Source organism: Quercus suber, unplaced genomic scaffold (assembly GCF_002906115.3).
Source record: "Quercus suber isolate HL8 unplaced genomic scaffold, Cork oak 2.0 scaffold_502, whole genome shotgun sequence".
Classification (NCBI taxonomy): domain Eukaryota; kingdom Viridiplantae; phylum Streptophyta; class Magnoliopsida; order Fagales; family Fagaceae; genus Quercus; species Quercus suber.
This window is the reverse complement of record NW_027069951.1, coordinates 351,836-408,561: the sequence shown is the minus strand read 5'-3', so window position 1 is coordinate 408,561 and position 56,726 is coordinate 351,836. Positions and strand designations below refer to the sequence as shown.

At 32.5% G+C, this 56,726-nt stretch overlaps 4 protein-coding genes across 4 annotated transcripts; 3 read left to right on the top strand and 1 right to left on the bottom strand.

Moving 5' to 3' along the window:
• Positions 1-26,308: 26,308 nt before the first annotated feature.
• On the top strand, positions 26,309-26,821 carry LOC136063238 (disease resistance protein RUN1-like). Its single transcript, XM_065763285.1, has one exon. The coding sequence runs from the start codon at positions 26,309-26,311 to the stop codon at positions 26,819-26,821; it is 513 nt and encodes a 170-aa protein (XP_065619357.1).
• A 3,072-nt stretch (positions 26,822-29,893) lies between these two features.
• LOC112023720 (U-box domain-containing protein 44) lies at positions 29,894-37,761 on the top strand. Its single transcript, XM_024056345.2, has 5 exons — positions 29,894-30,127; positions 30,973-32,268; positions 32,517-32,820; positions 35,833-36,323; positions 36,612-37,761. The coding sequence occupies exons 2-5, from the start codon at positions 31,048-31,050 to the stop codon at positions 37,611-37,613; spliced, it is 3,018 nt and encodes a 1,005-aa protein (XP_023912113.1). The 5' UTR covers positions 29,894-30,127; positions 30,973-31,047; the 3' UTR covers positions 37,614-37,761.
• A 1,529-nt stretch (positions 37,762-39,290) lies between these two features.
• LOC112023704 (oligopeptide transporter 6) lies at positions 39,291-43,206 on the bottom strand. The gene is made up of 6 exons (XM_024056327.2): positions 42,601-43,206; positions 41,834-41,931; positions 41,162-41,731; positions 40,431-40,689; positions 40,157-40,339; positions 39,291-40,052 (listed from the first exon to the last, which is right to left on the bottom strand). Exons 1-6 carry the CDS (start codon positions 43,075-43,077, stop codon positions 39,441-39,443), a joined length of 2,199 nt encoding a protein of 732 aa, XP_023912095.1. The 5' UTR covers positions 43,078-43,206; the 3' UTR covers positions 39,291-39,440.
• Positions 43,207-54,892: 11,686 nt separating this feature from the next.
• On the top strand, positions 54,893-56,304 carry LOC112023742 (oligopeptide transporter 6). Its single transcript, XM_065763347.1, is given in 6 exon segments — positions 54,893-55,186; positions 55,283-55,465; positions 55,565-55,574; positions 55,577-55,717; positions 55,720-55,974; positions 55,977-56,304. Coding segments are annotated over 6 exon segments (978 nt in total). The 5' UTR covers positions 54,893-54,994; the 3' UTR covers positions 56,174-56,304.
• Positions 56,305-56,726: the final 422 nt, after the last annotated feature.

Here is a 56,726-nt window from a genome sequence, read left to right as displayed (position 1 = left end):
TAGAAGGACGTCGTGGGTGATGGTCTAAAAACCATATAAATTTTATTGGTTGCAATGTAAATCTCAAGGTTGATCTTGCCCAAAACTTGAGATTCTTAGGAACAAAGACTGTAGTAGATGGGCACTAACGTAAATTTCAAACGGATTGACTTTTTGGTGTATAGGCTAAGTACATTATTGATCTTTAAAATTTAACTCATAAACAATTTTTAGTTGTTGTAAGTTTAAAGTAATCACTTCTATATTTGTCTATTTAGGAAAAACAAAATTCTAGAAGCACTCATCAAGGATATTTGTCTTGTCAATTTTATGAAATCTACATCCATACTGTTTTTTTTTTTTTTTTTTTTTAATTATCTACATCCATACTGTATTGAGATGATAACAGATTCATCATTGGAAATTCTTTGTTTTTTATGGACTTAGAGGATTTTTACTTGCTTAAAACAGGAGGCACCACTAATTTGTCACAAGCATATATTGTCCTTGGTTGGATGCTTAGGTTATATTTGGTAACAATTTTTGTTTTCTATTTTCAAAAATTTGTTTTTGGGAATATAATGAAAAAACAATTTTCTTGTATTTTGAAATAAAAAATATGTTTGGTTAGTTGAAATTTAAAAAAAAAAAAAGTTTTTTAGAAAAAAAAAAAAAAGAAAATACTAAAATATGTTTTATAGGATTTGAATTCTAATTTAAAAAAATTTATTAAATTAATATCATATTTTTATTGACTTTTGAAAATTAGAAGTTAGAAACAGCTTTTTGCATATTTTACTGTCACAATTTTATGTCAAGGGTTACCAAACAAGTTTTTTAGTTTTATAAAATAAAAATTATTTTTAGAAATAGAAGATAAGTGGAAAAAAACAGTTATTATACCCTCTCTTTTCTTTTTCTCTTCTTTTTTTTTTTTTTTAATTTAAATTTGAGGTAAGAGTAAGACCACTAAAATGAAAGAGAAAAGAGAGGTTGATGTTTGATTGGAGAGACGAAGTGAGCCAAAGACCAAGAGAAAGTGGAGGGATTATTTTTCCTCCATGTTCATATTTCTTTCCTCCGAAATTAGAAAGAAAAATGTGAGAGAAGATAGTTACAAGTTGGTGGGACCATAGTTGGAGTAGCCAATGGGTCATATTTTTCGTGATTAAATTCCTTTTCGGTTTTTGCTAAAGAGATTATTAAATTGCCCCACTAATCGGAGGAAAATTGGAATTGCAGAGGAAGATATTGGTACAAAGACAAATCTGATTGTTAGGATGAACTACAAAACTTTTTACAGTCCCATTCGTTACCCAATTTATAATTGAAGGGTCTGCGAACAAATCGACAGAATTGAAAGAAGAGCACAAAAAAATGAAAAATAGAACTCCATTAATTTAGGAGTCTTCGTTGCATTCTTCAGCTTCCTCTTCAGTAATAGTCTCCAATACAGGAGAAATAGGAACCTTTTTGGGAGAAATAATAAGAAGGGTTGGTGCAACCTCAATCCAAGAACTCAAACGTCTAACACCCTTTGCCATTGTAGTAACTAAGAAAAAATAGCGTTGTCCTGCTGATTAATAAGCCGCAAATACAAAAGTTTTCAACTGAGTCAAGGAAACAGAGAGAGACACTGGTTGTGAAAATTAGCACGAAATGAAAAGAGAGTAGTTCTTCCTTTGCTGGAGAGGTGAGATTGAAGATGGGAGTGTATGAAAGTTTCGGAACCTTTCTTGAAGTTGTTGTTCTTGTTGGCTAAGGTGAGAGAGTGGGAAACTTAGACTAGTGGGTTGATTGTAAAATAGGTGGCGGGTGTGTCATTTTAGTGAGTTGACGTGGCACCATATGGGCCATCGAAATAAATCAATAATTCCAAAGCTTAAAAACCTAAAAGCCAAAAAGCCAAAAACCCATCAAAAAGTTTTTACACGTGGGGAAATATGGGTTTTAATTATTATTATTATTATTATTATTTTTGATTTGGGGTTTTAATTATTGGTGGCACAAGAAGCCAAAAAACATGTTGCTTTAAACATTTCCCGTGACCTTCTAGGCTAAGATATTATTCTGACAAATTTTCAGACATTATCATGTGCATGTCAATTCTTATAGGTAAGATTTCATTTTAACAATTTAGCACTAAAAAATAAAAAGATTTGATTTTAACAAATTTAGGGTGGGATGTCATATGCATTTTTAGACTGTAAGTATATATTTTTCTTTTTCTTTTCCTTTTTCTTTTTCTGTTTTATCAATTTAATAAATAAATAAATAAATAATAGGTTCTAATTAGCTTAGATGGTAAAATTTGTTGTCGTCAAATAAAATGTCCAAGGTTCAATTTTTGTCTATACATTGATATCTTAGTATAATAATAAAGAACAATAATCATAAAGTGGACACAATATATAAAGCGATAAACATGTCTTAACAAATGAGTTAGTTGATGTGCTTTTCTAGTTTGAATGAACTTATTTCCATTACCTTATTTTACGTCTTTAAGCAAAGTACAATTTTGCCTAATTAAATAATTAACAAAATTTAATGATAAATGAAACTTAAAATTTTAGAGGTATAACTAAAGTTATGGCCTTCATAAATACCCTTCTTTTGTAGGATCTCTATAAATGGATAGCTTAATAGGTGCTAAGCATGATTACAAATGTTTTTAAAGAAAAAAAATGCTCTCTCTCTCTCTCTCTCTCTTCTCTCTCTCTCTCTCTCTCTCTCTCTTCTCTCTCTCTCTCTCTCTCTCTCTCTCTCTCTCTCAAATTATATATATATATATAATATATATTTGAGAGTGAGAGTATTTGAATCATGGATGTCTTGATTTAAAATATTAGGATTGTTAATTGAACTACATATAGTTGGCATGACTTACTTTGACATGCCCTATTAAGTTTATAGTTTATGCTCACATTTCAATTAAAATAGATTCTATAAACACCATCAAAGATTCAAAGTTGAGTTGCTAAATGGTCATAAGTTTTTTATATGGTTTGTAATATAGTGTTGAATTTAAATTTGGTCAATTTTGCTTGAACTAGACTTGATCAATTTTGGTCAAGGTGTGAAGGAAATCCCCATCAAATCAAACTGATACAACACAATTAGCCAATACTAACTCACTCTAATACAACAATAGCTATAACAGCCCTCACATGAATGACTAATGAACAACAATTCAATGAATTAACTACTACTCACAATCTAAGTCTAGGGTGGTAAATGGGCGGGTTGGGTCATAAATGGGTGGGTGTATAATTACCTATTTATCCATTTATAACCCGTTTATATATAAATTAATTATCCATTACAACCCAACCCATTTAATTAGTAACCCTCCCATTGACCCAATTATGACCCAAATACCTCTAAAACTACTTGAATACACTATTGACCCCCAATATTACCAAATACCCTTAAATACCTAAATGATACAAATACTCCCTACACTTTCAAACTTCCATATACCCCTTGGACATCCAAATTATCCCAACATTTCTAAAATAACAAAATACCATAAAACCTCTAAAATGACCAAAATACCCTTGATATCTCTAAAATCACCATATATGATTAAAACCACTAAAATGACCAAAATATCTCCAAAATCTCTAAAATGACCAAAATACTCTCAAAAAACCAAGAAATGACCAAAAATACCCCTAAAAACCTAAAAATGACCAAAATACCCCCCAAACCTAAAAATGACCAAATACCCCTAAAACCTAAAAAATATACCAAATACCTTGAAACCTAAAAAATTATCCAAATACCCCAAACCTAAAAATGACCAAAATAACCCAAAACTCAAAAAATGACCAAAATACCCCGAAACCTGAAAATGACCAAAAATACCCTCAAAAACTAAAAAATGACTAAAATACCCCCAAAACCCAAAAATGACAAAAAAATCTCAAAAACCTAAAAACGACCAAAAGACCCCCAAACCTAAAAAACGACCAAAAATACCCCGAAATCTAAAAAATTACCAAAATACCTTGAAACCTAAAAAATTATCGAAATACCTCCAAACCTAAAATGATCAAAATAACCCCAAAACCAAAAATGACCAAAATACCCTCGAAACTCAAAAAATGACCAAAATACTTCTAAAACCAAAAAATGACCAAAATACCCTCGAAACTCAAAAATGACCAAAATACTTCTAAACCAAAAATGACCAAATACTTCTAAAACCAAAAAATGACCATAGTATCCCCAAACCAAAAAATGACATAATACCCCCAAAACAAAAAAAAATGACAAAATCCTCGAAACCTAAAATGACCAAAATACTCCAAACCCAAAAATGACAAAATACCCGAAACTCAAAAAAATACGAAAATACCCCGAAACCCAAGAATGACCAAAATACCCTCAAAATTCTCAAAAATGACCAAAATCCCCGAAACTAAAAAATTACCAAAATACTTCTAACCCTAGAAATTACTAAAATAACCCAAAAATCTAAAAATTATTGAAATAACCCTAAAACTAAAAGATGACATAAATGCCCTCGTAACCTAAAAAATGACTAAAATACCGTTAGAATCTAAAAGATGATCAAAATAACCCGAGACCTAAACATTACCAAAATTCCCTCGAAACCTAAAAAGTTACTGAAATTCCCTCGAAACCTATAAAATGACTGAAAGACTCTTAGAACCTTTAATTTGCCAAAATATTCTCGAAACGTCCAAAATACCCTAAACTCTATTTCGGTAATTTTAGATTTTCTGGTGTATTTTGGTCATCTTACATGTTTAGCAGTATTTTGGTCATAATTTGGGTTTCAAGGTTTTTATTGATCATTTTTTTTAGGTTTTGGGGTTATTTTGGTCATTTTTTAGGTTTTTGGTATTTCGATAATTTTTTGGTTTCAAGGTATTTTGGTAATTTTTTTAGGTTTCAGGGTATTTCAGTTATTTTTTAGGTTTTGGTGGTATTTTGGTCATTTTTTAGGTTTAAGGAGTATTTTTGGTAATTTTTTAGTTTAGGGAGTATTTTGGTAATTTTTAGGGTTTTGGGGTACTTTGACATTTTTTTAGTTTTTGGTAGTTTTGTTATTATTTGTAGGTTTTTGGGGTATTTTGGTCATTGTTTTAGGTTTGGGTTATTTTAGTCATTTTTAGGTCATTGGTGGTATTTCAATCATTTTTAGTTTCAGGGTATTTTGGAATTTTTTAGGTTCCAAGGGTATTTCAGTATTTTTTAGGTTTAGAGGTATTTTGGTAATTTTTTAGGTTTAGGGTGTATTTTGTAATTCTTAGGTTTCGAGTGTATTTCGGTCATTTTTTAGTTTTGGAGTATTTTGGTCATTTTTTTGGTTTAGAGGGNGGGAAAATAAGTAAATAAACCCAGTCTGTGCTTATCAAAAATTTAGTAACCCATTGTTCTTTTCCTAACATCAGAAACCCAGAAATTTAAAAAAAAAAAAAAAAACTACTGAAGTTGTTCTTCATGTTCTTCCTAGACCCAGAAATTTTCTTCATAAACAACACACATACAAACCATAAAAACAAAACCCAGTCAGTGCTTATCAAAAATTTAGTAACCCATTGTTCTTTCCCTAACATCAGAAACCCAGAAATTTAAAAAAAAAAAAAAATACTGAAGTTGTTCTTCGTGTTCTTCCTAGACCCAGAAATTTTCTTCATAAACAAACACACACACAAAACCCATAAAAACAAAACCAGTCAGTGCTTATCAAAAATTTAGTAACCCATTGTTCTTTCCTAACATCAGAACCCAGAAATTAAAAAAAAAAAAAAAAAAAATACTGAAGTTGTTCTTCCTATACTGAATCCTCCGATGCGATTGATCAGAGAGCCACGAGACTCCGATTTCTCCTCCTCCGGTTTCAGTTCCCAAAGCGATTTCGTCAGCTTGGAAACCCAATCCAGAGACTCGAGAAACGCCGAGTCCTCATCGGGAACCTGGCACACTTGGCTCTTCCTTCGCTGGAAACTTTCTGCTCCACGAGATCCAAGTATTTCTCCACCAACTCAGGAACCTCCACCGAAACGTCGTTGCTCGTCAGAGACGAGAGAAATTTGTCGATATCCTCGGAAGCTTTCTCGAGGTCAAAATGAGGTTCAGATTCGTCATTTTTGATCTCCTCTGCCGCGGAATCAAGTTTTGGCTCCGCGTCATCTTTGGCTTCCGGCACCGGCGAAATGCCGGTATGGTCGTCAGGAAGGTGGTTGTTGTTCTCCATGATATTGAAACTGTGAGTTTTCTGGGTCTAGGAAGAACGCGAAGAAGAACAACTTCAGTTTTTTTTTTTTTTTTAATTTTTTTTAATTTTTTTAATTTTTGGGTTTCTGAAATATTTTGGATAATAAAGGTTTTCAGCTGATATTGTGTTTGGTTGCAAACAAAATAATGGGTAGGTTTATGTTCTTCCTCAAAATAATGCTAGATCTCAATTTATATTATTTTCGGTTTTTATTTCTGTTTTTTTTTTTCATTTAGTTAAAATTCATAAATTATTTTTTGTTTTTAAAAAATGACGTGGAATTTTTAAAATACTAAATAATATATTATATTATTATTTTAATGCTGACGTCAGCATTTAGTGTGCCAGCAATGCACTCCGTCTGCCACCTAGGATTTTTTCGTTAGGGCACTGACGGGAAAGACTAAAATAGATGGCGTTTTTCAGAATAGGGACTAAAAGCGGTAAAAATAAAATTTAGGGACTAAAATGAGAATCGCCTGAAAATGTAGGGACTAAAATGTGCTTTTCGCCTAGTTAAAATTGAGAGTTGAAAAAAACTATTTTTAATTTCAATCATTGAATAAAAAAAAGTTAAAAGGTAAAAATGGTAAAAAATATTTATGAGTGGAGAGGGAATAATTTCATCGATGATGTGACATTAAGATTTTTTGTTTATTTTTTTTTTCTAATATTACCATAATCTAAAATTACAAAATATATTACATCATCTTAATCTTATCACCGTCTTAAATAATGTAATGTTGTACTCTTGTATTGAGATTACATTGTTGTAAGATTATAATAACCTGATATTGCGGTGTAATGCAATATCACGGCAATCCAAACACCTCATAAGTTTAAAATTTTCATTATTAATTTAAAAAATGATTTGTGATTTCAGGTTAGCTTAATTGGTAAAATTCATGATAGTTGAATAAGGGACAGAATTTTAAAACTTTGAATCTCATTCATACAAAAAATCAATTAATATTTTGACCAAAAGATACAAAGCAATTATCATGAAATAATGTACTTTACTTATATTTTTGTTCCATATGAATGCAAAGTGCCAAATCAATCATGACTTATGTAAGCTACTTACATATTTCTTTTGAAGGATCTCTATTAATGGATTGTTTTAATTCATGCCAAGTAAGCAATCAGTATAGAGGATAAATTTTGCAATATTTGGCCTGCCCTATTGAATCCTTTTGGTTTGTTTGAGATTATTGTTGCCCATTGGCTGTTGCTACCAACGAGTATGGTAAAGCTAAAATCATGCTAGGGTTGAACTTGACCAATTTCGATAGGAAAAAATCTATTTATGATTTTGAAACTTGGACCGTTTAATGAACTGGAAAAGGGAGAGGTTTAAGGGTTTTGACGTCGGATCAAACTAAGGTCAAACAATGATATGTCATTTGATTTTTAATATATTTGATACTTTTTTTTGAGAATGAATATATTTGATACTTAAATTGGTTTATATGTATTAATTTTTCATTCCTGACCAACAAGATGTGTGTGGCCCAATGGTTTGCATGCTGGACATGTTATTTCATTTGCTGAGAGCAGGTTCAAGTCTTGTCACCAAGTTGTGCCAATGGGTATTAAGTTGGTTCATGGTTGGTGTTGAATGATAGAGTTGAGATCGTAACTTACCAAACTCAAATATTCGAGTGGGACATCAAAGTAGGTTGATCATGGTTTATTGAACTCAGACATGTGAGTAAAGTTTCTAAAGTCAGGATCCTACTTAGGATTGTTTGGGATTGGATCAAATTGTAGAAGTAGATTGTGGATTAAAAGATCATTTTTTTTTAACCAAAAAAAAAAAAAAAAAACCCAAAAATTTAAGAGACCTTGGTAATGAAGATGAACACGATGATAATTCTTTCTTTGCTGGAGAGTGGAGAAGTGAGATTTAAGGAAAGGATTAGATAGTTTGAGAACCTTTATTTTAGAGGTTTTATTGTTTGTTTGCAGTGAGACTGAGACTGTGAGAGTGGGTTGAGACTCGAGAGTATAGTTTGTGAAGCTATCCCTTTATACAAGCAAATGACAACGCGTCAAATGAAAGAAGGATGCGGTATCCAAAGATTCGAAACTTAGAGATAATATATATAATTAAAAGCTTTTAAAAAGTTTTTTACATGTGGGAAATATGGAAGGAAAGTGAGGAGGACAGCAGTCAAAAAAATTGGGTTACAATGAATGTAGACAAATCTATATTGTAACTTTGAATTCACTTTTATATTTGTGAAAATTATATCTTTATCATCAAGTAATTTTGATCGACCCATCAGAAAAAAAAAAAAAAAGNTTAATGGATTGTTTTAATTCATGCCAAGTAAGCAATCAGTATAGAGGATAAATTTTGCAATATTTGGCCTGCCCTATTGAATCCTTTTGGTTTGTTTGAGATTATTGTTGCCCATTGGCTGTTGCTACCAACGAGTATGGTAAAGCTAAAATCATGCTAGGGTTGAACTTGACCAATTTCGATAGGAAAAAATCTATTTATGATTTTGAAACTTGGACCGTTTAATGAACTGGAAAAGGGAGAGGTTTAAGGGTTTTGACGTCGGATCAAACTAAGGTCAAACAATGATATGTCATTTGATTTTTAATATATTTGATACTTTTTTTTGAGAATGAATATATTTGATACTTAAATTGGTTTATATGTATTAATTTTTCATTCCTGACCAACAAGATGTGTGTGGCCCAATGGTTTGCATGCTGGACATGTTATTTCATTTGCTGAGAGCAGGTTCAAGTCTTGTCACCAAGTTGTGCCAATGGGTATTAAGTTGGTTCATGGTTGGTGTTGAATGATAGAGTTGAGATCGTAACTTACCAAACTCAAATATTCGAGTGGGACATCAAAGTAGGTTGATCATGGTTTATTGAACTCAGACATGTGAGTAAAGTTTCTAAAGTCAGGATCCTACTTAGGATTGTTTGGGATTGGATCAAATTGTAGAAGTAGATTGTGGATTAAAAGATCATTTTTTTTTAACCAAAAAAAAAAAAAAAAACCTTAGTAGTGACTTTATATGTTGAATAATCACATAAATCATAAATTTATTCATAAAAATATTGCATAATTATAATGTAATATATATTGTAGGGATTGGGTTTGAGCACTTCTTCTATTGGATGAGTGGACTCAAACCCAACTAGCCCAATACAATAAATTTATAAAGAATGAGTTTAAGAACTAGGCCTTAGTAAGAGTTACAACAACTAAACATGGTTATGAATGGGTTGAATAACAAGGACGAGGACTAAAGTGTGAAATTTCGACCTCGGCCCTCATCATGAGGAGCTTGTTGTTCTTATTATTTCTTTAGTGCTTGGTTGCAAAGGTTTCAAAGATGATACAAATTGCTACTGTGTTCTCTATTTCTAATTCCCGATCCCCTTTTCCTGGAGGATCTCTTACATTATACATCCCCTTTCAGTTGATCTTGACCCTTCATTTGTTGATCATGCAAGTCACTACTCGAATGCTTGTTCCATCAGCTGCCTTCCCAAACCTTCTGTGAGTTGCAACAACCAAGGCAGCACTGTTCAGAGGTCATTTCCTCATTAATGCAGCCAGAACGTTAGTTGTAGGCATTTAATGTGGAGGTGACAGTTTCTCCTTGAATTGCTCCTCTACCATGCTCTCATGGCTGACCCATTGTACTTGTCCTTCTTCGTGGGATGCTCTGGGAGACTGCCTTTGATGGCGTACCGCTCTTCTCTTCTATGATCTCGGTTGGCTAAGAACAGGATTGTCCTCGGTGATGTTTCTTGGCAATTTGGACTTTCTTCGTTCATCCTTGGACATTTCTTCCTCCTCGGCGTGGGCTTTGGGCTTAGTATAAAATGGGCCGAGATTGCCAAATTCTTTGACCCCACATATATATATATATATATATATATATCTCTATATATAGCCAAAGCTCATAGAAAATCCAATTTTGTGTCACGTGTCCTATTTAATTTTTAATTTTTGTGCTGAGTGAATTATTGAGTGTAAAAATTGAAGAGCCCAAATCCAATTAGATTCTAACTTGAATTTCAATTGGAGTCCAATTTTTTGCCACATGTTCATCTAAATTTTCAATTTTTGTGGCAAATGAATTATTGCGTGCAAAAAATAAAGAGACTAAAACCAATTAAATTCTAAATATTATATATATATATATATAACCATTACATATTTTAGAAATGTATGGTTTAGAAAAAGTGTAAGCTAATACCACGTATAAGTTGAACATCTTTTAAAAAAAATGTATAGTTTGAATCATATAATTGTGATTGTTTTTAATGTTAGATTTATGGTTAAGTGATCCTGGCTTTACTCTACCTCTCATTTAAAATGTTAAATTCCCACTGATTGGGCTCCCACTTATAAGGGAAAGTTTAGGCCTACAAGTGAGAGGCAGTGTTAGATTTATGGTTAAGTGATTAAATTCACAATTTCCTAACAACTTAAACTTTTGAAACAATCGGTAATTTATCAAATTGTATCCGTGCATATGCACGGAGTTACACACTAATTTTATACTAATGAAACAAATATACTTAATTTTTAATATAATTTATTGAAAAAGTTCAATAAATATTTAGTTAACAACCAAGTACCAAGGCTGCAATAAGACCAACCATACACCAATCAACATAGAATAAAAGAGCCATAGACCAATCAGCAATGGTGAGAAACATAGAATAAAATTACAAAGAGCCAAAGGCATGCTCAAAAGAAGCAACCTATGCAATCATAAAAGAAGCAAATTAAACATGATAAATTCATAAAACGAAAACACTAAGCCAAAGCAAAAACACAAGAAAAATAATTCCAATCATATAGCCCTAAGTTTAAGCAAAAACCAAGCGTAAATGTTCTTCATTTCTCCTAATAAACAACATTAACTCAAAAACACGTTGTTCACTAGTACGATTCACCAAGCTTCAAATTTACGTCAATTGAAAAAATTTAAAATTTTTTTTTAAAAAAACTAAGAAAAGCAAGTAAATCAGAATCTAGAATTTGATATTTGCTTAAAATTTATTGAACGACGAGAGGTAACCTCCTTAGCCATGATTTGGGGATTAGGAGAGCAGGGAAAGAGAGGGATTCAAATATTGATATTTTCATTATGGTTTTATTTTTAATTAAGGTATTTTTTTTTTATATTTTCATTTCACAAAGGGGTAGTTTTGACACTTTAAATCTTATAAGGGTCTATTGGGTCATCGTCTTTGGTGAGAGCTAACTGGACTTTTTATGTTTCAAAGAAAATTTGGGTTTTGAAGTGGGATTGTGTAAGATCGTTGGAGCGTACAATCCAACATGATCCTACCTACCATCTTAAACTACAAATGATTCTGATCATTTTGAACAGTGGGATTGTAAGATTGTACGATTTAAATTGTAATTTTGACAACTTTGTTTGTGAGTTTGTCACAAAGCTTATTTATCAATGTCAAACTTAAATCCAAGTCCTCTCCTTTGTCGTTCTCATGGCATCTTAAATGAAAAAAAAAAAAAAAGAAAGAAAAAAAAGAAAAGAAGAAGAAGTTAATTTTGATCCATTCTACAAGCAAAGAAGTAGGGATATTTATTTAAAAGTTTAGCTCATATGATCATATCTTATTTGAGCAGTATAATTTATTATATAAAGAGATTTGACAATTATTGTGCATTTGTAGTAGTAGACAAATATAAGGTTTTATTTTTTAATTTATAAAAATGATAAGTTACACGTGCACCCAATGGTGTTGAACCCACCAACAAATTTTTAAAAAAATAATAGTTCCTAAAATTTATTTACGGTAATCCAAACTAATGACAATTGCCCCTAGCCTCTTTCACCCCATAATACTGAAAATTCTTAGTTTCTATGTCTCATACTACACCGAGTGATGGAGCAAAGATTTCAGTTCAGGTTCGGGGAAATCTTAAAAGACAAGATAGGAAGCAAAATAAAACTAAAAAAATCTTTGTTAAAGAAATAAAAAATATATAATATATAATAGTGTAATTGCCATACAAAATGTAGTATAAATGTAAATTGTAATTTACTTTTCACGCCTAGAATAATTACTAACTTACCCTTGTAGAGTTTTCTTATTTATTCCTAGTAATTTTAAATGTATCTTTAAAACCATTTTATGATTTCTTTATTATCAACAATTTTCAACAAATTAAGCAATCATTCATCCATTGATATCTTATTTATTTTTAACAATATTCATTGCTAAAAACTTAGAGTTTCCGCTAAGGTATGTTGTAGCCTTAGGCTCCAAATATGTTTGAAGCCAAACTTAGTCTAAAAAATCAATGTAGGAAATAAAGACATTATGGATTTAGTACTGTGAGAAAATAAGACATAAGTAGTTAAAAAAAGAAAAAAAGAAAAAAAGAAAAAAGAAGTAACCTTAAGTTTAAAATATGGACCAATTGATGCATGTTTAATTATTTTGGAAGATGAAATAGATTTCAAATTTAATAAGTATGGTGGTATGGGGAAATTGAATTTCAATTGTTGTAAAAAACCAAAGCATTCTGGAGCAATTTTTATGTTATCTATTTGTTTTGTTATTTTTTTTTAAAAATGTTGTACTTATCTCTTTGGGGGAAATTATTTCCAAGATTAATAATTCCTCTCTATCAAAATTCTACACAAACTTCTCCTTCTTAGCCTTCTATGCAAAACTCACAATCAACTTGTGTAGCGCGCGACAGTTGCAAGTAGAAGCTGTATTATGTGGACGGTGTTACTTGTACGAGACTTGACAAAAAATTATAGGGGGGACAGACTAAAATTTTCCTATAATAAAGGAGCTTTTAGGGGAGGTTGAGAGGCAATTACCCCCCTCCCCCGCTGCCCTTGGCTCCGCCCCTGTATACATCTATAGGCTATAGGTGTCTTTTTTTAATTGATATAATAGGATTTAAACCTTAGCATCCACTTCATGATAATTGTTTTTTTATTAACTAATCAAGACATCAACTGATTTTTAGTGTAGGTCGAATTTAAACCAAAATTCCTTATTCAATATTGATTAAGTTAACCAAAACCCAGCATTGATATGCTATTTGAATTTTCACATCTTACTCAAATTTACAATAAAATGCTGTAAATCATTTTAATACTAGCAAAGGGGACACTGCAAAACAAAATTAAACGCCTGAATTGCATTTTTGTTATGTTTTTTTTTTAAATGTTATACTTATCCCTTTGGGGAAATTATTTCCAACATTAATAATTATACTCTATTAAAATTCCACACAAACTTTCCCTTCTATGCAAAACTCACAATCAGCTTGTGTAGTGACAATTGCAAGTAGAAGCCGTATTATGTGGATGGTGTTACTTATGCGAGACTTGTCAAGAATTTATAGGGGGGTCAACTAATTTTTTCCTACAATAAAGGAGCTTTTAGGGGAGGTTGAGAGGCAATTACACACACACACGCACATCTATAGCCTATGTGTCTTTTTTTTTAATTGATATAATAGAATTTCAATCTAAGCACCGTACTTTATAATACCTGCTTTTTATCAACCGATCAAAACATCAACTATTTTTTTGTATAGGTCAAATTTAAACCAAAATCCCTTATACAATATCGGTTGAGTTAACCAAAACCCAACATTGATATGCCATTTGAATTTTCACATCTTCCACAAATTTACAATAAAATGCTGTAAATCATTTTAATACAAGCAAAAGGGACACAGCAAAACAGAATTAAACCCCTGAATTGCATTTTTGCTAAATGGTTTTAGTATTTTTTTTTTTTTCACTGATTATGAGTTGAATGTAGCAATTTAGAAAAGTGTGATTAACTCACTAATGAATAGTAAATTCAAGTTGAAGGAATGAAAAGATGCAGAAGAAAACCAAAAATTATATCAATAAAAAAGATGATATGCTAATTAAGGAAGTAATTTGAGTTGAAAAATTCATGCGACCAATTAAGAATATGCTACATGAGCTGGAAGTAATTTGACTGATCCCAAAAATTTGGGTTAAGAATTTGTTGTTCTGATGGTCTTCATGAGTTAAATGGAGTTTCTGACCTCACTATTAAAAGTGAGCTGAAAATTTTAGCACTTTTGTTAGCTCTAAATTCTTGGACAAGCTAATAAAGATGAGTCTTTATTTTGTTAGCTCTAAATCCTAATGCATCACAAATACTGTCCAGTAGTAAAACAAATTGAACTCCATTTTCCATAGAGGGAGATAAAATTTACATCAAAAGAAACTAATTTGCACATTGAAAGCATTGGTCTGATGCAAATTGTTCTTTACAATAATATGTTCATGAAATGACCCTATTACAACAGCTAAGAGCTCCGGATCAGAGCCACCTATAGTCTGAAACTTTAAAATGGTTGCTCTACTTCTTCGATTTTTAAACTTCAGCTCAACATAACAATTTATATAAATCTGAATACAGGTAGCCAAAATTGAATGCAAGCAGCTCTTCAAGTATCCAAGACAGAGGAAGCTGAAAAGAAAACAGCCCTGATTATGAATCATCATCGTATTCCTCAGCACCCTCTTCAGCAATAGGCTCAAGCCTTGGTGAATTGGAAGGCTTCTTCCGAGGGTACATAATAGGAGCTGGGGCTACCTCAATCCAAGAATACAAGTTTATGATCCCCTTAGCCATTGAAGCTTTGATATAAAGAGAAACAGATTCTGTGGGTAAATTTCTGTAGATGATTTTTTTCTCTTCCTTGTATCTAAAGAAAGATGAGAGAGATGGGATTTTCTTAGAATCGTTCCAGGAGGCTTTGTATAGCGAAGAGCACAAGAAATTGGCTGTGATGAATATGAACGTTGAGGCACTTATTAATATAGGAAGAGGAGGGAAGTGCAAAACAAAAGTGGAAAAGGAAGATACAAAGAAAGTTCTGAGTCATTGTTAATTGATGGTAGTACGCAGTTCCATGTGGACAATGTTGATAATAGCTTGGAACAGAGGAAAGTTCGTATAATGATAGAATAAGCGACCGAAATTGCCATAGAAAAGACAAAAACGTTAAACGTGTGAGAACTTTGATGGGACTTGGGAGCCCACAAATACCACACCCTCACCAAAATTGTCAATCTATTTTTCTTTTTCTTTTTTTTTTTGGGAAATTTTGTCAATCTAATCTTTCTTGATATATTTGTAAGAGTAATTATCACTTTATTAATCACTTATATTATATAAGAAGTGTTTAAATTGCTTTTTTTTTTTTTTAAATGGTATAATTAATTTTTTGTTAAAGAAATGATAGAAAATTTTATTCAACTTAAAAAGGTAAAAAGTTAAAAGATTACAAAATTTCTAATTTTAAGTCTGAAAAAAGTAAACTCTTTAATTTTTAATCTCTTAAAAACTATTGTACAGTGCAATAGCTCATAATCCTTTCACAAGTATTCCCCATTTCTTGTACAATTAAGACATTTACAAAGCTTCGTTTTCCATTTTATGCCTTCAATTTGTAACTCCTATGCATGTATTCTCTCCATTTCACTCAACAAAGCTTGTTGGGTTGATAGATTATCATTGATTTTTATATGGTCTCACCATTAACGCACTTCATTATCTATCATTAATAACTTGCCATCTCAAACAATTGTGAAATTTGTCATGAATTTTGTTGTTGCTCTAGATTTATTGTTAAATAGAAACATGTTTATTTCATTAATTTCTTCTCACCAAAGTGAAAGCATGGGTAGTATTAGACTATTAGTACCTAAGATTAGAAAGTCACTAGTGGTATCTTGTTAGGTTAAGGAGCACCAAAACCTATTACAATTACTCAATTAGTGCCTTACCAAAATTAAAGGGCAAACAGAACTACAGAAGTTACAAAAAAATTGTCATGATAATGTCCAAGAGACATAAGAGATTCATTATAAGCATCTCGAATTCGGTGCTTAAAGAATACAATTAAATTTCCTAGTTAAATATAAAGAAAAGAAAACACAAGGAAAAGAAAAGGAAAAATCGATGTGGTAGAATAAAATTAGTCACTCAGTCGAAAAAAAGAAAAAGAAAAAGCACTGCAATATCTTAGGAGTCTTCGTTGCATTCTTTAGCCTTCTCTTCAGTAATTGTCTCCAAATACAGGAAAAATGGTAACTTTACTATGAGAAATGAGAAGGGCTGGTGCAATCTCAGTCGAAGAACTCAAATCTCTGATCTCTTTTGCCATTGTAGTAAGAGAATCGCTTTGTCCTGCTAATAAGCCAAAGAACCAAAAATTCAACCCTGTGGAGCAAACAGGTAGAGACCCTTGTAATGAAGATGAACACAAAACACAATGATAGTTATTTCTTTGCAAGAGAAGCAAGATTGAAGGACGAGATAGCTAGAGAACCTGAATTCTATGGAGGTTTTCTTCTTTGCAGTGAGTGCGAGAGTAAAATGAAAGGAAGTGGTATCCAAATGATATCAAAAGATTCAAAACTATAGAGGTAATAATAAATAATTAAAAGCTTCAAAAAGTTTTTTACATGTGGGATAAATGGAAGAATTGAAGGAAAAAAATTAACTTACAATTATTGGTGACAAATCTAAATTGTAATTTTGAATACACTTTTAAAAGCATAAGAAGTAAGGACTTTTATCCAATAGTTTTTTTCCTCATATAAATTAATCATATCTTAACCAAGTTATTGATAGAGCATGGGAAGAATTGGAATTGAAGTTGACAAAACTAAAATCCGTTGAATTTATCAATAAGTACAATAAGTTTATCAACAACTGTTGAATGTTTCTGTAGCTCTTGCCAAGAAATAGGATTAGAAATTAAGATCCGTTTTGTACCAATATTAGTCACATGAGGAATGTTAGTAGAATGATTCTCCATATGAATTTATGTGCTGAATTACTTCTGCAAATATGATTTCAGGCTCAATTTCAAATTCATTTTTAAATTTTTATTAAAAATTAAATTTTGAAGATCTGAGCCCAAATTCCAACTTTTGGAGAAAATTTAGTTCCAAACTAATTTGATGTTATCTTACTTCAACCTACTATATGACAATTAAAACAATTGTACTTTTGTAATGAATTATGCGGTTTATTTAAATAATACATATAAATAATAACATTATTCACTAGAGAGATGCTACGTCTACAACAATTTTACAACATTTTTATAATAAATCATATGTGGTTAGTCTTTATTGGAATATATCATTTCTCTATTCACTATGTAATGAGTTGGAATATAGTTCCAAACTAGTTTGGAACCAAACTCTGTTCTTTATGCATAATAATCCAAACTTATGACACTTGCCCCTCTATAGGTATTTTTTTTAATTGATATAATAAGATTTGAACTTAATTATTCAGCCCATGATGATTTTTATTTATTATTAAATTAAGACATTAAATTATCTTTTTTATAAATTAAATTTACACCAAAATCTTTTATTGAATGTCAAAAAAACTTTTACTGGTTCAATTAACCAAAATGGCAAAACTTGCTTGAAATTTCACTTTTTGCACAAATTTACCACCAAAAAAAAAAAAGCTGTAAATCTTTTTATTTATTTATTTATTTATAAGAGCTGTAAATCATTTTAATACAAGCGAAAGGGCTCCGGATTAGAGCCACATATAGTCTGAAATGCAAGCAGCTCTTCAAGAATCCAACACAGAAGAAGATGAAAAGAAAACATCCCAGATTATGAATCATCGTCGTATTCCTCGGCACCCTCTTCAGCAATTGGCTCAAGCTTTGGTGAATTGGAAGGCTTCTGAGAGTAAATAATGGGAACTGGGGCTACGTCAATCCAAGAACTCAAGTTTATGAACTCCATGGCAATTGAAGCTTGATATAACGAAAAACAAATAATGTAGATGATTTTTCTCTTCCTTGAATCTAAAGAAAGATTAGAGAGATAGGATTTTCCTTAGAATTGTTCTATAATAGGCTTTGTATAACGCAGAGCACAAGAAATTGACTGTGATGAGTGTGAAAGTGGAGGCAGATAATAATATAGGAAGAGAAGGAAGCAAACAAATTGGAAAAAAAAATATGTAAAGGAAGAAAACAAAGAAAGTTCTCAGTCATGGAGTTAATTGACGGTTGTACGTGGGTCCATGCGGACAATGCTGAAAATGAAAATGGCTTGGAAGTTGGAACAGAGGAAAATTCGTATCATGATAGAATAAGCCACTGAACAATCTTCACAGATTAGACAAAACTTTTAACGTGTGAGAAATTTGATGGGACATGGGAGCCCACAAATGATACACCTTCTGACCCTCGCCAAAATTGCCAATCTTAATCTTTCCTGGGAATTTTGTAAAAATAATCATTTTATTATCACTTATTTGAGATGTATTTAAATCAAGAAAATCAATATCGTACTAGAGGCTGTACTAGTTTGGTTAGCGGTACGATATATTTTAGGTACCGGTCAATACCAGTGTACCGTTCAAATTTATTGCTATATATATTATTTATATATTTATTAGTCAAATTTTATATAATTTATTAACAAAACTTAATAATTATTTAAAATGTATGAAGATCTAATTACTACTACTAACTAGTTTGCTACATCTCATTAATGTTTTTATCCTTTTAATAAAATGATAATATAATAATAATAAAAGTACCAAGCCGTGTGATGTCAAAAAGACAAAAGTTGAAAAGTTAACTTCGGTTTTTACTTTTATCCCATTTAAACGTCATTCGTTCACATTTATTAGACCATCAGTCTCAGAGGCAGACAAAACAAGAAAAGTATACAGAGAAGAGAGAACATTTATGCTGGGACAAGGTGAAGAAGAAGCGGCTTTTATACTGGGACAAAGGTGAAGAAGAAGCGGTGGCAGCAGCAACTGGCAGTGGGTGATCGGCGCCGGGTTAGTGACTGGAGAATGACAATGCAGGTGATTAATATAGATTTTTTTTTTGTACCGTCCGAATTTCAATTTTCAGCCGGAATGTCCGATTTTCACCGGTACAGCCGGTATAGTCCGGTATTGCTCGGTATTTAAAACGGTACAATACAAGCATGTTTTTGTACCGGTTGAGTGACCGGTAAGAGAAATACTGGCCGTACCGGCCGGTACGGTACGGTATTAACTACCCTAGTTTAAATTACCCTTGATTAATATAGATATAAGTTCACTTACATTTATTTCATTAATTTCTTCTCACCCAAGTGAATTACCAATTTGTGGGTTCTAATTATCTTAACTAGTAAAGTCTCTAATGGTTGAATAAAAAATTTGTGGTTCAATCTCCGCTTACACCAAAAACCAATTGGTGTCTTGATTTGATGATAAAAAACTATTATTATAAGTGGACGCCATAGATTGGAATTCTAAAAAAAAAAAAAAAAAGTGAATTATCAATTGCTTCTATAAAAAGAAAAATGTGAACCACCAATTTATGGTAAGACAATAGTTATAAAACTTAGATCGGACATTGACTTGGTCTATGAGCCACTAGCTCATCTGTCGAATCTCATGATCAAATAAATTTTTTTTTTTAAATTAAATATATATAAACTAATGAAAGTAAGTATGAGAAATCATAATGAATATGTGAATTATAAAAAAAAGTAGGCATATGTCTAAATTAAACTTGCCATTATAATTTGTGAGCGTGCCTTTTTCTTCAGCACACTAGCCTAAGGATCCTGGGCCAAATAATTGTAGTTTAGTGGACCGGGCTTGGTTCACCGCAGCTAAAGGACTGTTTAAGAACCAAGTGGTGCACATGACAAGTTTCCTACAACACAAATAAACTAACAAGCGAGAATATCTGTATTGAATGACAACAAAAACAGCAAAGAAATGCAAAATAATTAAGAAATACACAAAACAGTGGTTAGGGATCCCCGAATTAATGAGAGGTACTTTATTAATTTTCTTTGATTATAATTACAATGTGCTCACTAAAACGTGATACAAGGTTCAAATAAGCTCAAAAATTACAGACTTAGATGGCTATCTAAGCCTCAAAGACTTGCAAAGTTTGAATCATTTTGAATCCGAGTATGTGCTATAGTGGCTATTCCTGGGATACCGGGAGATGTTTCTCTGTTTTTCTTAAATTTTACAGAGTTCTCTCAATGATTCTATTATGATTTTCCTATTGCTGAATGCCTTCAATGTTGGTTGCTTCTTCCTTTTATAGTGTGACCCTAGGGCTCTGGGGTACCAGTGATTTCTCTCTTTTGCCCCTCCCTGGGTACTAGAGCTTGTTTTGTGCCTATCACTCAGAAGGCTGAGTCTGTCCTTGTTTCTCATAATCTCCTCATTTAGGTGCTGTTTCTTTGAAGTCCATGGCTAACTTTCCATTCCAGGGTGTGCTTAGAAAGTTGTTCTCAATTTCACGTTCCTCAAAACTTCCTACCTTTTCAAACCCAGCTTTTGGCCATCCTCTCTTTTGTCATTTTTCTCAAGTGAGCGGAATCCATTTCTGTTGGGTCGAAAGTTTCCTTCTAGCCACTCCCACTTATAGTTTTCTCGTTCTGGGTTCCTTGAGGTACTGATCTTTTGTTCATGAATGGTTGCTTACCTTCTAATTCCTTACTGTATCACTAGGCGCTTGAGAGGGACTCATCTGTCCTTCGTTCTTTGTGTTCTTTGGTACTTTCCTTTGAGCTGTTTCAATCCTATTTAGGTCGTGTTGTTCATCCCAGGGATCCCAAGTCCCTAGCAATCTCTGGGATCTCGGCCTAGTTCTTCCTATTGAGCTTCTTTTGGCTTACTGATCTTGGCCGATTGGGCCTTTCATTTGCTTCATGGGTTTTAATGCCTGTTCCTCCATAGGTCTTTGGATCCCACCTCTTTGGGCCCCTTATCCTCTTCTTCTTTTTTTCTTTCTTTCTTCATTATGTGAGCCCAACTCTTTTATTTCTCTAGTTTTATTTCTCATGGGGTTAGTCCAATGTGTTATCTCTTTGGGCCTTGGGCTGTGATTTTTTGAGCCTCAACATAATTCAAAATCAAGGTTTCACAAGCAATAGCATTGGAAATTCTATAAAATTCACAAGCAAAATATTGAACGTTATAAGATTGCAACTAAGTCTTTGCTAAATAAAATCTTGTTACATATTTTAAAATTATGTATATTAAACAAAAAAAGAAAAAGAAAAAGGCAAATCTCAAACAAAGTAAAAAAAAAGAAGAGAAAAAAAAATGCTAAAGGCTTAAACTTAAAGAAATAAACAAATAAAGCATAAAAATTATAAACAAAATAAGAAAAAGAAGGTTTAAGCAATAAACTCTATAACATATATTGATATATTCATACCTACCTACTAATTGGCTATGTGAACCTGAAAAGTGATATGTTCAGAGCAGAAAAAAATTGATGCATAGCTTAGGTTTGGAGAATTGAAACAGTGAAAAGTGATGGGTATAGTAGCATGAATTGGCAAAAAAGTGAGAGAAAAATGCTTTTTTTTTTTTTTTTTTACTTTAGATTTTCACTTATTTAAAATTATCATATTATCACACATTAAACAGTAAAAAAATGTCTTTGAGGTGGACCTATTAGTGTAATTTTACACAAATTACAAACCTAGTTAGGTCACATGGTTTGCTTAAATCCAATTGGGTTTTACTAGTTTTGACTTGGTCTTGTGCATGTTTGATCCAATTGATCACCAAGATTGGACATAGTAAATGCGTTCTCCATTATACTATAAAAGAGGCTACTAACTTGTAGCCAGATCTACTTGCCTCAGCAAGCACCCTATAGGTGCAATTAACCAATGAGGAGAAGCTTTTTTTTTTTTTTTTTAATATTATTATTATTGGTAAACATGCTAAATAGGTCTTGAACCCACAACTTTACTCTCCATTTAAAACTTGTAAAATCATGAGGTGCCAGTTGACAAAAAGAATAATATAGCACTTTAACTGTATAACGTGTTAATGTATGAGTATTGTAAGATAAGAAAGAGAAGTTTAGACAAATAAGAAACTTACGCACAGAAGGCCCTTAAGTTTAGATAAAGAAGTCAAATACTATTATTTAAAAAAAAAAAAAAAAAATTGGGGGCCAATCAATGTTTAGCTCCATTCGCTGCTTGTTGATGTTGGTTTTAGTACCAAGAACCAAATATTTACATACTAGTAGATATCGGTTTACTATTTTGGAATTAATGCAATATACAATTATATAAATATATAATAAAAATATTATTACTTATTACTATTGAGCTAAAATTTAAATTGATAATAGAATAAATAAAAATTCTAAGAGCATCCACAGCAGTGGAGCTAAAAATTTAGCTTTTTAGCTCCACCAAAAGTTACTTTATCTATTTTACCTACATACATGCTACAGCAGTGGATCTATCTTAGCTTTCAACACAATAAAATAATATAAACATCACAATAAAATAATATAATCACTATAATAAAATAATATATTCCACTACCAAAAAAACATCCACAGCCACAACCACATCTACCATCAGCCACACCCACAACCACAACCACACCCACAACCACCACCAACACCACCACCACCACCGGCAGTAGTCCACAGCAGGCAAAAAAAAAAAAAAAAAAAAAAAAATCATAACACTAATATGTAAATTAAAAAAAAAAAAGTAGGCATATGTCTAAATTAAACTTGCCATTATAATTCAAAATCAAGGTTTCACAAGCAATATCATTAGAAATTCTATAAAATTCACAAGAAAAATAAACGAATGTCATAAGATTGCAACTAAGTTTTTGCTAAATAAAATCTTGTTACATGTTTAAAAATTATGTATATTAAGCAAAGAAAAAAAGGCAAATCTCAAACTAAGTAAACAAAAGAAGAGAAAATAAAATGTTAAAGGCTTAAACTAAAAGAAATAAACAAATATAGCATAAAAAATATAAACAAAATAAGAAAAAGAAGGTTTAAGCAATAAACTATATAACATATATTCATATATTATACCCCTAGCTACGTGAAACTAAAAAGTGATATGTTCAGAGAAGAGAAAACTGATGCATAGCCCTAGGTTTGGGGAATTAAAACTGTGAAAAGTGATGGGTACAATAACATGTATCGGCAAAGAAGTGAAAGAAAAATGCGTTTTTTATTTTTTATTTTTTTAATTAATTTCTTTAGGTTTTCTCTTATTTAAATTACCATATTATCATACATTAAACAATAAAAAAGTCATTGAGGTGGACCTATTAGTGTGATTTTACACAATTCACATCCCAGCTAGGTCACATGGTTTGCTTAAATCTTGTTGGGTTTTACTAGTTTTGACTTGGTCTTGTGCACATTCGATCCAATTGGTCACCAAGACCAGTCTATATACCGGGTCATCAAAGAACACCATAAATGCATTCTTCATTATATTATAAAAGAGGTTGCTAATGGGTGGCCAGATCTGCTTGCCTTAGCGAGCACCCTGTAGGTGCAATCAGTCAATGAGGAGAAGCTTTTTATTTTTATTTTTATTGGTAAGCATGCACCAAATAAGTCTTGAACCCACAACTTTACCCTTCACCTAGAACCTGTAAAAGCATGAGTTGCCAGTTAACATAAAGAATAATCTAGCACTTTAATTGTATAACGTGTTAATGTATAAGTATTGTAGGACAAGAAATAGAAGTTTAGACAAAGAAGAAACTTCAACACAGAAGGCTATTAAGTTTAGATAATAAACTTAAGTTTAGATAGAGAAGTCAAATACTAATATTTTTAAATAAAAATTTGAGGGGCAATCAATATTTAGCTCCATCTCTATGGGTACGTTTGGTACGCTGTAATAGTTCCTAAAATGGAATAGTTATTCATGTGTAATATCAATTCGATCATTTGGTTACATTTTTATTACATGGATTAGTTATTACATTGGAATAACTATTCTTTAAATTGAAGAATAGCTATTCATCTTTAAAATGGATGTAATATCTATTTCTTAGTGTATATAATAGGTTTTAACATTAATATATTTCAAAAAATATAAAGTTTCCTTATACATCATCTTTTACAAGTTTTCCATATGTAACAACTAAACTTATGAATAGTACTAGTTATTCTATTACAATGTCTTTTATTCTCAGTAATAAAGATTATTATTCCTAATGTAATCTACATTCAGTGTACCGAACATACCCTATGTTCGTTACTTGTTGATGTTGATTTTAATAACAGGATCGGAATATTTTCATACGGGTAAATATCGGTTTACTATTTCAAAATTAGTGCAATATATAATTATATAGATATATAATAAAAATATTATTACTTATTACTATTAAGCTAAAATTTAAATTGATAAGATCATTCACAGCAGTGGAGGCATATTGCTATATTACTAAAATTTAGCTCCACAAACATAAAAAGTAAGCTCCAGCAATGGAGCTATACTTTTTTTTTTAGCTGATTTGCTACAGTGCACATCTATAAATAGATGTGCACTGTTCATGAAAGCTAAAAAATAATAATAATATTTTAATAAATTTCTCTCTCCTCTTTCAATTTTTCACTGTTTCTCTCTCCAGCTTCTTTTTTTTTTTTTTTTTCTCCCCCTCATTTACTCTCCTGACTGTTCTGGGTTCATCTTCATCGCCCAGTCCTTCATTGCCGATCTTTATCACTAATTTTCATCGCCGATCCTTCATCACTGATCTTCATCGCCTAGTCCTTCATCGCTGATCCTTCATCGCCCAGTCCTTCATCGCCGATCTTCATCACTGTCCCATCTCTAGGTTTCGTGATGGCGATTTGGTTGGATTTCATGGTGTGCTGGTGGTTGTGGTTGTGTGGATAGATCGGCATTGATAGGTGGTTAGGTTCATCGGTGGGTGGCTGGGCTGTAGGCGCCAATCAGCACTTTTTTTTTTCCTGCTGTGGGCTGTGTTGTGGTGGTGGTTGTGGTTGTGGGTGTGGTGGTGGTGTGGTAGGTGGTTGGTTGATTTTTTTTTTCTTTTGTTGTGAGCTGTGGTGGTGGTGGTGGTGGTGGTGGTTGTGATGTGTGGACTTGGTTGATTTTTTTTTTTCTTTTTTTGTGATGGTTGTGGTTGTGGTTGTATGTGTGGCTGTGATGTGTGGACTTGGGGTGGTTGTGGTTGTGGTTGTGTGTGTGGCTGTGATGTGTAGACTTGGTTGATTTTTTTTTTCTTTTGTTGTAGGCTGTGGTGGTGGTGGTTGTGATTGTGTATGGCTGTAATGTATGAGTGTAGTGAATATATTATTTTATTGTAGTGAAATATATTATATTATTGTAGTAGATATATTATTTTATTGTATTGAAAGCTCAAATAGATCTACTGCTGCAGGATGTGCGTAAGTAAAATAGAAAAAATAACTTTTAGTGAAATTAAATAGCTAAATTTTTAGCTCCATTATTATGAATGTTTTATAGAATAAACAAAAATTCTAATGAACTGAATCGGTGGATATGGTTTTTTTTTTAAAGTAAAAATTGGTTAATTGCACACATCATACATTTGTCCTGACATTGTATTCCACCACAGTCAGCAGTCCACAGTCCACACTGATTGGTAAGCACAAAGGGAAAAAAAAAAATGGCATTTTTGTAAATAAATATGCATGGAATGGTATTTGTAAGGAAGACACCTTCCAAGAAGTTTCATTTCAACTTAAAAATTGTGGTATTTGTAAGGAAGACACCTTCCAAGAAGTTTCATTTCAACTTAAAAATTGAAAAGTCTAGCCTCCCACGTGATTCCTTGTCTTTATATCTACTTTTTACTTTTCCTTTCCCATCTTTTTCTTTCATTTGTGTGTGAGAGAATGGATGGTACGTTTTCTTTTTTTCTTTTTTTTTTTGGTTAATTTGTTGATCGGAGCGAATGTATGTGTGAGTAAACACAATGATTTAGTCAATTCCGCGTTGTCAATAAAGTCATTTTAATCATTGTTTTCTCACTCACTTTTTGACAAATGAAAGAGCCTCTGTTCAAAAGTTTGCACCACCGAATCTTCGTGGAAGTGGGCCTTCTCTACTTTCAAGGCCTTCATTTCCATTCAAATATCGCTCTGTCAAAAAACTTGGAGCTTTACTCCTCATCTCTTGTAATTCTCATTTCATCCCATCTTTGATCTTCTCAATCTTCTGCTTGTCGACTCTAATGGCTTCATCAATCCAACGAGGAGACTCCTTTTCTTCTTCCACTCGCCGGTGGGACTGCGATGTCTTCTTGAGCTTTAGAGGTAAAGATACCCGCTATGGTTTTACTGGCCATTTATATCATGCTTTGTGTGACAATGGTTTCAAGACCTTCATTGATGATGACCTCCCAAGAGGAGAACAAATTTCAGCGGAACTTCTCAAAGCTATCAAATTGGCTAGGATTTCAATTATTATATTCTCTCAAAACTACGCATTTTCGGCTTGGTGCTTGGATGAACTTGTCGAGATTCTTAACTGCAAGCAGAATGGACAATTCGTTGTACCTGTTTTTTACAAAGTGGATCCATCTAAAGTACGAAAGCAAGAAGGTAATTTTAAAGTAGCACTGGCTGAGCAAGAAATCAAGTTCAAGAATAACATAGAGAAGGTGCAAAGGTGGAAGGCAGCTCTAAAGGAAGCAGCTAGTTTGTCTGGATGGCATTATGAGGATGGGTATGTATCTAATAACTAATGTTATGTGCTTTTATGACTTTTAGATTTCTAATGGTTTTGTTACAACCACAAATGCCAAATATGAAAAATTTTGTATATTATGATTATCTCTTCAATTACTAAGTTAGTTAGGTTAGTAGAAATATAAGAATTTAATCATACTAATTAAAGAGTTTGTGCCAATCAAATTTAATTTACTATTGATTCATAAACTTATTTTTTAAGCATAATTTTAGATTACAAATACTTAAAAGTTAAATATTTAATTGATAACATAATTATTGATCATTAATTTGTAAAAATTTTGCAAACACAAAGGATATAAGAAAAAAATGTTATCTAATGGTAGACTTATCAAAATTTACATCTAATGAAAAGATATTGAATGAAGTTAAGCCATTGACTACAACCAAGTTTGTAGCAAAACTTTATCTACAAATATTTAATGTTAAAAAAAATAAAGTGGCTACTTTTAAGAGTTTTAGAGGTTAACCATATGATGCAAGAAAAATTATTAAAAGAGTAACATGAAATTAATCAAATTGAAGAGTGATGTATATTTGTGCAATCTAAATGGTATAAAAAAAAAAAAAAATTATATTACTCATATAGCTTTGCTCATACTTATTCATAGGAAGTCATCATAAAATTGATATTTTATCAACTAATTAAAACATTATCAATAAGTTTATAAGAAAAAAAAAAAAAACAAAAACAAAACATTATCAAGAAAGAATAATGTCATTAAGGAAATTTTATGTTAACAGCACCAATTAAAATTTTCTTTTTTGCCATTCGTTATTGCTTATTCTCCTAAGCGACTCAGGTCAACCCCAAAAATATTTTGAGTCGTGTTGAAAATTAATCTTGTGCGTTGAAACCTAGTCAATCTTGACAAAACATGCATCTTCTTGTGGGGTACAGGAATACTGCATTGTCCTTTTTTCTGAGTGTGTTAGGAATACATATACTATTTATGTTTTTTTTTTTTTTTCATCAAGTGATGGATACATGTCTAAAATGGAGTAATCCATTTACAAATTGACACTTATGCAAGTTATAACCCAAAATGTGTAAGTGTACGGTCCTAAAAGCACTCTATTTTAGTTTACAAAAGTACAACATGGTAGAACCTACTTGGTCCAGCTCTCTGTCCACTAGATCTAATTCTTGCCTACACATGGTTTTAAGAAGTCCAGCAAAATAAGAGACTTATTTATATTTGGGCAATTTCAAATAATATTTAAAAAAAAGTCATATCTAGTGCACAAAATTTTCACTTTTGTGGGATTAAAAAATAAGGCATTCTAACCCAAGTGTTGTTTGATTCAAGGCTCATCCACATAATCCTTTCAAAAACATTTCTCTAATTTTCTTAATCATTTCATTCAAAGCGTTATAAATGGATTTTCAACAGGCTTTTATCTCACCTAAGGTGAAGTTTCCATGCAACTACTTGCGAAAAGCCTAAAACAATTTCTTACTAGGGAAAAAATAGAATGAATCAAAATCAAAGTTTTGAATAAAGTGTAGAATGAGGCAGTTTGGATACGGTGGATAGTCACGGCGCGTTTTGCTTCCTGCGTTTTCTTTTTTTTTTTTTTTTTTTTTTTTTTTGCCGCAATTGTTGACATTTTGGGGACAAAATTTACTGTTCATGCACTGTTCACACACTGTTCATGCACTGTTCACACACTGTTCATGCACTGTTCACGTAATATTTAATATTAAAAGTGGGTCCCACGATACTATTTACACATTTAAAAATTATTTTGCTACAGTGTTTTCAGCAACAATCAATTTTTATCAACTTTCAGCAACAATAAGTGCTATCCAAACGGACCCAATGTCATTTCGGTTTGGGAAAGAAACAAAATATACCTTTTGAATACTTGATAATGTTAAAGTTTCTCCCACCATTTTTTTTAAATCCAAAATTTCTTGATTATTTAGTCAAGTATGGAAAGCCAAAATCTTATTCCAAAAAATATATAATTTTTTTTTTTTTGGGTCTTGGACCGTTGGTAATTGTGATGAAGAAAAATGAACTTTTTGAAAAGTGAAAAAATAATAAAATTTAAATAAAATAGGGTTCAAAATAGAAATTTTGATATATGTGAAAATAAAGAATTTAAAACAAAAAAAAAAGTGGATTTTCATCTTAAAATAAAGAGAAAATTTTTGGTAAAAATACTAATATCGTAAAGATTATAAATTAAAGGATAAAACTTATGTACAGTACTTAGGTGCTGTGTTGTTCTTTAGTTTCTCATCTTAAAATTCAGTCATATGACTTTTTTTTCACTGGATGAAAGTGTATTTTTTGTTAAACAAATTCATATAACTAAATTTTAAGATAAGAACTTAAAAAACAATTTAAGTTATACTGTAATTAAGTTTTGCCCTAAATTAAAAATCAAATAAACTTTCCATAAAAATAGTCGAAAACATGTACTCAAGGAGATGGTATATATTTTATGGATATTACTAACATTTGCTGTTAAAATATACAATAATAAATCATTTTATGAAAAAACAATTTAAGTTATACTGTAATTAAGTTTTACACTAAATTAAAAATCAAATAAACTCTCCCCATACAAATCCTAGAAAACATGTACGCAAGGAGATGGTATATATTTTATGGATATTACTAACATTTACCTTTAAAATGTACAATAATAAATCATTTTATGAAAATTTAAAAAAATTATAAATTTTTCAAAAATAAATTATTAATATATGGTCTCAAGACCCATGAATTTAGTTGGGAACTTCCCGTCCACACAAGGCCACCTGTATTTTGCCGTTATAGTGGCGCCAATTCTCACCTTTAACGTCCTTTCCACTTCGAGTTCAAACTCAGTACCCCGTCGATCCTAACATACGTTTGTACACCCGCCGTTCAAACTCAGCCACGTGGATACTAATCAGAAAATTTTTCTGCAGAATTGACGTGGCATCATTTCATTGGCTGTGAACATGGAGCACTATAATAATTGTACAAGGTAAGAAACACTTTGACTTGTCTTTTTATTATGTAATTTATTTCAACGTGAATGATTTGACACTTTTCTGAGGAAAGAAAAGTATTATATTTCGAACGTAAATAACATTTTTCTTTAACTTTCTCGAAAGGGATAGTCTGTCTTTGTGTTTGAGTTGGGTGACTTGTGTCTGAGAGAGAGAGAAAAGCAGCTTTGGTTTTTGAAGATAAATAAGCTCCTTGACAACCCTCTTTTCTGGGAAAGTTTTTGTTTGCTCATTTTCCTGGAAAAACTTAACCAAAATAAATAGACCCATTGACTTGTAACTTGTAACTCAGGTCAGTCTCTCTCTCTCTCTAATTTGCATTATTTGGATTTGATTGTGTGTTAATGTGCTGGATAGATAATATCTCTATGTTTTGTTGCTGAGTAAATTAAAAATGAGTAAAAATAAAAGAAAATGTAATATTGGAATTTATGTTTGTATGTTGTTTTGGTTTCTAAACAATGAAAATCTCAGCTTTGAGTATGCCATAAGAATTGGGTCCTGAGAAGTGAAAAGTTAAGGATATGGTCTTTTTTTTTTTTTTCGTTTTCTCTTGTTTTGCTGCATTTTCTCTTTGTCCTAATAGAGAGTATATTTCAGCAGGCTTCATTGTTTCTTACCCTTATCACGCTTATGAAATTTAGACCACACCATTTGAATTTACTTTTGCTGTTGTTGGTTCCCAAACGACATGTTTGGCTGCTGAGAAAAGGTAGGAAAAGAAAAGAAATTGAAATATGTGGGGCATTTTTTTTTCTTTTTGATATAAGACATAGGGTTCAACAACAACCTCAAGTCATAGTCCCAAAACCTTTGGGTCAGCTATGGATGCTCAACATGTAAATTAGGGCCAACCATATGTATTCTTTTTTGTCATGCTATTTTATTGAAATTCAGTCTCTGACACCTCCCTAATTGACATAAGACATTTGTTTCAAATTCAATACTTTGTTTTCTTCTATTTTCTTCACTATTTCTCAGCAACCAAATATGGGTAATTCTCATCTGTTTAACACATGATCATTGAGAATTAATACCTTAATGACTTAGTTTCTTTTCTAAATAGAAAATACTTATAGGAACTATGACCAGAGTTTAAATGGGTGTTTCTAATTGTTTTCCTACTAATTTGGTCAGGCATCTATCTTTCATGTTTGGAATGTGGTTGATGGAGCCGTTGGCAATTGTTTATAAAATTTCCTGAGTAATAAGATGGCAACAGGAGTGATTATTAGAACCACACCAATTCCAGTATCTGACTTATTCTCCCAGACTGTCCTGGCAATATCTGATACAGTAAATGCAGCCAAGGGTGTTCTCATTCAGAAGGAAAATTTCAAGAAATTCTCAACATACTTGGAGATATTAAAAGAGTTATTGGAGCAAAATGTAGACCATTCCAAGAGCTTAGAAAATGCTCTGCAAACTATCAACCGAGAGATTAAAGTTGCTAAGCAGCTAGCACTTGAATGCTGTAAAAGAAATAGGATATATATCCTAATCACTTGCCGGAAGATTGTTAAGCTTTTAGAGGGCAGTACTAAAGAGATTGGTAGGGCGCTAAGCCTCATTCCTTTGACATCTTTGGATGTTTCATTGGATATAAAAAACCGGGTTATCAAGCTGTCTAAGGATATGTTAGATGCAGTGTATTGGGTAACTGCAGCGGAGGATGAAGTTATAAAAAAGATTGACTTAGGAATACAAGGGAGGAACTTTGATCGGTCATGTGCAAATCATTTGTTAGTTCATATTGCTGAGGCTATTGGGATATCCCCAGAGCAGTCTGAATTGAAGAAAGAATTTGAAGAATTCAAAAGGGAAGTTGAAGATGCAACTCTGAGAAAAGACTTGGCAGAAGATGTACAAATGGAACAGATCATTACATTGCTTGAAAAGGCTGATGCCACAACATCTCTTGATGAAAAAAAAAAGAACTATATTGAGAAGCGAAATGCTTTAGGTAGGCAACCATTGGAACCTCTCCAGTCTTTTTATTGCCCCATCACTCAGGCTGTTATGGTTGACCCTGTGGAAACTTCCTCAGGTCGGACCTTCGAAAGGAGTGCCATAGAGAAGTGCTTTGCTGAAGGGAACAAGCTTTGTCCCTTGACCATGGTTCCCTTGAACACTTCAGTTATCCGGCCCAACAAAACTCTTCGAGAATCAATAGAAGAATGGAGGGAAAGGAATAACATCATTAACATTGTCTCTATTAAACCCACACTCCAGTCAAGTGAAGAGACAGAAATGCTTCAGTCATTAAGCAAACTGCGGGATATATGTACAGAAAGAGAGTTGCATCGGGAATGGATGACAATGGAGGACTACATTCCAGTTCTAGTTGGACTTCTCAGTGCAAAAAATCGTGAAATAAGAAAGCACGCTCTGTTCATCTTATTTATGCTTGCAAAGGACAGTGATGACAATAAGGTACCTTCAAACTCCTGTTTTCATTTCTATTTTTTAAGAGGCTAAGCGGTTAATCTAATCTTCAAGCTATAGTACTTTATCTGGTGAAGTAGATATGCGTGATTTCTTTTGAATGCTTCGTTTTAAGAATTCAAAATGTGTGATTACAATACATAGCTTTTTTACTTATGGATATAGGCTGACCTTATTTTTATCAGTTGGTGATGGAAGGGACAGTTAAATATTAAATGAATCATGCTTTTTGGCAGGAAAGAATCTCGAAAGTGGATAATGCACTTGAATCCATTGTTCGCTCACTAGCACGCCAAATTGATGAAGGCAAGTTAGCATTGCAGTTGTTACTTGAACTGTCCAGAAGTAATGTGGTACGAGATTCAATTGGATCAGTTCACGGCTGCATACTTCTCCTGGTGACCATGTTAAGTAGTGATGATATTCAAGCTGCCAAAGATGCCCAAGAGCTTCTGGAGAATTTGTCTTCCCTTGATCAGAATGTTATAGAGATGGCCAAAGCAAATCATTTTAAACCTTTGTTACAGCTTCTTTCTTCAGGTATGCTGGAACTCCAGTCAGGTTGTTAGATTTTTTGGTGTATGGTTAAAATAATAAAATTTGACCAGAATTAATTACTTTGGGAGTTATGGAATTACTTTTTAAGTGAATGTGCTAATTATATCTAGTTTAATTTTTATCTTTGAGTATTATTCTGATAGTCTTTTGTGCAAAAAGAGAGCAACCTTCAGTGATATTCACACTATAAAACTATGTATCACAGGGTATTTATGGAAAAACCCAGCCTAACCTCATTTTAATCCTAGTAGTACTAGGTTACTTGTCGTGCAACTAGTTTGGGACCGAATACAACTAGCATCCCCCCTCAAATTCAAGGTGGCAAATCTGAGACTAGCTTGAGTTTGGGGAGAAGCATGCAAAAAAGTGACTAGGAGCAAGGGACTTAGTGAAAATGTCGGCATGTTGTTCATTAGAATAGACAGATTAGAGTTGGAGAAGGTTGTGAAGGAGATGATGATGGATGAAGCAACAATCGATCTTAATATGTTTTTTCTATTCATGGAAGACATCATTGTGGATGGATAGCACTCTGATTATCAAAATAAATAAAAGTGTTAATAAAGAATCTCTTTCCTTGAGAGAAGAGAGTGCAACCAAGTGAGCTCAGCAGTTGTGTCAGTAAGAGCATGGTATTCAGCCTCAATACTAGAGCTCTAGCAACAAGAAGTTGCATTTTACTTAGCCAAGAAATCAATGCATCATCTTGCAAAAAGCAATATCCAATGGTGGAACAACTATGAATGGAATCACATGCCCGATCACCATTAGAATAGGCATGCAATATGGAATTACTTGTTAGAAATTGACACTAACTCTCTTGTCTCTAGAAATTTCTAGAGTTTCACTCAATTTGCTTCTCTTCGGAATTTTCTAGAAACTTCTAAAACTTCTCACACAATCTCTCTTTCTAGAAATTTCTCTCTAATTCCGGAAATTTCTCTCACTCTCTTTCCGGAATTCTCTCCAAGATAGTTCTTATATTTTCTCTAGAAGCTTCCTTGCACTAATGAATTTTAGCCACATGTTTATAAAATAGTCTAGAAGGTTGGAGAATGGCATTCATTTAATGCCAATAAAAAGCAAGATGCTAGAAGCTTCAAGTTGGTTTCCTAACCAACATACACCTAGTATAAATAGATGTGGTGGTATGTGAAGTAGTGTGTGTGAGACTAGTGAGAGGTGTGAAGTGAAAGCACCAAGTGAGAGAGGTGTGAAGTTGTATGAGGTGAAGTGTGTGCCATAGGTAGCAAGTGTGTAGAGTGAAATAGAGTCAAGAGCTAGTGTGTGTAGGTGTCTAGAAGTGAGGTGCGTGCAAGTGTATTTGGTGAGTAAGTGCCGTGTTTGCAGTGCACTAGTGTTAGTGAGTCAAGCATTGGTGCTTGTAAAATGTTGTAATTGCACTAGTGTATTTAATAAAAGCTCTCTTATTCAGTCTTTGTTCAACAATCTAGTGTCAGAGCTTCCTGTAACTCAACATTACTGGTCGAAGGGAAGAAAAGTCCATGAAAGTGTGTCCTTGAGATAGCGCAAGATGTAGAGAACAATACTTGAAGTGAACAGGGTGTAGAGAATATATAAATTGACTGAGGATGTGTACAGCATGAGAAATATCAGGACAAGTAACAGTTAAGCACACAAGACTAGTAACTAATTGCTTGTAGAGAGTAGCACCATGAAGAGACTCATCGTTTGTGGCATGAAGCTTGATATTGTAGTCAAGAGGCACGTTAGCAAGTTTGCAATTAGTGAGACTCGCATGAGAGGTGAGAACAGAGGCATGTTTTGCTGGAGAGAGATAATAGCTGTCATCAAAGGAAGCGACCTTCAGATCAATAAGTAGCTGAGAGTGCCCAACTCCTTCATTTTGAATTGGTGACTGAGTGATCAATTTAGTTCCTCAATCCCTACAAGGTCATCTCCAATAATAACAATGTCATCAGCATGTAATAGCAATTGACTAACACTGGTATTTGTGAGATGAAGAAAGAAGGCAGAGTCATTAAGACTGCTGTTAAATTATAGCACTAAATTTGGCAAACCAGGCTTGGGGGGCTTGTGAGGCCACAAAGGACTTTGTAGAAGTGACAAACAGTGTGCGGTTGGTGATTATAGCCAGGAGGCTGCATGTCCACTATACCATCAGACCAAGTTTCAATCTTCTAAACTCATTTACAATCAACTGTAGACTTTTCTGGAGGCAAAAATGAGACCCAAAATATAATTCCATGTGAAAAGAGAGTAAAATTCATTGATATTGTACATCAAAGGGTATTTATAGAAAACCTAGCCCAATCCTATTCTAATCCTAATTGGACTAGGTTATTTGACCTGCAAGTATAGATTTTCAAAGGCTTGGGCTTTACAATAAACTTGGGCCCTAATTCATTTAACATTGTGCCTTTGGAGCAAGATCACTGACTTAAGGAAAATTTCATATTTCTGAACTTTGGAGTCATTCTATGTCATCATCTGGAACCCTTTTCTTCAATTAACTCTATGAAGTGACTTGTATGAGCAAGAAATGCAAATATAAAAGAATATATTTTTAAATTGGTCTTTATTTAATTATTTTACTCTAAAGCCTGTGGAAAAAATCACATAAAATTAAAAGAAATTTGCAAAAGGTCCTTAAGAGATTAGGACAAGAGACACAAACTAAAATGCAGGCTAAAGACAGTGAAGGCAGGAAAAGTGTGTCCACAGTTGATGTTTCCTATTTTTTTTGGTAAAATGTCCTTACTTGTAGGTTATCCTTTCTGAAGTTCAATATAAAATACTTCCACACTTGAAGAGAATTGATATTATGAAAATATATTCATGTGGTAATTGTATGAAGCTTTTATTTGGACTTTGATTCTAGCATATGCAAATGTCTACGAGGTTGGATATTGGTTTACAACTTGTTACAACTGGCTTAACTTGTATATTGTAACCAGGAAAGTCTTAAATTTGTTACTACTAAGTTATGGTTTGATGACTGCCTTGATGCAGGACGTGAGAATGTTAGATTGATCATGGCTGAAACTTTTTCAGAAATTGAATTGACCGATCACTATAAATTGTCCATAGTTAAAGATGGGGCATTGAGCCCCCTTCTTCAAATGCTTTCACATGGTGAGTTAGAGATGAAGAAAGTGGCTGTTAAAGCTCTTCTGCAGCTCTCAGACTTGCCACAAAATGGCCTCCAGATGATCAAAGAAGGTGCAGTTGGGCCACTATTTGAACTTCTGTATCGTCATAGTTTATCATCACCACCTCTACGTGAGCAGGTAGCCGCCACAATCATGCACCTCGCAATATCAACCACTCTCCAAGAAGCTGATCAGGAGCAGATTTTGTTGTTAGAATCTGAGGAAGATATTTTTAAGCTCTTTTCACTTGTATCATTAACAGGACCAGACATACAAAGAAGCATTCTCCATACCTTTCAAGCACTGTGCCATTCTCCCAATGGTTTAGACATCAGGACGAAGTTGAGGCAGGTAATTGTTAAACTCCTAGGATCCTATTGGGAAACTAAAAAGGATTACAACAAAAACAGCCTAAACACGATGTTCACATTTTTTTTGTTGAACTAAAATTTTATTTTACATATAAGTTGATTTCTCTTGTATCTCCCCGTTTATTGTGGTCCCTTCTATTAGTCGAGGAATTTTTTCACTTTACCATCTCAGATGAAATCATGCTTATCCTTCTTGATTGATTTTATAATTTCTAACGGAAGTGATTAGTTGGAAGCAACCACTAACTGGCACGTCTATAATTCCCAGCTCTCTGCAGTTCAAGTATTGGTTCAGTTATGTGAGGTGGATAACCATACTATACGGGAAAATGCTGTAAAGTTGTTCCATTGCTTGATAGAAGATGGAGATGAAAAAACCTTTTTGGAGCATGTGGGTCAGAGATGCATTGAGACATTGCTCAGGATAATCAAAACTGCCAATGATGTAGAAGAGATTGCTGCTGCAATGGGTATTATCTCTAAACTTCCTGTGGACCCACAGCTCAAACTCAATCAGTGGCTTATAGATGCTGAGGCAGTTCATACCATATTTGAGTGTCTGACTGATGGAAATAAAAATGCCTTACACAATAGGCAGGTAATAGAGAATGCTGTTGGAGCTCTCTGTCGTTTTACTGTCTCAACAAAACAGGAATGGCAGAAGATAGTAGCTGAAGCTGGCCTTATCCCTGTGCTGGTACATATGCTGGTTTCTGGAACTGCTTTGACAAAACAAAATGCAGCCATTTCACTTAAGCAGTTTTCACAAAGTTCAGTTAGCTTGAGCAAGCCAATGAAGAAGCGTGGGATTTTCCAGTGTTGCTTGGCTGCACCTGAAACTGGCTGTCCTGTACACTTAGGAATCTGTACAGTTGAGTCTTCATTTTGCATTTTACAGGCCAATGCGCTGGAACCTCTTGTGAGGATGCTTGCGGAGCCTGATCTCGGACCCTGTGAGGCTTCCTTAGACGCACTGTTGACACTGATAGATGATGAAAGGTTGCAGAGGGGCAGTAAAGTGCTAGCTGAAGCAAATGCCATTGTTCCAATTATAAAATTATTGAGTTCACCTTATGAAATATTGCAGGAGAAATCCCTTACTGCTTTAGAAAGAATTTTTCGGTTGGTGGAGTTCAAGCTAAAATATGGAACTTCAGCACAAATGCCATTGGTAGAAATTGCTCAGAGGAAAAATAGTCATATGAAATCTCTGGCTGCCAGGGTACTTGCTCAGTTGAATGTGCTTGGTCAACAGTCTTCATTTTTTTGATTGATGACATTATTCATTTATTATACATGAATCATGTTGATCAATTATCCGAAGGTTGTAATATAAGATGGGAGGAATACAGCATAAGATATGGTGAAGTCTTTTTCTTGAGATTTCAATGAGAATTTTCCTCAACAGTTACAGAAAAGGCTGAACTAAATTCACTCACATAGAAGTTTAAGCTTTTAGGTGTCAAAGCTAGTAAACAGGCATATATACGAATGGATTTTTTTCGTTTTTCTTTTTTCTTTTTTGGAACTGAATTCAGATCAATTTTCAGAAGACAACAACTTTGCACTAAACCTCACCGTTTTTCTTGCTAACTGTTTTGTTGTAGAAAATAATTAATTTAGTAATAGCTACGTGGCACAGTAAAGAATACTCTAGGAGTAGTTTACCAAAAAAAAGAATACTCTACGAGTAGTCTCCTTTCACATAATAATAAGTCTCACTTAATAAATTTATGGTGAAACTCGCTATGCATTTATGATATTTTCTATAATTTTTCCGTGACACAAAGGGAATACAACAGCTGTCCATGTGTTTAAAATGAGTCAAATACATAATTACCATGTGCCAAATGGAGTGGCAGCCATATATTGGCTGATCAAACAACTATAAAGAAGCAGAAATATGAATAAAATGAAGTTAGACTCGCAATTCGATAACTGTCAAAAATCAGTAAAAGAATTTCAAGATATCAAGACAGGTGTCCCAAAGAATCAAGATGTGTGCAACACGTGATTTATATCAACCACCAACAACCATCAAAGTCTCAAGTATAAATAAGGCTCGCAACATTGATATCCTTCTTAATGTGCGCGACACGTGATATTTATCAACCACCAACAACCATCAAAGTCTCAAGTATAAATAAGGCTCGCATTTTAGGGGGATCAAATCATCAAACATTGATATCCTTCTTGTTTATTCTTATAATTTCTCTTTTAGATTTTAATTAGCCTGTAAATACAACTTTCTTTCCAATATTTAATCTTTTATGCAAGTAGTTTGTCTTATTGAATTTATTTTCTTATAGTGTAGATCTTATCTATTCAACAATGGATTTGTTTGATTCAAAGTCTGCACTTATTCATAGTTAAAGTTGACGAGGTTAAAGTAACTTAGCCTCGAAAAGTTTAATTCCACATACTACAACCGTTGAATTTACTCTTTACTTGTATAACTTGCTAAAGCACTCTTCATTGAGGTATTTTTGGCCCCAGAGCCCTTAAACATGAAATTAGATAGCATTCTCAAGATTGACCAAGAAGTAGCCTCGAAGCTAACTTAGATATATATATATATATATATAAATAGAATTTCAACCTATGATGTGCTCTTTATCATCACACCTCAGGTATAATAATATTCCCAAACTTCTATAAATAATAATAATAATAATATTCCAAAATTAAACTTGGTGACATTAACAGGAACTAGCGACAATAAAATTGTGAGTTCACCAATTTTTTTATTTTAAATGACAAAAAAAAAGCATTATGATTCAACTATCCTAATCCAGTAATATTCCCATCATAATTTTTATTATAAAAAAATTTAAAAAAAATAAAAGAAAACCATTTTACTCATCGTTGAGTATGAATAATAGATAATATTCTAATTATATAACCTGCTTACATAACACAAGAAACAAAAGCAATTGGACAGTGACAATGAAAGAGAATGGTATCACTACATTGAAAAGCAAAACATCTATCATATATCCAAACCTAAAACAAACATTAAAAGAGTATGTATTTTTAAAACCCATAATTATTTACAAGAAATGGTTCAATAAAACTAAAGTCAATCAATGATATGATTTTAAGAAAAAACTGGGCAACCATCAACAGCAATCCCCTTTGCAGTTGGGCAAGAAGCTAAGGGGCAACCTTCCCCATTGTTTCCCCACCATTGAATTTGCTTGGCACCCAAGGCAAGGAACAACAAAACAGTCATGAAAGCAGTTCCAGCATCAAGACCACCAGAGAGGACATAATTGTAACGCTTCCACATGTCTGGTTTGTATTTGAACACCACATATCCAGAGAGAAACCCAACAATGATCCAACTGGTGAAGCTTACCGCGCTAGCTGGGGGCATCATTGATGTGGCACCCAACAGCACTGGCATGTGAATCAATCGGATCCAATTTTGCTTTGGGAATGCCTTGTGTGCAAGCCAAACTAAGAGAGGTGCAATTGCTCCACCAAGAAAGAACCAATTGATATTTCCATATTCGCCAAGGTCTCCAAAGATTCTACGAGGTCCAACAAGTCCCCAAATGACGGATGCATCAAAGAAGACATGGTCCATTGGACAAGTCCAGGGGCTATCCTTAGGCAACATGGAGGTGTCGCAGAGGTGAGGAATGGTTTCCATCAGCCACCATGCAGTTCCTGTGTATACTATTACTGCTAAGATTGTCCCTACTACCTAAAAATGCCACCAAATTTAGTTATGGAATATTGTTATTACTCCTACAATGTACTCATATATATATATTAATGAATTTGCGAAACTAAGAAAACAAAACTGACCTGTGCCATAAACATTGATCTTGGTGGAATTTTCATGTAGTGGCCAAGCTTAAAGTCTGCCAAAAAGTTTAGACCTTGATTCATGCTGATGTATCCGTACACCTTGAAGCACATGTTAGCAACGGGGCGCTCTGGATACATGTACCCAATAACGTATTCTGTTATAATGTTCAAACCCGGTGTCTGTTTTACCAGAGATTAAAATTTAGTAGATTTTTTTTTTTTAATTAAAAAAAAAAAAGCTAAAATCGTCAGTAAAGTTTAATATATCTACCTGGTTTGTGGTGGCACTGATAATACCAATTGGGAGAGTGAAGAAAACGGCAATGGCACAAGCTAGAAGTACACCCCACCAAGGCAATTGAAGTGACTCGTTGTAATACTCGCATGCAAACATTATAAGACCAATGTTAACGACAAGGATGACAAGAAACCACCACATGGGAACTTTTTTATACTTCTTCATAAGCTTGGTATGTATATCAATTTTTGTTTTCCCTCCAAAGGCGCTTTTGCTTTGCTTCCATAGATCTCTGTATGTGAGAAGTGAAAATGAACTTAGCTTCCAGAAAACTCTTACCAGAGCTTATATTGCCAAAAACTGGCATTTTGCACCAAATAGAATTTATTTTACAGAGACTACTGATATCAAGAGGAATTTAAAGAAGGGAAATCCAGTGAGTTGAAAATAGCAAAACATCTGTAGTAGAAGGATGGTTAACAAAAGTTGGAACAACAATTAATTTACCATTAACGCAAACTTGCTGCAGTCAATATTTAAGAAGAAAAAAAAAGATCAGAGAGAACAAGCAGAAATGAACCCTTTTTTCCTTGGTTAAAGAAGCATAAGAAATTTAAGAATGAAAAAGATGTGTATTCTGTTGCTACAACGTGTGATTCTTTTTGTGCATTATCTGTTTTGTTTTTTACTTATTAACACAATTAGCAATTCCTAAAAGGACAGTGAAGTTTCATCATTCATGGAATGCTTTAAGTTATGCTTACCTTCCACTGAAAAGGAGAACATGCACAAGAGTAGCACCAAGTGTAGCAAATCCAAGTCCGTATGTCATTGCAAAAAATGTGCTTAGATGAACAGGCCCCATCTGTGCATAAGTAGCACGATCAAGATGAAAATGGGAATTAATGATGCTCAAAATGTCATATTCTGAACCATTTGTTGTGTAAAGGCCGTTAGAATATATTGGGAAGGTCTTGGCATTGTAGACATTGAACCAGTATGTGATGGGTGTCATCACATACATTACAAGGAAGAATCCCACAGCAACATTGGCAGTGGCAAACCATGGACTAGCTAGAGGACTACCAAGGTATGAGGAAATTGTAGGCCAATCAATACCAAAGGAACCAATTCCGAGGCCTTGTAAGCCAGAACCCAATTGATGGACAAGAACAGACTTAGGAGCGATCCAGCAAACCCAAGAGAAAGATGTTATCATGACGAAAAGATAGCCTGGAAAGACACAGTAAGCAAAGCTACAGATCAGGACTATGAGAAAGAATTGGGTACATGTCACGCTGCCTTTAGGCCTTTTTTCCTTCTCATGTAGAGCCCTGTAATGGTGATATTACATCCATCAAGATACAGCAATTTTATGAATATGAATGTACCTATTCATTGATTATGATTACCAAATATCACAAAAGTACAGTTACCTGAACAATGCAACCTGAACAAGGTTAGATGGCCACCACATTTCCCCTGGCTCTACCAGATATTTTCGGAAAAGACCCGCCCAACTGAACCCTAACACCTACAGTTTAAACAAGAGAGCTACAACATTAGACTTTGATTGTTTTTATAAGTAATCCATTGCACACTTCTATATACCAACATTGGACAATTTATTTTTTGTTGAAAATATATGAAGGATTTGAAATTTTCAAATTAACATTTTAATAGCCATTATCACAATAAAATCAAATTTACATAAATAACATATTTATTTTGACATTTGCATTTGATATCTGGAAAGTGAGTTGATAGCAAACAACTTATGGACAGATATTGCAACTTAAATCACAAGAACAAAATTCTTCATCCCAAAGGATCCCATGTTTATTTAACTTTTTCATCATACTGAGTATCCTACAATTACCCTCAAAATCAACGATAGCTAAAGTATTACATGATAGAGTTTCCAAGATTCTCTTCCTGACAAATTATTGAGTGCCAAATTATATTATTGTTCCAGATCTGTTCTTTTAAATTTTCAAATTAGGCTGGAAGCATGTGCTAAAATTCCCACTTTAATTCTAATGTCCCAGAAATCATAAAACATTACAACACTCAAATATTCCACAATCCAGTATGTAAATCATCAAATAACCATTAAAAATCCTTCCTTTAATTCTTTGAAAAAAAAAAAACAAAAACAAAAACAGAAAAAACAAAATCAAATTTAGAAATAAAGGAATAAAACCTGTGTTGTTAACATAACAATGAAGGCTGGAAGAAGTGTGAGGCTCCTCTTGTAATAGAGCCTAACTGCAGACAATATATGAGCAGCATAAACTGTGCCAGCACCCGAGTTTGCAAAGATTGTGATCAAAACATGTTCCTTGATGTTAAAAGGCCCTGGATTCATTGTAAACTCAAACCGTGTACCCTTAAAGAAAGCATCTTTTGGCAACACCTTGGCCATGAAGTGTCCTATGGGTACCACAGCAATCTGGGCAGATATTGAACTCACTGTCAATGGCATTTTTCTGTACCAAAAGAACTGGTTCACAAAAGACAGTATGACACATGCAGCAACACCCAGAACCCACATCCTGAATGTCACTGCAGGCATGGTAGGATCATCAGTTTTGGGCACTGTTAAGTCCACTTGTTTTATGGGACACTCTTCCTTAACCTCCAAGGAATCATCCTCGATCCCATCAAACACTTCACCCATGATTTTATTGAGCAAAACTTCAATGTATGTGTGATTACTGATTTTTAGAGTAAACAGCACAAATAACTGAGAAGAATGTGAGGAGTCAAATAGCAATCGACAATGTGCATGTAGGCCTGGTGTCTATATATAAGGAGAGATTCAGAGGGAGAGTCAGTTTCAAAATAGAATCCGAATCCTAACAAACATAGAATCCTTTTCTTTTATTCTTTTCCTTTTTGTGTTTTAGATAAAAACAAACACACTACTTTTTTTTCTTTTCCTTTTTGTGTTTTAGATAAAAACAAACACAGTAATTCTAACCCTTGGTAATTCAGTACTAACCCGTAAAACTCGACTAAGTCTATGATTCTAAAAGATTCTAAAAAATGTGTAAAACTAATCAGTACCCAACAACCTTTTTGACCATCTATTTCAGATAAAATTATTAGCTACATCAGAATTCAGATGGTATTTCTTTCCCTTTTTTTTTTTTTTCAGAATTTCAACCTATTTATTATCATACCAAGACATCAATCGGTTTTTGAATTTAGATGATTTTTTTATCCTTTTTTTTTATAGAGTTTCAATTTATTTATCATCAGACCAAGATACTAATCAATTTTTAGTATTTTGAGTTTAAATGGTATTTTTTTTCTTTTTTTTAGAGAGTTTCAATTTATTTACCATCGGACCAAGACACCAATCAATTTTTTATGTAAGTGGAGATTGAATTTCAAATCTCTCGTTCAACCATAAGAAACTTTAACCGTTGATCTAACTGGAATTGTACAATAATTATTTAGGATGGTATATGACACCAAAGGAAACAAGCCATCCAATAATTTTTGGATGAAATTTCATCTAATTTTTATGCAGTTTATCTTATATTATTCTGGAGAAATTTTATAAACTTCTTAATTAAATCCAAAGTCCAATCACAATCTTGTATTCTCTTGGAAATATAATAGTTGGAATTTTTAAGCAGTAACTATAATTTCATTTTTTGATTATGTGTTTGAAAGTGGTGTAGTGATATAGAGAAAATATTGGGTAGGAAAAATAAGATGAATGTGAGGGGAAAGAAGGCTGAATTTTAGGAATTCTCTTAGTTCAAAAAAAAAAAAAAAAAACTAAATTTTAGGAGTTCTCTTTTTGAATTCGTTCAAAATGATAGTAGCTGTAAGTGTTGTAGAAAGTATAGATAGATTGGTTATTTGTTTGACATTTATGACTATATTTTTAAGAAAAGTGACCATTCATCAATGATGGTATTTTTGAACCAAACAAAAGTATAGTTCAAAGTTTTTTTTTTTTTTTTTTTTTGATCTAGTGTCATAATTTTTCATTCATTTAAATATTTAGATTATGACACAACCAAAAAAAAAAAAGCATTAGAGATGTCATTTAGAGAGATTATACTATTTAGATTAAAAAAAAAGCAAAAAAATTACACTACTTTTCAAAGTGGACTGAGAAATTTTTTTTTTAATTTAAATTTTTTCTTTTTTGAATAAGTTTGCTTTGAAAACATAGATTAGTGGGAGTAGGACATTTTAAGTTGAGTTGGAGATATATTTTTACCGGATTGTCCATAAGTTTTGTCTCTGTTAAACATAAGATTTAGGAATATTTCTGAACTACATAAAAATCCAGTCCAATGAGGGAAATCATCTTATAAATAGTATAGATTAACCAATCTACTTTTCTCCTCACATATAAGTAAATAAAAAAAAATAGTTGTTTCTAGTTAGTTCAACTGATAAAGTCTTTGATGGTTGAATAAGAGATCTGAAGTATGTTAGAACTCTCTAAAAAAAGTAAATAAAAAAAATAAATTACAAATTATGGTAGTTCATATGTGAGATGGTAGACTAATTTTAGAATACTATGAAATTATTTTAAATTTTTAACATTCCCCTAACTATTTTTTAATAATATCTAATTATTCCTAGTGTGTCCTAATAATTGTTGTGCATCAATTGTAGTAACATTTTACCTCAAAAATTGTGAAATAAAAAACAATTTACTAAAGAATAAAGAATGACGGTTGTGTTATTAGACTAAGACACCAATCGATTTTTAATAATATCTAACTATTCGTAGTATGCCCAAAAATTCAAAGATCACATAAAATACCATCATTTTGGTCACAATTGTCTTCATAGCAAACTGTGAATGGTAAAAAAAAAAATAGGTTCATGCAAAAGTGATTTGTAATCAACTATAATTATGGTGAGTTCATGCGGAAGTGATTTATAGTCAATCATAATGTGTAAAATAATTACGATAAAAATTATGAAGTTTTATAGGATACTGTGTGTGCTCGATGCTAGGCACAAGCATTGCGCATTGTGATGAAAGCTTTTTTTTTTTTATTTGGATGAATGAAAGCTAAAATGGTCTTGTTATTTTAAAGTTGCAACAATATTATAGAAGAAAAGGCAATTTGGCCAACTTTTCCACTATACTATTACAAACCACATTTGCAGCTTTTCGGCTGTATCACTTCGCCTACTTATACTATTTTTATTAGGAAAATGATAAAGATATTCGTCAAAAGAAACAATTCGGCGCCCAACATGATTAAAATTATTTTGCCCATAAAAAAATAAAAAAATCGTTTTGCTCCAATCTACGAAGACCATTATGTGTGGTTTAATTTTAGAATTTTAATTGCACAGTTTTTAATTGATTTAACGAAATATGTGACTTGGTTAAATAATTGGGTAAAATATTATTTTCAACTCTAAAATATCACAAAAAAAAATTTTCCGTTCTTAAACTTAGTAAAACGTTCTAATTTTTGTCTTTTTGTCTATTTCTGTTAGTTTATGTCTTATGTGACTTGATGGAGTGCTAATATAGTACCTAACTTAGACTAATTTTCATTTTATACCAAGTCAAGTACCACATTAGCACTCCATCAAGCCACATAAAATATAAACTAATAGAAATAGATAGAGGAATGAAAATCAGAACGGTTTACAAAGTTTAGAGACAAAAAACGAACTTTTTGTGATAGTTTCGGGACAAAAATAATATTTTACCCTAAATAATTTTATAATTTACTATTAGGTAATTGATTGGAAAATTAATGAATACAAATTCTTGGAAAAGATATTGAGCCAAACTTCATCCCTATAAAAAAGGGTCATCTCTTCCTAAAATTTAGGTAAGTTTGGCAAAGAATCTTGAGGAGATAAGGAATGGAATTTGATCGTATTTCCTGCTTAAAATTTAAAAAAAGAGAAATCTTATCTTTCTTTTTTTTCTTTTTTCTCTCTTTTTTTGTCTCGTGTACTGTTTTCCCAAAAAAAGGAGAAGAACAGAAAAATGAAGCACCAAAAGATGGTGCAGCTTCCACATTGTCAAAGGACCTTTTATGACTCGAGCCATTAGGACCACCACAGGTCAAGCGACAACCGCACCGGTTCACTGCCACCAATATAAGTGACCTACCCACATGGAGTCATTGGCTACCATTTAATGGTTTCACACGGAACCACCACCAACACCCAACGTATTAACCACCATTTATTACTCACATTTACAAAAGAGTACTACTTATCAAAAACTTTCAGCGTGACTTTATTAAAAGGACCCCACATCTAGAAGATTAAAACTTTCTTACTAAAACATCATTGCATTTTGAAGAAGTTTGTCATTGGATAAGATGGTGATGGAGATGTATTTAATGCTTTTTGTTAGGATATGTGTGAGTCATATTAAGAACATATGTCATTTAGAATTGATTAATCATTTGATAAAGCGTACTTTACTTATAATTTGGTAGATTTATGATGAATTTAGCCTTTAAGAATCATGTTGTTCAAGTCAAGAATTAAAACCATGTAAATCTGTTCAATGCTCGACATCTACTCGATAGATAACCTATCTATCGAGATTTATGAAAATCAATTTTTCATATCTGATTTCATGCATATCCATGTATATATGTTTAGGCTTTCTTTTCTCACAACTCTAAACATATATAAAGACTATTTTAAGGGTCGCCATAATATTGTTGCACTTGTTGTTACAAGCATATTGTAACAAGAGATAATTTGCCCTAGTTCATCTTTCTTTTGAAGAAGCTGTTGCGTTTGTACACCGTAGGGTTTTGTAACCAATGAGCTTAGTGATCTTCATTGTGTGGATGAACTGAAGAACTTTGCAACCAACATCCTTCTCAAGTTGGTGTGTTAATCACGTACTTGGATCCGTGCATCGATTGGTTAGTCACGTACTGGGAGCCATGCATTAAAAATGAGAAATTGTCATTACAAAATAAGTCCAATTGGGTATTGGGGTAAAGGTTCAATTGTAGGTTGGTATAAGGTACTGAAATTCCTTTACTTGTAACCGCTTGTGGTAATAATAGTGGATTCTCTTGAGTAGTGATTTTAAGATCACCCGATAAGGTTTTTACCTTAGAGGTTTTCCCCATTCGAAAACAAATCACCGTGTCAACTTTATTTTCTGTTGCATTTAACTTAGTTGGTGATTTGTTTGTGCTACCATGTGTATTGCATATTAATTAACTTAATTAATTCACTTGGCTAATTAATTGATTAATTTATCATAAGAGATCAATACATTCTTGACCCATCACTTTTAAATAATATTTTTATATATTCTTTGAAATGAGTAGTTTTTTTTTTTTTTTTCCTAGAATACAGAGAATGATATTTCATCCTCTCACATTTATGTGGAATTTATTTATGAAATTTATAGTTTGGTCCACCATGAATGTGAGAGAAAAAAAAAACATCATTTTTCGGTGCTCCGAGAATACCTAAGGCTAAGAATTCTTCCTTTAAAAGGTTCATGTTAAAGAGTGGCCTTAGAGCAATTGTTAATAAACAATTAAAAAAAAAAAAAACATTTATGCCACTTTTATGGAAAATTAGAAAACCATCAGGGTATATTTGGTAACTGCTTTTTCCCCTTATTTTCTGTTTCCAAAAACAATTTTCTATTTTTGAGACTAAAAAACTTGTTTGGCAACTCAAAATGGATTGAAAACAAAAATCGTTCTTAAAACTCAATTTGTGAAGAAAATTGAAAACATGCAAAAAGTTGTTTTCACTTCAGTTTCTAATTTTTAAAAGTCAATGAAAATACACATTTAATTTAATAAATCTGTCTCATTTCATGAGTTAGCATTAGAGTTCAAATCCTAATAACAACATATTTTAGTATTTTCTATTTTTTTCTTCAAAAAACTATCTTTCTAATTTCAACTAACTAAACATGTTTTTTATTTCAAAATACAAGAAAACTATTTTTTTTTCTTTATATGCCCAAAAAAGGTTTTTGAAAATAGAAAACAAATATTATTACCAAACATAACCCTTTTTTTTTCTTTTTTCATAAAAACTTTCCCAAATTGATTCATTAACAAATGTCCTTAGGGTAGTTGTTAAGTTTTCATTTTTAAAAAATAATAAAGTTCAATTATACATGTAGGGTCTATTTTTGTAGTCCAAGCCCAAAATGTTTGGATTATGAGCCCAATGAACCCAGAACAATAAATTTGTAGAGAGTGGGCGAAAGAACTAAGCTGATTATGAACTAAATAATAGTTAACTATGGCGTTAAAGAATAAACCGACATAAAAATACACTTCAAAGTACTTCAAACTGATGTCCGAGGAGGTATATTATTGAATGAAAGGTGAATACAATTCTCAAAGTTACAGTCAATTTGTTTTCTTCTTTTTCCTCCCCCCCATTTTTATCAGAGACTCTTTTCCTTTATATAGCATTCTTCCCCATCATCTTCATCGTCCACTTGTTCTTCATCTAAGTATCAACTTGAGTATATGTCACGTCAGGCCTCCTCTTTAGCTCTTTGTGAGTGGTAATAGCTGAGATTACACTGTTCAGGGGTCTTCTCCACATTAATGCAGCCAGAAAAGCAGATACAGTGTATTTAATGTGGTGGTTGCAGTTTTTTCTTTTAAATATTTCTCTGTTCTTATCATCTTCAAGTGTGCCCAAAGTTTATCATTACCACCGAAGTTGTTAGGAAGATCACTAGAGCCCTCCAGACATTTGCTCGACCAATAACATTCGCATCCGAGGAGAATATCCTCTTCGGACCATTGGTGCTCTCTTCGGACTGTACCCCTTCATTTCTAGGTATCTTTCTTTCATACGAACCCCTTCTCAACTGCTTTCGTCTCTTCGGACACACAGTAACTTTCAAATAGGGCCCTAGGCCCAATACGTAAGGTTGAGCTTTCACCCCCCACAATACACATATATCCAAAAAAAGACATACAACCACAATGACTTTGTAAGCATTTATCAATCTTTAACTTGTGTCCTTGGGGCACTCGTTAACAAATGTCCAATATTGAATACATTATATTTCATACTTTATATTAAAAAAATATATATATATATATATATATATATATAATATATGAAGAAATTTATAGTTTGGTCCACCATGAATGTGAAAGAAAAAAAAAAAAAAAAAACATCATTTTTCGGTGCTCCGAGAATACCTAAGGCTAAGAATTCTTCCTTTAAAAGGTTCATGTTAAAGAGTGGCCTTAGAGCAATTGTTAATAAACAATTTTAAAAAAAAAACATTTATGCCACTTTTATGGAAAATTAGAAAACCATCAGGGTATATTTGGTAACTGCTTTTTCCCCTTATTTTCTGTTTCCAAAAACAATTTTTTATTTTTGAGACTAAAAAACTTGTTTAGCAACTCAAAATGGATTGAAAACAAAAATCGTTCTCAAAACTCAATTTGTGAAGAAAATTGAAAACATGCAAAAAGTTGTTTTCACTTCAGTTTCTAATTTTTAAAAATCAATGAAAATACACATTTAATTTAATAAATCTGTCTCATTTCATGAGTTAGCATTAGAGTTCAAATCCTAATAACAACATATTTTAGTATTTTCTATTTTTTTTCTTCAAAAAACTATCTTTTTAATTTCAACTAACTAAACATGTTTTTTATTTCAAAATACAAGAAAACTATTTTTTCTTTATATTCCCAAAAAAGGTTTTTGAAAATAGAAAACAAATATTATTACCAAACATAACCCTTTTTTTTTTCTTTTTTCATAAAAACTTTCCTAAATTGATTCATTAACAAATGTCCTTAGGGCATTCGTTAAGTTTTCATTTTTAAAAAATAATAAAGTTCAATTATACATGTAGGGTCTATTTTTGTAGCCCAAGCCTAAAATGTTTGGATTATGAACCCAATGAACCCAGGACAATAAATTTGTAGAGAGTGGGCGAAAAAGCTAGGCTGATTATGAACTAAACAATAGTTAGCTATGGCGTTAAAGAATAAACCGACATAAAAACACACTTCAAAGCACTTCAAACTGATGTCCGAGGAGGTATATTATTGAATGAAAGGTGAATACAATTCTCAAAGTTACAGTCAATTTGTTTTCTTCTTTTTCCTCCACCCCATTTTTATCAGAGACTCTTTTCCTTTATATAGCATTCTTCCCCATCATCTTCATCGTCCACTTGTTTTTCATCTAAGTATCAACTTGAGTATATGTCACGTCAGGCCTCCTCTTTAGCTCTTTGTGAGTGGTAATAGCTGAGATTACACTGTTCAGAGGTCTTCTCCACATTAATGCAGCCAGAAAAGCAGATACAGTGTATTTAATGTGGTGGTTGCAATTTTTTCTTTTAGATATTTCTCTGTTCTTATCATCTTCAAGTGTGCCCAAAGTTTATCATTACCACCGAAGTTGTTAGGAAGATCACTAGAGCCCTCCAGACATTTGCTCGACCAAGAACATTCGCATCCGAGGAGAATATCCTCTTCGGACCATTGGTGCTCTCTTCGGACTGTACCCCTTCATTTCCAGGTATCTTTCTTCTATACAAACCCATTCTCAACCGCTTTCGTCTCTTCGGACACACAGTAACTTTCAAATAGGGCCCTAGGCCCAATACGTAAGGTTGAGCTTTCACCCCTCACAATACACATATATCCAAAAAAAGACATACAACCACAATGACTTTGTAAGCATTTATCAATCTTTAACTTGTGTCCTTGGGGCACTCGTTAACAAATGTCCAATATTGAATACATTATATTTCATACTTTATATTAAAATATATATATATATATATATATATGAAATCTTAAACCAAAAAACAAAAACAAATACAAAAAGTCAAGACTTTTGCTTTGCAACCTTGATCAAGGAAGCAAGTATTTGATTATGAACATGAACAAATAGAGTTTACTATCAATTTTCCCTTAAAAAAGAGTTTTAATTTGTTGTATTGTTCTAATAAATTGGTGTTAGAATTTCAAAATATTAATCTACTAAAAAAAGAAGAACTAACGTATTAGTTTTTAATTCAAGAAAAAACTCAAAGTACAACATTCATACATACATATATACATACATACGTATGTATGCATGTATGTATGTCTTAGTACATTAGTTTTTTTTTTTTTTTTTTAAGTCATAAATTTTTAATTCCAAGGTAAGATGTGTGTGTGTTATGTCTACAAGATTATCTTATATGAAAACTTTACATCTTTCTAAACTCTACATAATATATACAAGTTTTATAATTTTTTTATAGACATGTATTACATATATTCAAGATTTGTTTTCCAAATGTCAAATACAAAGATAATTTGAATAGAAGCCAATGTAGAATTCAAAATAGTGAATAAAACCTATCAATTGGCTAAAATAAATTAAAGGAAAGAAAAAAAATCATAAATAAATAGAAATTAAAAAAGAGAGGAAGAATTTTATACCTCTCAAAAAAAAAAAAAAAACTTTCGTGACGAGCCTGTTAATTTTGCTTGAGAACACTATGTTACCAACACCACTTTTATTTTGGCCTCTTTTAAAGGGTATTGGTAATCAAAGATAGATATTGAAGAGAGCTTAAACTAATGTGAGAAGATAAATCACCAAGTGATGATGATAAATGATGAGAGATTTTTTGGGTGGCTAGTGAGGAAAATGAAGTTGAAAAAAAGCTGTAAGGAAGGTAATAGAAGTTTCTAAAGGACCCTATTGCTAAAAAAATAAAACTAGACTCTGACTAAGGTGTTGGAACTTGGGAGGGGGATGTTGAAAAAGGTTGTAGGGAAGGTGATGAAGTTTCTGAAGGAACCTTTTGTTAAGAAATAAAACTAACCTCCTTGACTAAGGTGTTGGGACTTGGGAGGGGAATGGAGAAAGTTTTACAAAATTTAGTTTATAGGGAGGAGGACATGGACAAATCATTTGGGGGGGAGGGGGTGGGGGGGTGTTGGTTAAACCTATTAAAATCATATTTTAGTAAATTTGGATGCACTTAGTTCCACTCTTGTGTCATATTAATCTTATGTTTGTTTTGAGGAGAAGAAGAGGGGAAAATGATGAGAAGTTAAGTCTTTTTCGCTGTTTGAATAGCATGAAAGAAAAGAAAATAAGCCAAATTTAATGAAAAACCTATCATTTAGGCTCACATTCTCTAGATCCAAAATTCCATCCTCTCAATCTAAACATAAGGTAAAGTTAGTCGACACAAAAGTTATGTATACAGTATGAGAGATGCTATGTTTACAACAATTTTACAACATTTTTATAACATATCATAGGTGGTTAATTGTTATTGGTTCAAATTTGAAATTAACACTAAAGTTACTTTTTTGCGCTAACAATAACAACCAGTAATAACCTGCCACTTAGGATTTGTTGTAAAAATGTTGTAGACATATTATTTCTCATATAGTATTCATTTCTTTCTAAATTTGATTATCCATTAATTATAGATACCTCTTTTTAGTTGTGATGTTTATTGAATGAGAGCACACATTAATCATTTATTTTGAGAAAAGTTTTATGGAGAATTGAAAAAATTGCCAAAATAGTTAATTATTTTTTTATTTTTTCATAAAAAAAATTTCTAAAATAAATTAGTTACTAACCTTTTAAGTGACTGAAAAGACTGAAAATGGAAAATTAGAAGTCTTATCAAACTAGCAAGACTGGCAACTTTTCTGCCACGACGTTGTATTCTATACACGATGGTCTTCATACAAACAGTGTTGTAGTTTTGGACTTTTTGACTATTGATACTTGTTTCTCAAGCCAGCTATTAGTCTATGACTACAAAAAGTCTAGAGTAGAGACGAAATCTAGGAAAATCTCTATCTAGAATGGCCAAGTCTCTTTGTATATGGATAATTGGATGTTAATTATTATTCAGCAAGAAAAAAAAAAATTGGATGTTAATTATTAAGTCTCACAACAACATTATGAACTATGAACATCCTAATTTTACAATCATATCTTCAATTTACTAAAGTCATAGATTGTTAAGTGATTAGAAAAATGATAGACCCATGTTAAAAGTGGTGGGCTAAAAGTATCCACCATCCACTTACAATGGATCATATATGCATATTATAAAATTAAACGGGTTTCTAAATTTATTCTAAGCTAGCCAAACAATAAAAAATTTGAAGTAAAGATGAATTTGGGAAAATTTTAAAAATTCAAGGTTTATTGACGCATTTAGTGCGTGTTTGACTCTAAATTAAAAAGTCAGTTTATTTTATTATTTAACTTATTTTGCTATTATTCATGGGTCCCACAACACTTTTTAGTACTATTCATGAGTCTCACTGTACTATTTCAGCTAACTTTTACCTTTATTTACAGTACTTTTAACAAAAAGTTTTCAGTTTTAGCAAAATAAACGGATCCCAAACAGAACCCTAGTGCGCAATTTTTTTCTCATGTTTCAAAATGGTTCTCATCCATGTTGTTAAGTTTAGTATACAATTTCATTTTAGTCATTATATATTAGAGTTTGTATCAAAAAGATCCATGTTGTTAACACACACACACTCTCCCTCTCTCTCTCAATAGACATAAAAGAAGTAAACAAAGAATTTGAATAACCAATCCCTTCCCTACTTTGTTGTTATCAAAGATTCAAAATGCATGGGATTTATTGAATAATCTCAACTCAAAATCAAAACAAGAATTAATAATATGGACCTTTTTAGCACAAACTTCAAATATAAGGACAAAATTGAAACATTCTATAGGATAGAGATCATTTTGAAATACGTGGCAAAGGTTAAAATTGAACTTAGTCACTTCAATTGTCAAATTAATTTGTAAGGTTTAATTTTGGTTAATTTAATCCTTCATTTTATCAAAATTAGTCAATGATCCATCCATCCAAATATGTCTGCATAAGAAACTATTTGATAATAATCTTGAAAAGCAATTGGACAGTGACAATGAAAGAGAATGGTATCACTACCTTGAAAAGCAAAACATCTATCATATATCCAAACCAAAAACAAACATTAAAAGAGTATGTATCTTTAAAACCCATAATTATTTACAAGAAATGGTTTAATAAAACTAAAGTCAGTCAATGATATGATTTTAAGAAAAAACTGGGCAACCATCAACAGCAATCCCCTTTGCTAAGTGTGTTAATAAGTAAAAAACAAAGATAATGCACAAAGTATCACCCGTTTTAGCAACAGAATACACTTCTTTTTAATTCTTAAATTTCTTATGCTTCTTAACTAAGGAAAAAAAGTGTTCATTTCTGCTTGTTCTCTTTCTCTCTGATCCTTTTTTTTTCCTTAAATATTGACTGCAGCAAGTTTGCGCTAATGGTAAATTAATTGTTGTTCCAACTTTTGTTAATCATCCTGCTACTACAGATGTCTCGCTATTTTCAATTCACAAGATTTCCCTTCTTTAAATTCCTCTTGATATCATAAGTCTCTGTAAAATAAATTCTATTTGGTGCAAAATGCCAGTTTTTGACAGTATAAGCTCTGGTAAGAGTTTTCTGGAAGCTAAGTTCATTTTCACCTGTCACATACAGAGACCTATGGAAGCAAAGCAAAAGCGCCTTTGGAGGGAAAACAAAAATTGATATACATACCAAGCTTATGAAGAAGTATAAAAAAGTTCCCATGTGGTGGTTTCTTGTCATCCTTGTCGTTAACATTGGTCTTATAATGTATGCATGCGAGTATTACAACGAGTCACTTCAATTGCCTTGGTGGGGTGTACTTCTAGCTTGTGCCATTGCCGTTTTCTTCACTCTCCCAATTGGTATTATCAGTGCCACCACAAACCAGGTAGATATATTAAACTTTACTGACGATTTAGCCTTTTTTTTAATACTTTTTTTTTAGTAAAAAAAAATCTACGAATTTTAATCTCTGGTAAAACAGACACCAGGTTTGAACATTATAACAGAATACGTTATTGGGTACATGTATCCAGAGCGCCCCGTTGCTAACATGTGCTTCAAGGTGTATGGATACATCAGCATGACTCAAGGTCTAACCTTTTTGGCAGACTTTAAGCTTGGCCACTACATGAAAATTCCACCAAGATCAATGTTTATGGCACAGGTCTGTTTTGTTTTCTTAGTTTTGCAAATTCATTATATATATAAGCACATTGTAGGAGTAATAGCAATATTCCATAACTAAATTTGGTGGCATTTCCAGGTAGTAGGGACAATCTTAGCGTAATAGTATACACAGGAACTGCATGGTGGCTGATGGAAACCATTCCTCACCTCTGTGACACCTCCATGTTGCCTAAGGATAGCCCCTGGACTTGTCCAATGGACCATGTCTTCTTTGATGCATCTGTCATTTGGGACTCGTTGGACCTCGTAGAATCTTTGGAGACCTTGGCGAATATGGAAATATCAATTGGTTCTTTCTTGGTGGAGCAATTGCACCTCTCTTAGTTTGGCTTGCACACAAGGCATTCCCAAAGCAAAATTGGATCCGATTGATTCACATGCCTGTGCTGTTGGGTGCCACATCAATGATGCCCCCAGCTAGCGCGGTAAGCTTCACTAGTTGGATCATTGTTGGGTTTCTCTCTGGATATGTGGTGTTCAAATACAACCAGACATGTGGAAGCGTTACAATTATGTCCTCTCTGGTGGTCTTGATGCTGGAACTGCTTTCATGACTGTGTTATTGTTCCTTGCCTTGGGTGCCACGCAAATTCAATGGTGGGGAAACAATGGGGAAGGTTGCCCCTTAGCTACTTGCCCAACTGCAAAGGGGATTGCTGTTGATGGTTGCCCAGTTTTTTCTTAAAATCATATCATTGACTGACTTTAGTTTTATTAAACCATTTCTTGTAAATAATTATGGGTTTTAAAGATACATACTCTTTTAATGTTTGTTTTTGGTTTGGATATATGATAGATGTTTTGCTTTTCAAGGTAGTGATACCATTCTCTTTCATTGTCACTGTCCAATTGCTTTTCAAGATTATTATCAAATAGTTTCTTATGCAGACATATTTGGATGGATGGATCATTGACTAATTTTGATAAAATGAAGGATTAAATTAACCTAAATTAAACCTTACAAATTAATTTGACAATTGAAGTGACTAAGTTCAATTTTAACCTTTGCCACGTATTTCAAAATGATCTCTATCCTATAGAATGTTTCAATTTTGTCCTTATATTTGAAGTTTGTGCTAAAAAGGTCCATATTATTAATTCTTGTTTTGATTTTGAGTTGAGATTATTCAATAAATCCCATGCATTTTGAATCTTTGATAACAACAAAGTAGGGAAGGGATTGGTTATTCAAATTCTTTGTTTACTTCTTTTATGTCTATTGAGAGAGAGAGGGAGAG

Bases quoted from the DNA above. Each gene is read 5' to 3' on its own strand.
- LOC112023720 (XM_024056345.2), top strand. From the start codon at position 31,048: ATGGCAACAGGAGTGATTATTAGAACCACACCAATTCCAGTATCTGAC. The intron at 32,269-32,516 runs GTACCTTCAAAC...GCTTTTTGGCAG, and splicing joins AGGACAGTGATGACAATAAG to GAAAGAATCTCGAAAGTGGA. The intron at 36,324-36,611 runs GTAATTGTTAAA...TATAATTCCCAG, and splicing joins TCAGGACGAAGTTGAGGCAG to CTCTCTGCAGTTCAAGTATT.
- LOC112023704 (XM_024056327.2), bottom strand. From the start codon at position 43,077: ATGGGTGAAGTGTTTGATGGGATCGAGGATGATTCCTTGGAGGTTAAG. The intron at 41,732-41,833 runs GTAACTGTACTT...TCACCATTACAG, and splicing joins GTTCAGGTTGCATTGTTCAG to GGCTCTACATGAGAAGGAAA. The intron at 40,340-40,430 runs GTAGATATATTA...CTGGTAAAACAG, and splicing joins TCAGTGCCACCACAAACCAG to ACACCGGGTTTGAACATTAT.
- LOC136063238 (XM_065763285.1), top strand. From the start codon at position 26,309: ATGGCTTCATCAATCCAACGAGGAGACTCCTTTTCTTCTTCCACTCGC.